The 72,089-nt window shown below is 41.6% G+C and overlaps 2 long non-coding RNA genes across 3 annotated transcripts; one reads left to right on the top strand and one right to left on the bottom strand.

Annotated features, from left to right (window-relative positions):
- Positions 1 to 24,282: 24,282 nt before the first annotated feature.
- Positions 24,283 to 62,828, top strand: LOC140133984 (uncharacterized). Of its 2 annotated transcripts, none has more exons than XR_011856005.1 (3): positions 24,283 to 24,356; positions 62,325 to 62,423; positions 62,545 to 62,828. It is a non-coding gene; the product is annotated as an uncharacterized lncRNA (long non-coding RNA). The 2 variants fall into 2 exon arrangements; XR_011856004.1 differs by lacking the exon at positions 24,283 to 24,356 and adding an exon at positions 55,370 to 55,636.
- LOC140133985 (uncharacterized) lies at positions 29,752 to 45,919 on the bottom strand. Its single transcript, XR_011856006.1, has 3 exons — positions 45,872 to 45,919; positions 36,030 to 36,153; positions 29,752 to 29,902 (listed from the first exon to the last, which is right to left on the bottom strand). It is a non-coding gene; the product is annotated as an uncharacterized lncRNA (long non-coding RNA).
- Positions 62,829 to 72,089: the final 9,261 nt, after the last annotated feature.

Raw genomic sequence — 72,089 nt, 5'->3', positions numbered from 1 at the left:
CCGCTCCCGTCCGGACTGGGTCTCGCGCGCGGCCCCGCTCCCTAGGGCGCGCGCGCGGCACTGCCTCAAGATTTAAAGGGCCAGCGCACAGGTGATTAGTATTGGTCATTTCCTGTTTTGTATATAACTCTTTGTTTCCCATCATTCCCTGCAGGATCTTTGTGCCTCTTAGCCTTAGAGAAAGCTTCCTAGTGAGTATTGCTGTGTTCCTGCGTTTTCCTGTATTCCTGCGTTCCAGTGTATTCCTGTGTGTTCCCGTTCCTGAGTCCTGTGTTGCCGTGTTACCTGTGTTCCTCCCTGTTGCTGTGTGCCTGTGTTCCCGTTCCCTCCTGCCTGGACCTCCTGTTGCTGACCCCGGACTTGAACCTGACGTTGCATCTCTGCCGCCTGCCCTGACCCTGTGCCTGGACCCGACTACGAGTTTGTCATCCGTTAAGGTACCTCGACCTCGGCTGCCACCGTGGGCTAGTCACACCTGGGAACGACCTAGTGGTATCCTGCCGCAGCAAGTCCAACCCGCTTTGCGGCGGGCTCCGGTGAAAACCTGGTGCCGCTAGGCTCCGGTTCTGGGTGTTGGCTAGTTACATCTCCCGCGGTGGTCCAGAGGATCCACTGATCCTAACAGCCTGAAAGCGACACATGCAAAATATCGGGAGCAAAATCTGCATTGTCATTGCACAATGCACTTTCGGGATCTCCTCCAGACGGGCAAGTAAATGTGCCCCAATAAGTCAGTAGTTTAAGGTAATACAATTAATTTAAAAAGTTAATAAACCTTAAAGGGATTGTCCCATCTAAGCAAGTTAGGGCCTATCCCCAGGATAGTGCTTAACTTGCTGGTCGGTGGGGAGCTCAGTGATAGGACCCCCACTGATCATGAGTATGGGCCACCCCGAGATGATCAGACCAGCTGATCGTGCATGCACAGCCTGCCCTGTTCATCTCAATTTAGCTAACATAGATTGTTGATAGGGCCAAACTTTATTTGATGGGACAAACCCTTTAAGTCATGTTAATCATTGTTATATAGGTATACACATGTAGCAAACTGTAGCAGAAAGCTTTCACTCACAGGATTTTACCAGGAATTCTATGTCCAGGTCCGGTTCCAGCATTACGGCAGTCCCCCATTTTGGCCATAAGTGTCAAGAGATCCACTTTGTCCATTAGTGGAAGCCATAGCATGGTATCTAGACCTTTTTGTTTCAATTATCGTGCCCCCAAACAAAGGGGGTTCCCCAAGATTCCTGAAAAAACCCAATGGTTTTCATTGACAAAGAGGGCTACATCTGTATGGCAAACAATACAGCCTTCAAATTCAACATGTCCATCATTACAACTCTTACATATATTGTTTAATCTCTAAATGTCATGGCAGGATTATGTCCCAAGGTTTGTTCTCAACATTATGCTTAGAGAAAGTCGAAGAATAACCACAGTTTACCTAGGAGCAGTTGTGGACAACTAAACCCTAAGCTTTTACTGTATCTACTATTAATGGATAGGCTACAATATAATAGTTAAAACTGCATGATTTTTTGATTGCAAGAAAATAATAGTAAACTCTAAGTACCGGTAAATCTGTGAGCTCCTGTGTGTGGGGATTTTTGAGAAAACTGTTGTGAATTTTTTTTTTTGTACAATAAGAGTATAGCCATGAGGTCGGAGGCACCCGCTCTTGCCACTCTTGAGTCTGCCTTTCTCCTTCTCTGTTTATGCAATCAATCTTATCCACTACCCTATGGTATTATATTGCATTGACTTTGTGGGATGGTGAGATAATATTATTAATATATATGTATTATTGTACATATATTATGTATATTTTGCTATTTGCACAATAGCTCTAGAGGAGCCGACAGTGACCCGGATGTAATTGAGGATGTGCAGGCACAGGATGATGAGCCGAAGATTGCAGCGGGGACGTGCACTTCAGCACAGAAGCCACAGGGAGTGTAAAGTAGCCTTCAGTCCAGGCTCTCAGCTAGGCTACTCCACAGCCCAGTAGCTTTTGAAGTTAATTTACATGAAAGAAAAATAACATTTTTATTCGGTAAGATAGGGCAAAAAGATTAGATAAAGAGTGCAGGGCTTAGAACAGAAAAAGGAACCTACCATCAGGAATATTTCAGTTAGTGTATTCCTGATGGTAGGTTTCCTTCGACAAGTTCCTTGGGTCCTCTTAACTGTGGTGGAACGACAGAGTTTCCTTTATATTGACCCAATGACTTCCCTAGGACAACTGGGCCAGAATGTCTAATTTGTCTTCAAAGAAGCAACGCCTTTAACAATGAGACAAAATAAACTCCATTGTATGAATGATATCATTTGAAAAAGCTTATAATAAGTCTATTTTACTGCCTTTAGAGATTTTGATATCTGAGCCCGTGTTATTTTCTATACAGAATAATTTATGCAAAGACTACATATGCTACAAATTTATTGCTTAGATGTGTCGTCTGTAATCCATTAAGGTAATGTATTTACTGCGAAGCAAGAATTAAATAATAAAGTAGCATGACTTAAGCAACAAGTTATCTACTCCGTGCTTACAAACACAAAGGCTTCTTGTCTGCCAAATACTAGGTAAAATGCACATTCACCTTTTATGAACTTTTGCTAATAAAGTAGAGAAATGCATAGATATCAGTTCTGTGTCAATATATTACCAAAAATATTGAGCGTTGTAGTAATGAAGCAAAAGATGGGGTGGAATGGTGGCTGAGTGGGTAGCACTTCTGCCTTGCAGCAGTTCTGCCTTCTGCCTTGCAGTTCTAGTCCCACCCAGGTCAACATCTGCAAAGAGTTTGTATGTTCTGTCCATGTTTGCGTGGGTTTCCTCTGGTTTCCTCCCACACTCCAAAACATACTGTTAGGTTGCTTAGATTGTGAGCCCCATGAACAATTTGTCATGCTTTGTGTAATCTGTGTGCGCTATATAAATAAAGAATTATTATTATTAAGACTATGTTCATGAGCGGCCAACATCTTTTGTGGATTATTTGCATCAGTAATCTGTGGATAAAACTATTTTTCTTAATGGTTGGTTTATCTGCACGAGGATTAGTTTAGTTTGAATTCTAGAATATTGCATTTGAGTTCTTTTTAGGGATTGTTGATTTACTGGTTACTTGTATTATTACTTATTTAGTGTATAATTTATATACTGTATTAAATAAATGAAATATATGCAATGTCATTGAGAATGTGTTATCTAAAGGGAGATCAAGACACTGTTCTTTTATAAGGATCAAAACGCACCTGTAACATCTGTGTCAGCATCATTGTGTGCAGCGGAGGAGGCGCTGGTTGCATCTTTGTGCCTTTCTAAACTACTGCAATGCGAACATGGGTTTAGCTGACTATGTTGTTTGGATCTCTGAGTTCTGGCCCATTCACTAATGAGGCATGGCTCTGAGATCACATCTTAGTCTTGTTTACCCTTCCTTCACTGCTGGTTACCAAAGTTTTCTTGTCAACCCCACACCCTTCTAGAAATTTGTATCTTTGGCTTGTTATTCTGACTACTCTCCTGTCGAGTTTGTATGCACTGCATTGCCATATTTGTTGTGACCCGGCCCTGTTGACTTCTATTTTCTGTTTGTATAGTTTTTTTTTTTTTTGGTTTTAAAATTTTTTATTGAACAATCAACAATACAAGTCATGCAAAAAATCAGGAAGTCGGGGCACGCAGGCACCGGTTCCGCTTATAATGTACATTATATGAAAAATAGAATATAGCGTGTTTGTATAGTTTTGACCTTGTGTCCATGTTTGGCACTTTGGCGCAGGATGTGAATGTCGACCAGTAGTCCTAGTAGAATCAGCTGGGAGTGGGTTTAGCATAAGGGACCACTGTCTGTGTCATCTGTCCTTTCTTAGAGTATAAGTTACAACACCATGCTTTGTAAGTGTGTACTAGCCCACATGGAAGCAGATGAACCCCTTTTTTGGTTTCTGCTCTAGTCTGTATTCCTCCCCTCAATCCCTGTAGCCTGGTGCAAAGAAAGACCATTCTGTGTCCGTCCACACTGTGATCTATCTTATTGTTGTAGCCTTCATTCCAGTTATCTTGTAGAATCTGATGTTGTGAGAAGATAGCCCTGGCTTACCTTTCTAACTGGATCCCAGGCATCAGACTACTGACAGGAGCTCCATAGTTTAGGAAAGGAAACTTTTTTGTTCAGGAATTTGCAAAATGGGATTCGATAATAGTTGAATGAAGCTATGTAGAGTGGCATATACTGCTGCCATCCATAGACACCCTTGCCTGGAAAACAAAATCATTCTTTGACCTTGTGTTGTGACCTTGTTTAGGGGGAAATTTGCACTGTTGACCTTTGTCAAGAAAAAGTTAGTAATTTGCCTGCCCCTAGTTAAATGGTTAACATTGGTGACAACCTCAACTGTATTTAACATGACCTGCCCTTTTTGACTGCCTGCCCTCTGGTCTAGACAGTGACAAATGCCTTGTTCAAAACTCACTTTCGAATCTCAAGATAACACAAAGAATATATTTATAAACATATGCAAATATTTGTGTTGTGAATGAATATTCAGTGAATAAGCAATCCTTACACAGAGATACAGGTCATGTGTTTTGGCTACTTGGTACCAAGTTGAGTGACACCAACAAGTCCAAGGCCTTCAGTTATTGGACACATTTGTCCGAGGCCTTCAGTTATTGGACATATGATATACACATTTGTCACTGCAAGTCTCTACTAATTCTTTGCAAATTGGCAAAACTTTCCGCGCAAATGATATGAAGCCCTGTAAGGGAAAGATAATTTATAGTTTGCTTTAATTTTATTCACCCAGCCACACATAAGTCTTCCCAATGCAGTGTCAATATTCCCCAACTTCAGTAACACTTGCCTCTGTTACCATCTGGACTTTATTAAGGAAATGTGTGAGATGCATATTTGCTTACACAATAAATATTGGGATGATGACAGCTTGTAGATATAAGATGATTGGATGAATCCTCGCAATTTTCCATTAAAATGATTCGTATTGTGAGGACCCGAGTCAAGACCTTTCCGCAAGGGCAACTGCGTATTGAATCAAAACTATTATTATGGATTGATCATTAAACTGGATAGCTTCCAGGAAAATTAACACACTGTTTATCCTGTTCCTCTCAGCGTAATTTACTCACTTGGTGTAACCTGATGAAATTGTGAGAAGCATATGGTGCATTATACATATGGGGAAAAGGAAAATTAAAGACTGTCAATATGACAACTAATGTTCACTACTAGAGATGAGCGAGCACTAAAATGCTCGGGTACTCGTTATTCGAGACGAACTTTTCCCGATGCTCGAGTGCTCGTTTCGAGTAACGAGCCCCATTGAAGTCAATGGGAGACTCGAGCATTTTTCAAGGGGACCAAGGCTCTGCACAGGGAAGCTTGGCCAAACACCTGGGAACCTCAGAAAAGGATGGAAACACCACGGAAATGGACAGGAAACAGTAGGGGCAGCATGCATGGATGCCTCTGAGGCTGCTTAAATGCACCATTATGCCAAAATTATGGGCAACAGCATGGCCATGACAGAGTGACAGAATGAAGCTAGATAGCATCTAAAACATCCAATAATTGACCCTGACACTATAGGGGACGGCATGCAGAGGCAGCGGCAGCAGCGGAAGGCTAGAGAGTGGCATGGCGACATACCCTAAATGGACTCAGGCTTCAAACCAATGGGTAGCAGAGAGGAACCAAAGAAGGTGAGCAAGAAGCGCTCAAATAATATCGGTACATGATAAAAGTTTGCCAGTATATTTTGTGGATTACACAGCAGGGTGGCGACAAAGTTAACATGGAAGCCATGAAAACAATCCAAAATTCTGCCTGACACAGCTCGTTTGATAAGGGGACGATGTATGGAGGCAGTGACTAGTAGTAGATTAAAGGTGCTGCAGTTAAAACTATGTTAGTTGTTTCTTGGCATGGAGCTGGCGCTCCGCTGCCAGGCGAGCTTTCGCCAATCCAAGCCCCTGTCTCTAGGCTACTCCCCAAACAGCACTTCTAAGAACCTTTCGGATAAGATCAAGTGTAGTAGCGTTCTTATAAGTTTGGGATATGGCGGGTGAGGGGAATGTAAACATCTGCGCAAGAAGCGCTGAAATAATATCCGTAAATGAAAAAAGTTTTCCAGTATATTTTGTGGCTTACACAGCAGGGTGGCGACAAAGTTAACAAGTTTGATGTGGAATGCCCTGCAATAGCTCTTGGGCGGTGTGCCTTTTATCACCTAGGCTCAGCAGTTTGAGCACCGCCTGCTGTCGCTTAGCGACGGCACTGCTGCTGTGCCTAGAGCTACCGACTGATGGCGCCATGCCCACGGATGGTAATTCGGAGGAGGAGGAGGTGAAGGAGGGGTGGGAGGATTTGGAGGTATAGTAGGCCTTTGAGACCTGGACCGAGGTAGGCCCCGCAATCCTCTGCGTCGGCAGTATATGACCAGCCCCAGGGTCAGACTCGGTCCCAGCCTGCACCAAGTTAAGTGTAGTAGCGTTCTTATAAGTTTGGGATATGGCGGGTGAGGGGGATGTAAACAGATGCGCAAGAAGCGCTGAAATAATATCCGTAAATGGTAAAAGTTTGCCAGTATATTTTGTGGATTACACAGCAGGGTGGCGACAAAGTTAACAAGTTTGTTGTGGAAGCCATGAAAACAACCCAAAATTCTGCCTGACACAGCACGTTTGATAAGGCGGGCATGTATGGAGGCAGTGAACTAGTAGTAGATTAAAGGTGCTGCAGTTAAAACTATGTTAGTTGGTTCTTGGCATGGAGCTGCCGCTCCGCTGCCAGGCGAGCTTTCGCCAATCCAAGCCCCTGTCTCTAGGCTACTCCCCAAACAGCACTTCTAAGAACCTTTTGTATAAGATCAAGTGTAGTAGCGTTCTTATAAGTTTAGGATATGGCGGGTGAGGGGAATGTAAACAGATGCGCAAGAAGCGCTGAAATAATATCCGTAAATGGTAAAAGTTTGCCAGTATATTTTGTGGATTACACAGCAGGGTGGCGACAAAGTTAACAAGTTTGTTGTGGAAGCCATGAAAACAACCCAAAATTCTGCCTGACACAGCACGTTTGATAAGGCGGGCATGTATGGAGGCAGTGAACTAGTAGTAGATTAAAGGTGCTGCAGTTAAAACTATGTTAGTTGGTTCTTGGCATGGAGCTGGCGCTCCGCTGCCAGGCGAGCTTTCGCCAATCCAAGCCCCTGTCTCTAGGATACTCCCCAAACAGCACTTCTAAGAACCTTTTGTATAAGATCAAGTGTAGTAGCGTTCTTATAAGTTTGGGATATGGCGGGTGAGGGGAATGTAAACAGATGCGCAAGAAGCGCTGAAATAATATCCGTAAATGGTAAAAGTTTGCCAGTGTATTTTGTGGATAACACAGCAGGGTGGCGACAAAGTTAACAACTTTGATGTGGAATCCATGAAAACAACCCAAATTTCGGCCTGACAAACCTCGTTTGATAAAGGGACGATGTATGGAGGCAGCTATATGGACGACTTTTGGAGGTAGCAATGGAGACAACGTGTGGAGGCTGCTATGGAGACAATTCAATTTGAATAGTGCCTGTATGTGGCAGTCCAAAAAATTTTTCAAACCAGAGGAGCAGGTAGGTGGCCCTCCAGAAAAATGGAATAGATTGAGTGCCTGTATGTGGCAGTCCAAAAACGTTTTTAAACCAGAGGAGCAGGTAGGTGGCCCTCCAGAAAAATTGAATAGATTGAGTGCCTGTATGTGGCAGTCCAAAAAAGTTTTCAAACCAGAGGAGCAGGTAGGTGGCCCTCCAGAAAAATGGAATAGATTGAGTGCCTGTATGTGGCAGTCCAAAAAATTTTTCAAACCAGAGGAGCAGGTAGGTGGAGCTCCAGAAAAATTGAATAGATTGAGTGCCTGTATGTGGCACTCCCAAAAATTGTTTAAAACAGAGGACCGGGTCGGTGGCCCTCCAGAAAAATTAAATGCATAAAGTACTATAGGTAGAGCCAGTGGGCCCTGTCAAAAAATAGCCAGTTTCCTCAGCTTTACTGTACAAAGAGCAGGAGAAGGAGGAAAATGAGGAGGAGGAGGAGGAGTGGATAAATTATTCAGGTTGAGCTTCCTTCACCTGCTGGAGATTGGAAATTAGGAGAAATCCATGCTTTATTCATCTTGATAAGCGTCAGCCTGTCAGCGCTGTCAGTCGACAGGCGTGTACGCTTATCGGTGATGATGCCACCAGCTGCACTGAAAACCCGCTCGGACAAGACGCTAGCGGCAGGGCAGGCAAGAACCTCCAAGGCGTACAGCGCCAGTTCGTGCCACATGTCCAGCTTTGAAACCCAGTAGTTGTAGGGAGCTGTGTGATCATTTAGGACGATGGTATGGTCAGCTACGTACTCCCTCACCATCTTTCTGTAAAGATCAGCCCTACTCTGCCGAGACTGGGGACAGGTGACAGTGTCTTGCTGGGGTGACATAAAGCTGGCAAAAGCCTTGTAAAGCGTACCCTTGCCAGTGCTGAACAAGCTGGCTGCCGAGTTGCAGAGCCGCCACCAGGTTACGGCCGTTGTCACACACAACCATGCCTGGCTTCAGGTTCAGCGGTGCCAGCCACAGATCAGTCTGCGCCGTGATGCCCTGTAATAGTTCTTGGGCGGTGTGCCTTTTATCGCCTAGGCTCAGCAGTTTGAGCACCGCCTGCTGTCGCTTAGCGACGGCACTGCTGCTGTGCCTAGAGCTACCGACTGATGGCGCCATGCCCACGGATGGTCGTTCGGAGGAGGAGGTGGAGGAGGGGTGGGAGGAGGAGGAGGCATAGTAGGCCTCAAACACCTGGACTGAGGTAGGCCCCGCAATCCTCGGCGTCGGCAGTATATGACCAGCCGCAGGGTCACACTCGGTCCCAGCCTCCACCAAGTTAACCCAATGTGCCGTCAGAGATATATAGTGGCCCTGCCCGGCAGCACTCGTCCACGTGTCCGTGGTCAGGTGGACCTTGTCAGAAACGGCGTTGGTCAGGGCACGGATTATGTTGTCTGACACGTGCTGGTGCAGGGCTGGGACGGCACATCGGGAAAAGTAGTGGCGGCTGGGGACCGAATACCGAGGGGCGGCCGCCGCCATGAGGCTGCGAAAGGCCTCGGTCTCTACTAGCCTATAGGGCAGCATCTCCAGGCTTAGCAATCTGGAGATGTGCACATTAAGGGCTTGGGCGTGCGGGTGGGTTGCACTATATTTGCGTTTCCGCTCCAGCGTCTGGGGTATGGAGAGCTGAACGCTGGTGGATGCTGTGGAGGATCGTGGAGGTGACGATGGGGTTTTTGTGGCAGGGTCCTGGGCAGGGGGCTGACTATCAGCTGACACAGGGGAAGGAGCAGTGGTGTGCACGGCCGGAGGTGAACGCGCTTGTTGCCACTGAGTGGGGTGTTTAGCATTCATATGCCTGTGCATACTGGTGGTAGTTAAGCTAGTAGTGGTGGAACCCCTGCTGATCCTGGTTTGGCAAATGTGGCACACCACAGTCCGTCGATCATCCGGTGTTTCCTTAAAGAACCTCCAGACTTCTGAAAATCTAGCCCTCGCCGCAGGAGCCCTTGCCACGGGAGCTTCACTAGTTGACACATTTGGCGCTGATGCACCAGCTCTGGCCCTGCCTCTCCGTCTGGCCCCACCACTGCCTCTTCCAACCTGTTCTGGTCGAGGACTCTCCTCCGTCTCAGAAGCACTGTGTTCACCCGGCCTCTCAACCCAGCTTGGGTCTGTCACCTCATCATCCTCCGATCCCTCAGTCTGCTCCCCCCTCGGACTTCCTGCCCTGACAACAACTTCCCCACTGTCTGACAACCGTGTCTCCTCATCGTCGGACACCTCTTTACACACTTCTTCCAGTACGTCAACAAGGTCATCATCACCCACAGACTGCGACTGGTGGAAAACCTGGGCATCGGAAAATTGCTCATCAGCAACCGGACAAGTGGTTTGTGACTGTGGGAATGGTCCAGAAAACAGTTCCTCAGAGTATGCCGGTTCAAATGGCAAATTTTGCTGGGAGGGGGCAGACTGGGGGGGAGGAGGCTGAGGTGCAGGAGCTGGAGGAGTGCCGATTTCGGTGACATGGGTGGACTGCGTGGAAGACTGACTGGTGGACAAATTGCTCGAAGCATTGTCGGCAATCCACGACATCACCTGTTCGCACTGTTCTGGCCTCAACAGTGCTCTACCACGATTCCCAGTAACTTCAGACATGAACCTAGGGAGTGTAGCTCTGCGGCGTTCCCCTGCTCCCTCATAAGCAGGTGGTGTCTCACCCCGCCCAGGACCACGGCCTCTGACCCCTGCAGTAGTTGGACGCCCACATCCCCGCCCTCGTCCTCTACCCCTAGCCCTCGGGTTAAACATTTTGAAAATGAGAGTTATAACTTGAATTTTTTTTTTAACTTTTTTTTTTTTTTTTGTTTTTTTTGTGTTTTTTAGTTTTTAAAACCAAACGATGCTATCCTATTGCTATGGCTATTTTATAGCCAAGTATGAAAGCACACTGCTATGCCAGATGAGATGACGCTGAGTTATGAAAAAAATAAACGTAAAATAAAAAAGGAAATGGCAGACTGTGCCTAATTGAAATACAACCCCGGGCCCTAATAAATTTTCCCACTTCGGTCTTTGCGATGGATATGTGCGTCACTAAGCGCAAAACACAGTGGTCGCAAGTCTGACTCCAAATTGCTCACAATTTGCTAGTAGATGCACTGCAACAACTACAGCCACCAGCAGATAAACCAGAAATCAAATATATATAACGCTACTGTAGGCGAAATTAAGCCGTTTGTATTCTCCTATGGCTATTTTCTAGCCAAGTATTACAGCACACTACTATGCCAGATGAGATGACGCTGAGTTATGAAAAAAATAAACGTAAAATAAAAAAGGAAATGGCAGACTGTGCCTAATTGAAATACAACCCCGGCCCCTAATAAATTTTCCCACTTCGGTCTTTGCGATGGATATGTGCGTCACTAAGCGCAAAACACAGTGGTCGCAAGTCTGACTCCAAATTGCTCACAATTTGCTAGTAGATGCACTGCAACAACTACAGCCACCAGCAGATCAACCAGAAATCAAATATATATAACGCTACTGTAGGCGTAATTAAGCCGTTTGTATTCTCCTATGGCTATTTTCTAGCCAAGTATTACAGCACACTACTATGCCAGATGAGATGACGCTGAGTTATGAAAAAAATAAACGTAAAATAAAAAAGGAAATGGCAGACTGTGCCTAATTGAAATACAACCCCGGGCCCTAATAAATTTTCCCACTTCGGTCTTTGCGATGGATATGTGCGTCACTCAAACACAGTGGTCGCAAGTCTGACTCCAAATTGCTCACAATTTACTAGTAGATGCACTGCAACAACTACAGCCACCAGCAGATCAACCAGAAATCAAATATATATAACGCTACTGTAGGCGTAATTAAGCCGTTTGTATTCTCCTATGGCTATTTTCTAGCCAAGTATTACAGCACACTACTATGCCAGATGAGATGACGCTGAGTTATGAAAAAAATAAACGTAAAATAAAAAAGGAAATGGCAGACTGTGCCTAATTGAAATACAACCCCGGGCCCTAATAAATTTTCCCACTTCGGTCTTTGCGATGGATATGTGCGTCACTAAAACACAGTGGTCGCAAGTCTGACTCCAAATTGCTCACAATTTACTAGTAGATGCACTGCAACAACTACAGCCACCAGCAGATCAACCAGAAAACAAATATATATAACGCTACTGTAGGCGTAATTAAGCCGTTTGTATTCTCCTATGGCTATTTTCTAGCCAAGTATTACAGCACACTACTATGCCAGATGAGATGACACTGAGTTATTAAAACAATAAACGTAAAATAAAAAGAAACTGGCAGACTGTGTCTAATTCTACTCAAACCCCTAATAAATTTTCCCACTTTGGTGTTTGAGGTGGATATGTGTGTCACTAAGAGCTAAACACAACGGTAGCAAGTCCCCCTGCTAATTCCTCACAATATGGTACTAGCTGCAAATAAAAAAAAAAAAAAATTATAACGTTATTGTAGCCCTAAGAAGGGCTGTTGGGTTCTTTTAGAATCACTCCTGCCTAACAGTAAGCTAATAGAACACCCTAACGCTTTCCCTGACCAGCAGCAGCTCTCTCCCTAGCGGCATCCAGACACAGAATGATCCGAGCAGCGCGGGCAGGGGCTAGTCTATCCCAGGGTCACCTGATCTGGCCAGCCAACCACTGCTATCTACGTGTAAGGGTACCACGTCATGCTGGGTGGAGTGCAGAGTCTCCTGGCTTGTGATTGGCTCTGTTTCTGGCCGCCAAAAAGCGAAACGGCGGGAGCTGTCATTTTCTCGAGCGGGCGAAATACTCGTCCGAGCAACGAGCAGTTACGAGTACACTAATGCTCGATCGAGCATCAAGCTCGGACGAGTATGTTCGCTCATCTCTATTCACTACCCTGCAAAAACCTACCTACACTACCTATGCAAAAACTTTACACAGCACAAAAACAGAGGCTGCAAAATGTGAAATGTAGAGACCTAACCCATGAATTTGTGATTAAGAATGAACATTTTATTAACATGTCTAGATTAATTGATTTATTGGTTGAGGTGGCCATATGCATTAGCTAAATAGTGAAATCACCTTCTTGTGTGTTTTATGGTGTAGATTCAATATCCCAATAGCAGATACCAGGATAAAGAAAGCTTTGGCATGTTAAAGTGAGTCTATCAAGTCCAAACTGGCTCCCTGACCAGTAATAGTGTCACATTGGGTTTTTGAAGAGCAAAAACATTCCTTTTTGGCCACAAACCGATACATAAACTGGCATATTAGTCTGCATGTGCCACAAGGGTGGGACAATTTATCTACACACTGGAATTTTTCTGAGTGCCCCCTAGAATCACTATCCAATGTTGCCCCTGTAGCTGTCTGTGGTTGACATTTTTAGCTTTGTCTGTGTCATGCAGGCAAATCTGCCAAATCACGTCTGCTCAATCTTCATATTGAAAAATAGATCATTATTTCAAAAATTCTTTGTGGATTTAAAGGTAGTTTTTATGTTGCACTAATATTGAGCTTAGTAGGCATTGTTCTTGTCACTTGTTGATTGATAGGTCACTGTCATAGGTGTTTGACATTGGGTAACTTCCCACTCACTATTGATAACACAGACTATACTTTGCAAGAGTCTAAAGGAATAGCCGAAGGCTAACTAAGTGTTTGGCCAACAGTTATCTTAAATATATATTCAGTTTTAGACTATAATTTTAAACAAATAGAAGTAACCTACTATACAAATCTATAAATGTTAATGGGAACCTGTCATCAGGATCACACATTTTCTCTTAAGGACAGGTTCTCATAGCCTTTTTAATACTATTTTGTATTCTGATTTTATAATTGACATTACAGGTTCCACTCACTTTTAAAAGTTGAGTCACTGAGGCGTTGGAGCCCTTGGTGTCATCATTATGCGTCTAGCTCTTCCTCCCTCACAAAAAATAAAGAGAAATACAGCTCATCAGTATACCACATGTAGGCGTGCAGATAACTTCACATGAAGTGAACCTCCACGTAAGAAGAAGAAGACAAAAAGAATGGTTTCTGCACCAAATGCAGGATTAAAGAAAAGTTTTTCCAGCTTTATTTGTCAATCTTCGTTAAAAGTACATACAGTACTTGCCAACCAAATACAGGTGAACAGAGTGGCCTCTGCGTTTCAAGTGTACTATACACCTATAATCCTGGCCCTAATTTTCCACCCCCCACCCCCCCCTTCATGCTGCAGACTTGAGTAGAGATTTTCTTTGAGCGTGGGCTGAACTAATCACTGCATGGGGGAGGTGGCAGAAAAGAGGGGCAAGAGCTAATAATGCTGATGATTGCAGCCTTGTAACAGACACCCCGTGACTCGATCCAGTTTGGAAAATCGGGTGGAAGCAGCCACATGAGCTATAGAAGCAGATTGGTAATTAGTATAAAAAATTCTTTGGGAAACTGTCAGTAAAAATAAAATGTGTTTTCCTGATGACAGGTTCCCTTCAAGTCGCTTTAAGATGCCAAATTACTTACAAAAGTCTGGTTTTCATTTCCCGACTAATATATAGCTAATATTTTCTATTTAAAGAAAAATAATATAAGATGACATAAATATTAAATAAAAAACATTAGTTGCGCTATCTTTTTAAATCCAATACAGATCAAAGCAGAATTTGTTATTTCACAACTTCTCTCAACTTCTCTCAATAAATATCAAATCAGAATTTTAAAGAGTTTGGCAAATATTTTGAAAAGTGTTATTCTTACACCAACATTGTACAATTATGACGTGTAGGATAAATAGCAGTTGGATATAGCAGAAGTTCTCCAAATTAGCACATCCGCATTGTGTGTTGAGGTTGCTGATGGAGAGGTCTGGTCACATGTCCCTTCAACAACTGCCATTTTATAGATGGGGAGCACTTTGTGATCTAAGAAGGCTTTGCTATCAAAGCGATGTGGCTTTATGTATAAAAATAACGGTACAGAATTTCTCTGGGCCCCTGTTTAAATTAAGCGCTATACACACAAGATAGGTTTTGTAGGTTTGTTCTTAAGTTGAATTTGTATGTAAGTCGGAACTGAATACTTTATAATTGTAACTCCAGCCAAAATTTTTTTAAGTCTCTGTGACAATTGGATTTTAGAAATGTTGGATTGTCATAAGAACCAGGATTAGTAATAAAGCTTCATTACAGACACCGGTGATAACTGTTATAGCTATTAATTGTAGCCTAAGCCTAAAGTACAGTAAATTACCAACATCCAGAGGTCCGTTTGTAACTAGGGGTCGTCTGTAACTCAGGTGTTCTTAAGTAGGGGACCGTCTGTATACAGTATTTATCCCTAATGATATTACTACTGCTACCTTTCACATAGGTCCAGGGTGAACACCCATGTTTTTTATACTATTCTATACTATCCTTTTTTTTATTGTGAAGCCAATGTTATCATCTGTGTCATCTGAGTAAGTTAATATAACATATATTGTTGTCCGGGTTAAGTAATGGCCCTCGACATCATAATATAACTGTAATCTAGACAGCATATGTGAGCCCTGCCACAAAAGTTGCTAGGATATGGTGTAATAGGGTCAAAACTGTCACAATCGACAAGTCAAATGCAGTAAATGTAGCAAGTCAATAGATATATAGTAAAGAGGTCATGGCTGATATACGTCTGGATAGTACAGTGGTTTTATCTGCTGAATGTTTGTAGGTGCCAAGTCGCAGCTGGCAGTGAATTATATTCCGTCTCTCTTTTCTAAATTAAAACAAGATGAGCTTGTGTTCTGAATGGGTAAGCATGCAATTTATAAGGTATCCTCGTTTTATTTAGAATGAGATATAATTAGCGCGCGGCTTGGAGAGATGTACACTTTAAAATGCTGTTTGTGCAGAAAGAAACAGGTTAGATGTAATTTCCCCTGCACATATTCTGCGATGTGTTGGCTTATTGAACAAGAAATGAATCATATCACACAATTCAGGCCTCAGAAGAAAAAATAGACAAATGTGACCTACAACCATTGTATTTCCACAGAAATAATAATAATTGACTATTTCCCTTGTGGATATAGGGTCAGGCTATTTTGTTACACAGCATGCATCTAGCTCTGGGGTGCCTATGTTAGTAAGGTATACTATATAACCTATTGAGAGCATTAATCCATGTAATTTTACTCAAAGTGTTTCTCGGGAATGCATGTGACTGTCAAGTCCTTGGCATGTGACTCTGACATCCTCTACCACACTAATAGGCTGGTACTGGTGCACAAGTTAATAAGTTAAGCACTGGTCGCCACTGGATGAATATTACTTGGCATTGTATATTCCTTGTTTCTCTGGTGAATGTTAGGTATTATAATAATAAAATAAAAATTATGTGAAGGACGACGATGGAAAAATAAAGTTTCAACTGAAAGAAGATGGCAGTGCAAGAGTCATCTTTTCTTTGTGTTTATTATATATCATTAGAAAAAACAAAAAAATATAAAAATTAAGTTTCATGAGTAAAGCAATTACTGAGAGTTAGCAGGTTTTGCCTTACCATCAATGCCAGCCGCAAAACCACTTCAGGATCACGTACAAGGTGCCCCTGTAAATCAGAAGTAACTGTGCCAACAATATGGTACATTCCACAACCTCCACGCAGCCATTTTAGGGAAATCACCACAGAGAGGTCTACTGCTCTAACAGATCTAGCTCTCGATTTATCTGACCCTCTTAGCAAATCTTCTGGTATCTGCTGTTTGGTACCTGACTATTAATTACACACTAATATGCCACACTCTAGTTCAGTGATGGCGAACCTTTTAGAGGCCGAGTGGCCAAACTACAACCAAGACCGACTTATTTATCGCAAAGTGCCAACACAGAAATGTAATCTGTGATTTATACTTCCTTCTCTGTCACAGTTTTCATTGATACCAGCACCTGAGGACACCAATACAGCAGAAAATAGAAGAAACTTGGATGGTCATTGTACCTTCCTTCCAGGGTCACATAAACAGGAAGAATTGTTAGAGCTGGAGCAAGAGCTACAATGATAATCCAGATCTGTCCACACCTTCCCACTCCTCCAGTAGTCCCAGATAGCCCTGTCACTGGGCTGTCTGGCACTGCAGGAAGATACCTGGAGTCCTCTCTAGTGATGTCCTGGGTGCCCACAGAAAGGGCTCTGAGTGCCACCTCTGGCACCAGTGCCATAGGTTCGCCACCACTGCTCTAGTTGGTTCTATAAAAAACAAGATTACTACTCTAGACACTCGATCTAATATTGTCCCAATCTGCAACCCAACTATTATTAGCAGTTTACTGCTAACTACTGAACCTGTACTAACCTTCAACCCTACCACCAGAAATTGTCCACCATTATGGTAAAAGACAGGGAAAAATAGTTCATTCAAATTCACCAAATTCTTTCCAGCAACAGAAATGCATGGAGAAGGTGTTAGTTGTACATCAACCTCCACAGCAATCAGATTAACAGCAATCATAGAGAACATGCAGTCTCCTAAAAATACATGAGGACCTGTTATTGACAGAACCTTTGCTGGCTCTTGAATCATCCATGAAGTCCAGCCTCAGAGGTTGCCTAAGACTCTACTCTGACCCCACTGGATTTAGATATTCCTACCTACCCAATTGACCTCTCTTTTGGCTGCTCTTTAAAAATTAGTTATCTGTAGAGTGATACTTACCTACAGAAAAAGGAAACATGTTCTTAATTAACTACAGGAAATGGCAAAATTTCAATTGAAAATAAGCCAGATGCCAGAATTATTTTTTGCCTTTTTTCTCCAGAAAGAGTTTATTACATTCAGCCAATAAGCTTTCGACATCCAAACGGACACCACCAAAAGTACCACTAAACTCACAAAAAAAGAAGCCTTCAATCATTGACCTAAATGGAAAAATAAAAAAGTTGGCCTTCAGCGTTCAACAGGTTAGAGGTCGGGAGGTATAGGTCCAACAGTGACATATCTGAAAAATTAAAAACGAATATGATGTAAGTATTGCATCCCCCTCTGTTTGGTCTTTGGATACACAAGAGATGTTAGATTTCCATGTCCACTACTCTAACAAGGATTGAAGAATATTAACGCCTGTAACTAGGCAATGAATTTCATTTAACAAATGCCGTACAGACATATCTCTTCGTGTTCTCTATACAACCATATCCAATGCATCACAGCAGAGTGAATGAGGAGGGTAGCTTATTTGTAATACTTTATTACAGCGGTCTACATCTAGTGTTATCAACTGATAAGTGTCGGAGAGATCTGCAATATTATGAGGCTGCTGATGTGGTTATTAGATGTATTTTATGTTGCGGTGTACCGGGGGTATGCGTCAGCTGCAATGACATGGATGCTCAGTTCAATTAAATACAGGGAGATAGAAGTAAAATTTTATCTGTTGCTTCAAGAACCATGACTCTTAAATCAGAGATTTTCTTATAAGCGGGAAAAGGGGTGGGTATAAAATAAAAAGAAGATCTGTATAGCTGTCCAGAACCTGCGGTGCTTTTGGATATGGCCATAAATATGAACAATTACAAGTTGTTTTTTTCAGATTTTTACTTGCATTTATTGGAGACTTATTTAAAATATTTTCAATGTGTAAAATAAATGTTAACAAATTGGCCTATTTAATACCTGATTGTGCACAACCATGTCACATGACCATAAAAGCTATATGAAGAGTGAAAGTGTTTGCTGCATAATATAGCAAACATCCACCGATAACACCCACCTTCGGTGCTAGTGCTTCAAATCCTGCCAAATGTGATTTAGACAGGATCTGTAACAGTCTGATGACAGCACAACAATACAGATCTATTGTTCTTTTACCATATACTGTGCAAAACCCAAGGGAAGACAGGAGTGTTGGCGCTCAGAAAATCCTCAAGGATCCAATAGATCCATTCGCTCCGATTGAACCAACTCTATTGGATCCTTGAGGATTTTCTGAGCGCCAACACTCCTGTCTTCCCTTGGCTTTTGCACATTGTTCTTCTTCAGCCTCGGAATCTGGTCCGGGTACTGTCGATTCACAGAAGACCACCGGCTGCTGGTATTGCATCTTACATGTGCTCTATGCATATGTGAATAGGTGAGTGACCAATCTACCTATTTCCTTCCACCCCTTGGCATTACTGTCTTCAGGTAGCGCTTTCTCTTCTCTTCTCTCCTACCACTACACATTGATTGGACACTCTCCGACAACATGTGTAAAACCTCTCCAGTCCCAAGCATTTACCATATACTGCAATACTGCTCTATTGCAGTATAGGTTATGAACAGTAAAAAAAAAGCTAAAAATCAACCATGTTTCCTAGATGAGAAAAAAAATCAAACAAAGAAAATCATAAATATGTTGGGTATCGCCACTTCCCACAAGTCCCAATCTATCATAGTATCATAGTAAATAAAGTTACATCAGTCAGTCAAATTCAACCAGTTTTTTTTTTTTTTTTTAATGATGCTGTGTTGATCCAGAGGAAGGCAAAAAAAACCCTGCAAGGCGATGCCAATTGACCCAAAGCAGGGTAAAAATCCTTCCCGAACCCTAATATGGCAGTTAGAATAACTCCCTGGATTCTGAGGGGCATCCAGGCCCTTCAGAATATAAAAACAATTATTTCCGATAGTGCCCAAAATAGTAGCAGTGAAAACTTGCCCTACAAAAAATGACACCTTACACAGGTCCATACAGCAAAGTATGAAAAAGGTATAAGTATCAGACATTTTTAAAATGAAAACATATTAATGCCTGGATAAATTCCCGTGATTGTACCGACCCAAAGAATAAAGTGCAGGTGTAGAATTAGAGCCCTCAGGAAAACAAAGCAATTACTTTTTGTGTCAATTTTGTCAAATTCGAATTTTTTAGCTTCCCAGTACATTGCGTGAAAAATTAAATAATGACAAAAAACAAGCTCTCATGCAGCTCTGTGTACAGAAAAAGAAACTAGTTTTGAAGGAACTAAGCAAAGAATGGAAATGTAAAATCAAAAAAGGCCTTTGGTAGAAAGGGGTTATGGGCCCACATTATAGTGGGATCCAAAAGACGCAATGCCAAATTCTACAAAACTATTGTTTTTAGTAGCTCAGGTTAAAAAAGACAGTAGACTCATCTGTCTCATCTTTTTTCATCCCCACCTCCTCTGGTCCCCATTACTAATGATGATTGACCGCTTAGGTATTAATTTTATACAGTACGTTAGAAACAGTTGACATAATCAGTGCTTGTCAGCCCCATGCTGACAATACTTCTGTTGCTTGTACTTAGGATCTGTAAATTAGCAATTAGTATATGGTCCTGAATGTTTTGGCATGTTATTATATTCTGATCAGAATTCATCTACTCTTTCAACACAGCTATATATGTCTCAAAAAAGAAAGATAATAATAATAATAATAATGGGTTAACATATTCTGCAATGTCTACTATTTCAGCCAGACCACTATAGCACTATTTGATACATTGTATATTGTAATTGTTGATTTTTTATTTTTTTACTGGGACTTTTAAACAGTATGAACCCAATATGGAACCATCAGGAATGCTATACGATGTGATTTGACATTGGGAATCAAATTGATCACTGCTTTCCCATGTTTATTCCTTGGGAAAATTGATTTGCCAGAAGCATTTAAAGAGTCAACAGCAGTGATTGCTACTTGGTGTAACTGGTAGGGGGGTGGGCCCAACCACCCCAACCAGAACACAAACTTCTGACTGAAGTCCAGTTTCAGCAGAGATATATATATATATATATATATATATATATGACATAAAGTGATTCCTTCTTCATTTACTTTGGCTCTTATCATGCTTACCTCCTCGATCCTTTTTAATCTGCTTTTCACTCTGCTTCACTCTCTTTGCAGAACAGTGGAATGTTATTTGCAATTTGGCTCTAGGTTTCAGTAAGCCCCTGGGTGACAGAGCCTCTTTTGGTCCCTTTGCAGTGAACTCAGTTGACAGCATTCACAATTCAGAAACTAAAACAGTCTCCTGTTCCCCAAAATATTCCCTAAATTATCACCCCCTCTCACACCCTGTGCATTCATTAGATCCAGCCCCTCTTGCTACCAGGCTTATATGGGCCCTCTCTGCAGCTATGGGCCCTGACACTTGCCCAGCTATGTCCAGTGCTGGCGCCGGCTCTGATCATATGAAAATGAAGACTGAAAGTCATATAATAATTAGAAACTATGTTATTCCTTGATGTAGACATGCAAACTTTGTTGATATGATAAGCAATATGCATATGAGATATGAAACTTTATCTATGGCATGTTGGCTGGACTTGGTAGATTCTGCTGCAATTTTTTCTTAAGTATTTTTGAATGCCTATTTGATCTGCCATATTACTGGTGGGGTAGGTTGGTGATTGACAGTCTGACTTTTTCTTGTGTCCAGTTTTATTTTGGACCAAATGGATCTCACAGAACAAGATAGTAAAGCTGCAGGTGCTTAACATTATTAGTTAGTACAAACAGGGGACAATGCATGACATCCCTAGCAATCTTTTATGCATACAAACAGGTCAATCTCCAGAGCTCCACTGTACTTTCGTCAAAAGAGCTATGAATAGAATGGGTGCACTACTTCAGAATTATGGTCCGATAGCTCCCGTTATGAATAGCAGCTGAAAAATATCCGAGGAAACAACAAATCACTCTCCAAACATGTATTAACAGACAACTTGGAAAATACTTCCCATATGCCCAGGAAACACTCATTCCTCAGAAAGTCCAGCTCCCAAGAAATAAATCAAGAAGAGGAGAAAGCCATTAATCTCTGCTATTTTGCGTTAACTGAGGTTACATATTAAATCAGCTACGAGATGTACCATGCAACATGATAATGAATGGTATTTGTTTCCAGAGAAATATTATAGAGGATTTCTGTCCATAATAAGCTTATGTACATAGGGTCACATTAAACTCTGTGATGAATGGGCTCAAGGAAACTTAAAGGATAGATACCGAGAAATCCCGGAATCTAAAAAGAATATCTTACAATGTAGCCTGATACTGCTATACAGGAGCGAAGTGATTCAATATGTGAATACGGCATTCTAGATTGTATTATTCGAAAACAATGTGTAGTTTGGTAGAACGTTTGGCAAATTTTGCATAAATATATACCTGAAAAAATTCTCAACATAAATATGTATTGATGAACTTTGGATGCATTTGCAGGCGTCGTTGACACTGTACTCTAGGAAGATACAGATGCAGTTATCACTGTCTGTCACAGTTGTTCAACTGCCCCGAAAAGGGCAATCATTTCAAATCACTAGTTGGGATGTACAAGGTTAGGGCCTCTGTTTTTGAGGTATTTACTGTATACCCTGCATAGCGTTCATATTCCTGCAGCACGGTATGCACGATTGGGAGGGAAATATGGGGAGACATGAGCGTGAGCAGAATATCATCCGCAAATAATGATATTTTAAATTCTTTGTCTCTCACCAGTACCCCTTTTATATCAGGGTGTAGCCTAATTTTAGCTGCTAAGGGGTCAAAGCACAAGACGAATATGAGAGTAGAGAGGGGACCATTTCAGATAGGGAGGGGGTCTGACATGGCATGGGGAAAACATACTATTGCTGTAGGATGGTTGTAAAGCCCTCATAAAGCTGTCAGGAACCCCCCCGTTATGCCGTATGTTTCCAAGGCTGCAAACATAAAGGACCAATCAAGTCTGTCAAAAGCCTTTTCGCATCTAGGCTAAGCAGCAGCGTCGACTTGGATTCTAGGTTGATTATATCTGTAAGATCAATTGCCAGTCTGGTACTGTCTGAGCCCTGTCGCCATGGGATAAAACCCACCTGATCCTAATTGATCAAGGAGGGGAATAGGTTACTAAGCCTATTAGCCAAGATGCGGGTAAAGATCTTTAGGTCCGAATTCAAAAGTGCAATAGGCCTGTAATTGGCGCAGTCTATCGTGTCTTTACCAGGTTTGGGTATAAGGGTAATAAAGGATGACAACATGTCCCGGTGAGGGCACGTCCCCTCCATAAAGGAATTAAACAGGGGAATCAAATGTGGAGCTAAGTCATATATGAAGACTTTATAGTAAAGGTAGGTAAACCCATCTGGGTCAGGGAATTTTCCTGAGGGTAGCGTTTTTACTACCTCATCGAATAGGGGCATTGAGGCTGGCCACTACGGATTTTGCTAGTTTTGATAATTGGCAGGAGGACAGGTAATCATGCAGCAGATGCTGTGTCACCCTGTCATCTTGGGGTAAACCACTCGGTAGTGAATATAATGCAGTGTAATATTTTTGGAATGAGCGGGCTATGTCCCTGGGATAGTATCTAATGTTCCCTCTCTTATCTCTGATCGCCTGTGGAGTGTCGTCGTTCTCTAAGTAATAGGGCTCACATTGTATGGGCCTTGTTACCCTTTTCATAATGCTTTGAGAGTGTGAGAAGCTTTTCTACCTTCTGATATGCGTGATCTTTCAGGCGTGCCCTTGCTGCTATCAGGGCTTGCAAGGTCGAAGTGCTAGGGTGGGATATCATTCTATCTTCTAATTCCTTAACTGTTGACAATATCTTCAAGTAATAAGTGGACGCAGTCTTCTAAAGCCTGGAGGACAAAGCCAAGCACTCACCTCTCACTACCCCTTTATGTGCCTCCCAGAGTGCCATCTTAGAGGAAAGTAGTAAGCTCTCCTTTGCGTAGAAAGTGTGTAATGCAGACCGCACCTGCTCACGGATTGCAGACTCCATCTGCATAGCTTTCTAGGTAAAACGGAGCAAGAGAGGGTAACTGTAACAGGTGCATTGTCCGACCACGAAATGGTGCGAATGTCCGCCGAGCCAAGAAGATGGTGCGGGAACAAGCTCACACGTCCTCTCTCATCGGCAAACAGGCCACGCCCCCTTAAATAAAGTATTTTTCACAAAAAGAAGACCATACAACAAAGGTGGGGATACGTCGTCTCCTTCAACATTGAAAAAAGAACATAATGGGGCACATTTACTTAGCCGTCCCATCGTGATCCCCGCTGTGCTTTGTCCGACAAGGATTCGGATCTTCCGGGATTCACATAGCTCGTGCGCCCAATTTCCTGCTTCTGTCACTTCCCCTGCTTAGGTCTGCCGGAGTTCACCTTCTTCTTGCCGGTGCATGTAAGTGCTGAACTTGTGACACAATTTTGTTTTTAAATTCCGTGGCTTGTCCGAATCAGTCGGGTTGTCTGATGTCCGCGCCCCCCGATTTGTGTCGCATGCAAGCCGGCGCCTATGCGGCACAATCCAATCGCGTGAGCCAAAAACCCGGGCCAATTCAGGGCAAAACGTTGGAAAACCTGGCGATGTGCCCCATTATAATGACAAAAATTTCAACATGGTGCTGATCCTTACATGCGGAGGCTACAGAAGGTTTATAGAGAGGGATACAAAGAGTCAGACGTGTTGCACACTCAAATGTCTTTCTGTCCCCCGCAGCCTTCTCTCTCTTCTCTCCCAATGTTACCACCTGCCCTAAACATTATTACTGCTTAACTCTGTCCCTCACTGCCCCTCCATCTCAAGCCTCCATCTCTCTGTCTCATATCTGTAATGTCACAAGGACATGTGATCTTGTCAGTTACACAGCACAGTCACATGACCTGGACAATTACAGTCACCCAACAGTGTCTATGTCTGTGGTTGTTAGGGGCTGAACAGTGGTTGATCGGCTGCTCAGACAATGCACTTTCTGTGAAATCCAGCGGACGGGTAAGTAAATGTGCCCCACAATGTTTGGCATCGACCCAAATAGAAGTGTTTGGGTTTTCTCATCACTAATAAGTTATTTTATCTAGCACATTTATTTGTTGGGGGGGCACTGTGTAATATTTTTTATACATTATGGTCTCTATACTTATACAGTTCATAAAGTATAGTTTTGAGGAATAATTGATAGCATTATCAAAATAAGGGAAATATTGGGCACAGTTTGTTTTTCATTTATAAAAAAATAAAATAAACGCTGATCATAATACCCACCTTTACACAACAAGCCAAAAAGTTTTGGAAGTATTTTATATATTTCAGTGAAGATATCCACCCACAGCAATTTTTAATCAAACAAAACTATATAAAAAGGGATGAAAAAAACTGAGCTTTTTCGTTAATATGTTGAGTGTGAAACCATTCTTAAAGAAGGTTATCCCGTTTGATATAAGCAGAACCTTTCTGCAGAGTAGAATTGTTCATTTTATCATTTCAAAAGTGCAAAATCGTGGAGATAAGTTGAGCATAAATGGAGAGTGGGGGTAAGGATGGCCATACACTTCATCAGCTACTGGACTATGTAGTGGTCACAGTGATTAATCTGCTGGGGTCTACAATCAGGGTCAGGTCACAGTCCAAATGTGTTTCCACCATCACTCATTTTCATGAACCTGTCTTATTTATTCTCATAAAGATAAGTAATGACAACTTTATAGCAGGCACCAGTTAAAATTGTGAAAAGTAAATAGACTATGTTAGCATGCAATCACTATGACTTTCCTATTTCTGCAATTAAACCCTAAATCCCTAAATCTGTACTTCATGCAATTTGTAGCAATTTTTATTTGCATTAGATAAAAATGTCACATATTTTGGAGTGTTCTTTGAATATTTCTGTCTTTGTAGCAGTTATAGTGTATTCATTTATCAAGGTTGGTGTTGGCAGCTGGTAATGGAAAGCCCCGTTCAACACTTTTAGGCTGATATGCTTTTACCTGTTTACTTTGTCTCCGCTATTTTACATTTTTGATACCCAAACAACAGTTTAACAGTTTTTACAATATAGGACAAGAACACTTGTCCTAATTAGCAGGTCATGGCTGCATTAGGGCGAGCATTTTCGTCCCGATGACCGGGCTCGCACTGTGACAGTGTGAGTTCATTATGCCATTGGAAAATACACCTTGTACTGCACAAAACAAGCCCTCATATCACTATGTTGGTTGGAAATCGAGCATGGAGAAGCACATAAAAGTCCTGTGCCCTGAGGACAATTTAAGGCTGTTTTCTTAAGCAGGTAAGGGTTTGTTCAGGTCTAAAAGTTTTGTAAATGTCCAGGGCTTTTGATTTTCATACTCCTATTTTTTAAGGCAGATCACCACTGGAGCCAATCGGTGACCTTTACAGTGACTTACGTTACCTATATTCCATATACTTAAAGATACTGTCACCCTAAAAACACTAAAAAATACTACCCCTCTATTAGTAGTGTTAAACTGCTAGCTTTATAATAATTATAATAATAATTCTTTATTTATATAGCGCTGTGGATTATGCAGTGCTGCACAGAGCTTGCCAAATGAGTCCCTGTCCCCAATGGGGGTCACAATCAACCTACCAGTATGTTTTGGAGGAAACCCACGCAAACACAGAGAAAACATACAAACTCTTTGCAGATGTTGACCTGGGTGGTACTTTAACCCAGGACCCCAGCGCTGCAAGGCTGTAGTGCTACCCACTCAGCAACCGAGCTGCCCACAGTAACCTTTCTATAAAGCGAGCGAACATTGCACTGCCATTACTCTCAGAGGGGTGGTACAATGAGGCGGTGACTGCCGCATGAAGCCTGGCAGTCACCTCCGGCGTATGGCGTGGGAGGCATGGGAAGCAGTGCCTCAGACAGCCCCCTCATAAATTTGGTGGTATGACAGCGCAGTTGCTAGCTTTATTGGAAGGTTTCGATAAAGCTAGCAGTTTAACACTGCCAAGAATGGGGTAGCACCAGGAGCTGCTTACGTTAGTATTTTTTGGGTCACAGGTCCTCTTTAAGGAGGTCAGTCAGTTAAGTTCCATTCATGTAGTGGTCACTATTGAGGTCATAGATTGGCTTCAGCAGTGACTTGGTCTAAATGGCACATTACAGCAAAAAAGTCACACAATAGCTGCACTACGCGACAATGGGCCACCGGTAGTGGGACAGAGGGAGCAGGTGAATTATTTTTTAGAACTTTTTTCATTGTAGCACCTTCAAAAAGACCTTGCAGTACCTTTTTAACACTGTCTTGAGGATCTAAAAATGATGACATTAAGTAGTGACCTGCTAAGACCCTACTCCTACTACTTTTAATAGTGTGACATTCTTCTTAGCAAAAAATCAACTGATGCTTTAGAAAGTGTTGAGATTTCCGGTTAACTCTCTTGTTATGAAATCTCATTGACACTGCTTCCAATAAATACCACACTACAGGCAAATATTTTCAGCGTTCTGGTATGCCAAGTATTCCTCTAGCTACCTATCTATGTTATCATTGCTCATGGGTTAGGTCAGGTAACTTTGATGTTTCTGCTCAATTTTATAAAGAAAGGATGACTGAACTTCCTATATAATGATGTGCTTAGCGGGCATCCCACTCATATTCATTGTGTGCAATCCGAGCTACACGCAGTATATTTACTAAGGACTCTTCATATCACATTCTGGGGAGACGCTTTATCGTACATAATGTATTTTTATAGAAAGAATTAGACCAATAGCACCAAGGAGAGAGGAAACATTCCCTTAGGAGGTATAAAGAACAGGTTCTCTCCTTTTTCACCATGATACAACATTATAAGATGTAGAGGCTCCTGAACTTGACACAGCAGGATTATCTGATCTGGTCCTTGGAAACTGGAGTACACGGCTCACATTAATTGTGTTTTGTTTATATACTGAAGTAAACTTCAGTCGAATGCGTTAATTTTTTTCCATTTGTCAAAAGTATTCAGAATTCAAAAGAATTCAGAGTTACCCCTGAGTTACCCCTGAACCACCCACCAGACGGCCAGCCATCCCCATATTAATACCCATGGGAGCAACCATGATGAACATCATGCTGGGGCTTTCAACAGATTATTATTGCACAAGAAGGGTCAAGATGGTTGTGCAGCTATTTAATCTTCTCAAAAACCTTTCTAGTTTCTATAGAAATGTCCTGTCAGAGAGCAATTAAAAGATTTTCACCAAATTCAATCCCTGAGTAAGTGAACTGACCTTCCATGAGATGGAGAGGAGGCACCAGGTATATAAAGTAAGGACTGACAGGGCAATACCCACCTATTACGTCTGAGACCAATAACAATGGACTTTTGATCTTCCATGTGAAAGATTTAAAAAAATAACAACCTGTATTGATCTGTTTGGCCACAAGGTACCATCTAAGGCTGGGTTCACGTCACATTTTTTGCACCCGCCTGACGGACAAATTTTTGAGTGATCTAAAATGTGTGCTACGGCCTATTCATTAATGTCTATGACATGACGGATGCCAGTGTATGTTTGTTGTCCTGTGCTTCTATAGCTTTTTTTTTTTTTGGTTGAGAAAAAAATGTGAGCTGCTGCGTTTTCCATGTTCTTTTTGAAAACTTATGAAAAACCTATACTTTTTTTTAACTTTGGTGTCTATGGATGACATATGCAGAATGTGTTCAAGCGTATGCATCCATCCGTCACATCCGTTTTCATGATCTTAAAATTCTCCATCTTGGTAAGGACACATGGGAACGGCTTCGGAAGGTGCAAGGAAGGGAACTTCATACACCACACAGAATAACACGGCACATCCTTGCAATGTGCATAATATTATAGCATGGAAATATCCATTGTATCTATAATACAGCATACAGAAAAGGATTGCCCTGACAAAAACATATGTATACTAAAATACACAATAGCTGGACATTTATCATTTAGATTGACCTCTGTAAGAGACTTACTAGTGGGCACTGTGATAGTGATCCTGAAACATATCTTAAACGGGTTGTCCCTTTAGGCTAGTGGGCACTGTGATAGTGATCCTGAAACATATCTTAAACGGGTTGTCCCTTTAGGCCCTAACTTGCTAATTGGTGGGGGTCTCAGCTTCATAGAGAAAAACAGGGCAGCCCTCTCATAAGCGATTGGCTGTTCTGGACATCTCAGGGTACGATGGCAGTACACCGGACCCCGCTCTTCTGATCCGTGGGGATCCCTACTGATTATCAATTTAGGCCCTATATTGTGGATAGGGCCAAACTTGCTTCATGGGAAAGCTCCTTTAACTAAGCACAAAACCCTTTACTTTCTACAAAAATTGACTTTATAACATATTATAATAAGGCTTTGGTGCTCTGGCGATGTCACAGATCCCCTTTGGTGCTATCCCAGCTTATAATTGCGCATGATTCCAGTTCAGTGCTTTCCCTCCCCCCTCCCTTTGCTTCTCCGCCTCTGAGAGGCAGTGACGTCACCCGGGTTTTGGCACTTGTACCTAGTCAAGATAAGTTCCAGCACATGCCAACCAGTTAATCCCTTTAGTTCATATACATTCTACTCTAGTGGTAGATTTCCTTTACGCAAAAAAACTACACAAATAACATTTTATTTGTGCTACCAAAAATAGTGTTATCAAGATCTTTGTTATAAAATATCCTCAATATACGTGTTCAACTGCTTCTTTCTCATCCCTTACATCATGGGCTAACTAAAGAACAAGCAAGATGCAGAGGAGACACTAGTGTGGACACTAATGATGGGATCATAGATTGTAGGCTCTGGTGAGCAGGTACCTCACACCAATTGTTTCATCTGGTTTCATGTTATTACTCTGTAATGTCCTGTTTTATTTGTATGTGTACCAGTAGTGGATTATAACAAAGATAGTTTGGGCGGTAGCCCGGGGCCCATGCCTTCTAGGGGGCCAATGGCCACCCAAACCACCCACCAAATATTGTACAGAGAAGGGCCTTTACCCATGAAATTCTCATACCTCTGTTCCTGCCCTCAATACTCATGTACACAAGAGCCATTTCAGGACCTTGTAGGGTCCTCAAACCGCAGATTGAAAGTAGACAGAAGAGACACATCCTCCATTCCCCCAGAAACTTGATTCAAAAGTAGGAAGTGAATTCCAGACTTGTAGGGGCTATAATATTCATACATCCCAGGGCCCATGGCAGTCTGAATCCGCCCCTGATGTGTACCCCATGATCTGCACAGCGCTGTAGAATATGATGGCACTATAGAAATAAAGATTTGTTATTATAAGAATGCAGGTGTAACTTGAAATATTCCTTCTTTCCGAGATCTCCAAAGACTCCGCAAGGAATGTCTCTATGGTGTTTACGGATAAACAATATATTATTTTTTATTCCTCATTTGTTTGTTTCTATTACAATTCTTCATCTCTTTGGTTCTTTTAATAAAAACATTGAATTGACAAATCCCTCTCACTCCATCCAGCATTTTCCATCTGCTTTGTCTGCTGTAGACATCTATCATTTTTGTTTATTATGACTGTTTAATACATCACCTAAAGGTATAAAAAAAAGGTCAAGTTAACAAACATTTCCACCGAGCAGAAAGACAGCAGTGCTTATCCTCCCCACACCTTGTGGCAATGAAGACACCTTAACTGATAATTAGAAAAGCTTAAGCAGAGATTAGTTTATATGTTGATAACTGGCAGCACCTGAGATAACATTCCATTTCATGATTAAATAGAACGGAGCGATTCTTCAAGCGTGAGCGAGAGCCACATGTCAGTCATTGGCGAGACACTGGTGAAACATTGTGATCAATGTTTATTACATATATAAATTCATGGAGGAAAAGAAAAGTTTACAATGTATAATTATGCTGTCTAGCATTTATTAGTATTAACACATAAGGCATCACTTTGCAGGTGTCTATGTAGAGTCAGCCATAAAGAAGGTCTTGTGTTTTAAGTTTGCAGGATCACATTCACGTCGGTGGAAGAGCAGAATTTGACACATTTTTTTTTGTATAGAGAAAAGCCATTGCTATGCACGTATGCATTCAGAAGATTTTACATGAATACTGCTTGACACATGTCATCGATGGCAGGAGTCAAAACACCAGCAGGTGTCAACATTGCTGTCAGCCAAGGAAACGGGAAATGTATGAAAAAACATATTAATGCTCTAACACCGCTATCTATATATATATTACTAACTTTTTGCTAAGCTTTACTGGGGAAGGTCATGGCTTCAGCCCCTTCCAATTGTCATCTCAGTGCCGGTGTCCCCATAATCCACAGCAACCAAGTACCGGGGTTGTTAGGTCACAAAATATCTGGATGTTCCCATGAGGGAACTAAGTCATGTGTGACCCGGCTAACAAGGCACAGTATACAGGACTGAGAAAGAAACTAAAATTTCCATGGAAATTTTGGATATTAGCTCTTATTTTCGATGAATACATTTTCTTTGGATTAAAAGGATAAATTGTTCGGGGGCATAAAAAGTTGGATATTTTATATATTAATCCAACTTACTAATTTATCTTAATTATGAACTAAGAACTGAAGACTAATGATGAGCAGATCTGAACTGTTTGGGTCAGTGACGAACACTGCAAGTTCGGGTCCGACAACTTTAGCAAGAAGTTTGGCGTTATGATCAGCTCCCCATCACTAACACCCAATCATGAGTGTTAAATCTATAAATGCTAAAAGCAAAGCCTTTTAAGTAGTTAAAGGGTAACACCAGCACTGATAGTGGGTGTTACCGATGTGGGTGAGCATTTGGATACACTCATCCTTACTAAAGACCTGATTTCTGGTACCTCTCTTGGTACCAGAAGCTCAACTTTACTCCTCCTTTGTGTGACCATGCTCTAAGGGGTTAGCTGTCCTAGTCAGTTCACTACCAAATCCAGCTCAATATATCTATAATAACATAAAAAAAAGTAAAAATATTCTAATAGTCTCCAATCCTAATATCTGAAAAACTGGAAATAAACGCATTTGTCAGGTATTAAATGAGGCCAAAGCTTGTGATAATTAACATACGGTGCTGCCCACATTAGTCATTTCTCCACATTTTTCTGCTCTGTTGGTTTTGGTGATGGATCCTGGTAAAACCCATATAGCTAGGAGCAAAATAAACATGGAAAATGTATGAATTCTGTCACATCATGTCACATCATACCACTAAATGAGATGGTCTTCAATCTCGAATGCCTTTCCAGTAGATGCTCCCTGTTAGCAGAATAAACCATGGCACTTAAAAGAAACTTGGTATTCAAGTGAATTTATTGATATAATTCTTGGCCCTTTCTGTTAGACTGTGATGCTCAACATTGAGCTTCTTGCAGGTCCTTGGTCATGGACTTCACAACTGAAAAGAAAGGTGCCTCACAGGAAGTTCTTGTGCCATTAAAATAATTGAACAGTATATTCCACCTAGAAAAAAGTCTATGTGGCACATTTATTATTTGCTGGCTCAAAGTGATGGCCCCCTGGATTCAACCTACTGTTAAACCTGGTAAACCTGACATGCCACGACTAGGGTGGACTCTTCCATGCCATGCAGTGCTCACCCCAATGAATTTTCCCGAGCAGTGCTTCCCCATTAATGAAATGCCCCCAGCATTGCCCCCCACTAATGAGATTCCCTGTGCAATGTTTCCCACATAAAATATCCCCAGCAGTGCTTCCCACCCCTAATAAAATTCCCCTAATAGTGATCCCCAATATAATGCCCCAGCAGTGTTCCCTCCAAAATAAATGACCCCAGCACTGCACCCCCAAATGAAATGCCCCCAGCAGTGCTCATCCCCATATAATGCCCACAGCAGAGCACCCCCCCCCCAATTAATGAAATGTCTACAGTAGTGGCCCCAAAAAAATAAAACAGACAACACTTACCTCTGGCGCTCCTCTTTACTCCATGGCTTCGACTTCACCTCCCCTTCCGTTTCTGGGCAGAGGTACGTCTCTGCCGTCTTCCGGCATGCACCCAGTATGATATAATCAGCTGGCGACATGATCATCATAGTTGGTGCGTGGCAGCAGATGGCAGAGAATTGACTCTGCCTGGAACTGTAGATGAGGTGAAGTCGGAGCCGTGGGGTGAAGAGGAGCGATGGAGGTATTTTTTTTTTTAAGTTGGAGTTAGAGCCTGCCAGTATAGAACGCGCTCTTTGCATTTTAGCCCTGTTCCGGCTATTAATTCCGGAAGGAATTGAGGCAGGTGCTGCCATGAAAGTTAAATGGAAGTAAAATTTTTAAAACATTTATCCTTATAATAATCTAGCTGATACATTTAGAAAAATGTATTTCTCAAAAAATTCTCTCGTTGGATAAAACTGTCAAAACTCTAAAGTTGAAAAATACTAACAATCGAGAATATTAGATGTGTCATTTTTGGTAAAGTGATAATTTTTTTGTTTTACATTATACCTGTTCATAGAGATTGTGAACATCCCTTATTATAATGTCTAAATAAGCAAAATAAAGCTGCCATCTGGCATAGTTCAAATAATGTTAACAAGGTGTAACCTTTGCTCCTCCAAATGTGTCTTGAGATCCTGTTTGAAGAGATTATATCCATTGGCAGCTGCTGCTGTTATGCATCATTATATGTATGGTGAAAGGTACAACACTTCCCCTAAAAAGTCTTCATGAATTAAAATAAAACATCTCTGAAGAAGGTGATTTATACTACAAAAGTGAAGGAACATGACATTCAAAAACTTTCATAGGACCACTATTTTACAATGTAAGGATTTATGATAAGGATATGTTGGTTTCCTGCCACTAAACTCTCCCATATACACTAGAGGAAAATCTTGTGATGCGGCAATTTTGATGGGTTCAGCAGGACATGTAATGTTTTACTCCCCAAAGGCACATGTTGGTAAAAAAAAGCATTGGGAAAGTTGGAAATCAACTGCCTAAGTCTTTTCTCTTAGGAGCTGATCGGAATCATTTGTCTATGAGAAAGTAAACAGTTAACGGCAGGTGTCTGCTGTATAATACAGGAGACACCTGCCATATATGGAGAAGGCTCAGTTTTTGAGCCTTCTCTGTACACCCCTTACCACATCACAATGTACATATACTATGCAATGTAGGACGGGGTTAACTAAATAAGTGAACGCACCTTATGTTATGTTAACCAGTACTACATCTGTATGGCTGCAATAAACCAAAGCTAAAAATGTCTGCCTGACTTTGAATGAAAAGAATGTGCAAACTGCAATCAAAGATTGAAAAAATGTGCACTTAAAGGGATTGTTATTGCTTAGGCAGAGTTTGTGCCACATTTATTACTGACGTGCGCCACAATTATGAACATGAACAAAGTGCAAAAAAATAAATGGTACCCACTTCCCAAGCAGTGCAGGGGGTGCCAGAGTAATGAAGACCGTGCGCCAGTTTTGATTGAAGTGCTTGTCCGATTGTTAATAGGATTCTGAAGTCGGTTCCCGCACTGCCGTCTCACCGCTCTGTGACCCTGTTGGATATGGGGACGGGTGGGTGTAGCCAGCTACCTTGGCCGTCCAGATGCCAAACTCAGCGCAGCTTCCATGCCACTGTAAACAAACAGGGGCACAGATTGGCAAGACTACAGCGTGGGACACTGGGAGTGACGGAGGTGCTGAGTACATGTTTGTTTGTTTTTAAATCCCTCCCCAGCCTAGCGCCTAAATTTTAAAAACAATCAGACAACCCCTTTAATCTGCCGAACTCTGACAGTCTGACATTATCTGCACAACCAAATCTCCATTAAAGGAGTTTTCCCACAAAACTAGGCCCTATCAACAGGATAGGGCCTAACTTGCTCATCAGTGGGGGTCTCAGTGATGAGACCCCCACAGATCACGAGAATGAAGGGTCTGATTGTCTTCCAAGCACCTTCGTTGGACTCCTTATCGCTTCCCGAGATTAATGAAGCAGACGGCCTCGCATGACCATTTTGCTCCATTCATCTCTATGGAGCTGACGGAGATTGCAGAGCCTGGCACATGGAGATCTCCATAGAGATGAATTGAGCAGAACAGTCATGCCCGGCCTTCTGCTCCATTAATCTCGGGGAGCAACGAGGGGTCTGACAGAGGTACCAGGGACCCCATCGGACCCCTTGTTCGCATGATCTGTGGCGGTCTCATCTCTGAGACCCCCAATAATCAGTTAGGCCCTTTCCTTTAAAGGGATACCCCTTCAATGTTATCTCATAGGAGAATGTCTTTAGGTGGAGTTCCAGTATACAGTACAAATGGTGCAAATGAAAATGTAATCCGGATAAGTGGGTCATCTTCACAAAGACGTTTCACTATTGTATATGAATATTCATAATTCATAATGATTTCTTGGATCTATGGAAATATTCCTGTAGTCTACGGATGAAATATTGAGGTTTTTCAGAGCTGATCACATTGCTGCTGGTTTCTTAATTACATTCTTTGTAGGTCTTTGTAGGTCAATGCTGTGTGGCAGAGGTCAGGCCAGTTGGGCAAATGCTGCAATGTCCATCTCCCGTTTCCACCACTTTCTACTTCCCTAGGTGTTAAGGAGCACAGTACCTAAAAGGATCTTAGAGGTCAGAGTCTCCATTTTCAGAGTTTTGACTGTTTCTTAATCAGATGCAGAGAAATTTATCATTACAATCCCCAAAAGTTACAGTCCTCATCAGGATATCACAAATGTAGCAAAAAGGACCTGATGGGAGGTGGTAGATGCTGCTAAAGAATGGAACCATTTTGCTACATACTTATACAATTGCAATCCAATTTCTTTATGTAGGTCGAATCAGTATGAACCTTGTTGGTTGTCCATCTAACAAGTAGACAATGATAGACATGATAGACAACTGGAACTCAGTGGTAGAAAATTATGTAAATCTGATGAGAATTTAGCCTTGGTGGCAAATTTGGACCACAGTGAAAGTGATAGTTGATGTCCCCAAACATTGCAATATTGTCAAAGGAATCCACTTTCAATGGTAAAGAGCTTCAGATTAACTCATTACAGAAACATTTCATTTGCAAAGGAAGTGGTAGAGTCAATTTTTTTTATTTATTTATATATTTGGGGAAGAAATTATCACCACATATTTATTATGGTTTCCTTAAAACCATTAAATACAGAATATCCCTTTAAATTAACTGGAGTAGGGTTTTTTTTTTCGAGACATAACATAGTTAATTGCCGGTACAAATAGGTTACCTGTACCCCTGCAGCTGACTCTGAGCTACATTTCCTAAATTATGAGATGACAGTCGACTTCTTTGAGGTTTGTAGTTCAGCAGGAACTTGCCTGAATCCTTTCAAACCATATCACCTTTAAGATTTGATTGTCCTTTTTGAAAGCGCAAGTTCTGCCAAACATTCCCCTAAAGTCCTATTTATTTTCTTCTAAATCCAATTTTATACCACACATTTTTCCAGCACGAGTGACTGATACTTTGTGCAGGAGATTTTCTTCCAATCTGTTTAATGTCGGAAGGGCAAGAAGAAAAAAAAAAATCTGGCCAAACTATTAATCCAACATTAGACTCACTTTCCTGTAACTGTACAGCTTTAAACCTTGTCCCGGTTCCACTGTCATATGAAATAGATCTTGAGAATTTCTAGCGAGTGGAATCTATAGGTGGCTCGGTGTGAATGAAATATAGGCAACGGTAATACTCACAAAACACGGCACTTCAAAGAATTATCCGCTAATGTTTAAAAATCTTCTGCTATATCCCTTTAGGCAGTTCAATCGATGCTATGGAGTCTTTTTTGCAGATTCCTTAGACACCCCTGGAGGTCACCTTTTCCACACAAAGGAAAAACAGGTGTTATGAATCAGAAAAACGTGCATTTCTAAGTAATCTCTACTATTGCATAAATGATGTGCAACTTGCTCAGAGAGATTAAGTTTAAGGACTGAAAAATAACATGCAGATCAAAAGGAATCCTCAGTCTCTAAGAGCATTTTTATGCCCCAAATAATTTAGATTAATTGTGGTTAGTAGCAATCCGTACAGAATCCAAGGGACTTTTATCTTAAAGAAAGCACAATTCACTCCTGATGTCATAATTAGATGAATGGGATTTTTTAGGATGTTAATGATGTAAAACACAAGGTATACATTTTTTTTTTCTCCATCAGCGTTTGCTTAGATTTCCTTCCAACTTCTATAGTAAAGGGAACAGTTTCTATAAATGGTTTAATAGTGTAAGATGGAGTGAACCTGTATAGAGGCATAATGGACACCCGATTGTGGGGTACAGGCAGGGTCAGCTACAGGTTTCAGTAGGCCCCTGGGCGATAGATCCACAGTGGGCCCCGTGAACTCACAAGGCAGCATAAAAAAATTTATAAACTATAATATTCCCTAGTTTATCATACCAAACATCCCCCTTATGGGTATTTTATGTAACCCCCCCCCCCCCCTTTGCAATAATTAGATACAGCCCTCCTCACCCCTATAGATTCCTTATGTCCAGCCTTATGTTGCCCCTCACAGCAGCTATGGGCCCTGGCACTTGCCCTGTTATGCCCAGTGTTGGGCAGGCCATGGGTACAGGGTCTTTGGGATTGAGGGATGCAGTGGGTCTTGTTGCACCTAGGCTCAGAAGCCTTAGGCCAGTTAGACACAGGCATGTTTGTTCCGACAGATTTACCACTCCAAACGTAGAGCTGCTGAATTGACATCCTGACTTCAGTCTGAATAAACCTTGCCATGGCCAACTGGCCCATTAACTGTTTGTTCCTCATGTGAAAAGACCAATACTATAAAATATAAATCATAGTTGAAAACCTGGTATATAATTTGCATTTGGCTCCAACAGTTTTTAGGGGACCAGTCGCAGTGATTTAGGACACTAATTCAGCCACAGATACTTTTGGCCCTGTGGTTTATTGTCCCAAATTGCCATATATAAAAAAACACCTTTCTACTTATCTAGAGATGGGTCTGATACTTGCACGTTTTTTTCAGTGCAAACGGCTTGTACATGATTTTTGTGACACAAAATTCTGCACTGAAAGGGTTGTTCTGGTGCTCAGTCGAACCGTGTGCCACATTTATCATGCAGTGTTCAACAGAAGTGTGTTGCAAGCCCCATGTTAAAGGTGCACCGAGAAAAAGTTGGTATACAGTGCAGGGAGCGCCAGATTCATGAATCTAGCGCACCCTGACAGAGCCAACCAGCACATAGTGCAGTTTTCTGTTTGCTATTAATGTGGGCCATTACGTGACTACACAGGCTCAGGGTGCACCAGACCCAGGTAAGTATATAAGTTTTTATGTTTTTAGGAGGCACCAATTGAAAAGTTAAAGTGCGATTTGGGACACAAACCATAAAAGTCCATTAGAGCCTGGGATGGTTTAGTGTTCAAAGTCACCTTGACAGGTCCTTTTAAAGTTACATTTACTGCTCAAAAAAACTTGAAAACACCACCTTGGCATGTTTTTGCTAAAGCCTTACAGAATGATTAATATAAAACTTTACACACATCAAAATAGCAGAAAAAATTGTCTGTATTGCATTTCATAACGCACTGCAGACCTTAGAATGGTTGTTTTCTTCCAAACAACAGTGCCGCACCTTTCGATAGTGAAGTTCAGCCCTTTCACTACAATGAAGCCAACACTCCTGGACAACTACTTTAAATTGATATTGGTCATGTGACAAAAATTCTGTGATCTCACAGTAGATTCTCCTTAGTGGGTTCCTTCTGTATTATCAATGTTTAAACTTCTGTGGTGTGCTCCAGGAATTAAGACTTTTTGATGATTTGTACATAAAAAAAGAGAAAAACACTAGGGCACATTTAGTAAGAACAGTGCAGTCTGTACTATGTGCAGTTTGCCTGTGTAATGTGCAGGAAGCGCCAGATTTGGGATTTCTGGCGCACGTTCTTCATTAATCTTGTGATCCCTACACTGCTCCCGACTTTTTTTGGTGCACCTTTCACATGGGGAATGCAACACACTTCTGTCAGACTTTGCAATGTTAAATCTGGCGCATGTTCCGCCTGAGGACCGGAACGCCCCCTTCAGTGCAGACATTTGTGGGGCATGAAGACTAGTGCAGCCACGACACAAACCGGTCGAATGTGACACAAATGTGGAGTTGACATTTCTTAAATACCTGTGCAGGCAATTTCCCCTAGAAAGAACATGCAAAGTCCGACAGAAAACTGGCGCACGGCCCTTAGTAAATGTGCCCAATGTATGATACAGCGGCAACTATGTATAAACCACACTGACACTTTACGTGTGGTTCTTCTAGTCCCATTGAGAGGTATTTGAAATTTCCTGAAAAAACCTAGAGTAAGTAAAAAATACAAGAAATTCTGTCTGGAATGCAAAACAGGTAGCTAAAAAGTGTCTTCTCTATTGCACTTAATAATGCATATTGCACTATAGGCAAAGTGATATCTGGCATCAAACTCCAAAAATCTATAAAATAGTAGTTAAAATCAGCCAAAATGCTAAAGAGATCTTCTATAGGACTATCCACAAACTTACTGTAACCTCTTCCATTGTATGGCAATAAGCATTTTATTTGTAAGAGCTTTTTATTGGCACTACAATAGAGCCCTTGGATCTACAATAGAGCCCCTTGCTGTACACAGGGGGTGTACGTCCTCTTGCCCCAAATGCATTTTGGATCAGAGCAGGCTATGTGAGTGGTGCAGAGCTATTATATAGCACCCATAGGAATCCACAAGATTTATTTTCTGTTGCATTTTCAACAAAAATAACATAAAAAATTGTGTAGTAATTCATAAGCATACTTATGTGGAAAGAATACCTCTAGAGGGAGAATAACAACATAATATTGTCCTGTAAGAGGCCTAATACAGCAGCTCGAAGGATCTACAGCGCCATAGTTCAGTATGCCACCATACATTCTCAGTGTGCATGAAGCCCTTCACACTGCTGGTTACAATACCTTGTATTTTTATCGCTGTGAAAATTTACCATTGTTCAAAGCCGCCGTAACGTATAATTTGTTTCCCGGTAGCAACAGGATTGAAGGAAGGACAGCTAAACTGATAATGGAATTTCTAAGCAATATATATATATATACACTCACCGGCCACTTTATTAGGTACACCATGCTAGTAACGGGTTGGACCCCCTTTTGCCTTCAGAACTGCCTCAATTCTTCGTGGCACAGATTCAACAAGGTGCTGGAAGCATTCCTCAGAGATTTTGGTCCATATTGACATGATGGTATCACACAGTTGCCGCAGATTTGTCGGCTGCACATCCATGATGCGAATCTCCCGTTCCACCACATCCCAAAGATGCTCTATTGGATTGAGATCTGGTGACTGTGGAGGCCATTTGAGTACAGTGAACTCATTGTCATGTTCAAGAAACCAGTCTGAGATGATTCCAGCTTTATGACATGGCGCATTATCCTGCTGAAAGTAGCCATCAGATGTTGGGTACATTGTGGTCATAAAGGGATGGACATGGTCAGCAACAATACTCAGGTAGGCTGTGGCGTTGCAACGATGCTCAATTGGTACCAAGGGGCCCAAAGAGTGCCAAGAAAATATTCCCCACACCATGACACCACCACCACCAGCCTGAACTGTTGATACAAGGCAGGATGGATCCATGCTTTCATGTTGTTGACGCCAAATTCTGACCCTACCATCCGAATGTTGCAGCAGAAATTGAGACTCATCAGACCAGGCAACGTTTTTCCAATCTTCTACTGTCCAATTTCGATGAGCTTGTGCAAATTGTAGCCTCAGTTTCCTGTTCTTAGCTGAAAGGAGTGGCACCCAGTGTGGTCTTCTGCTGCTGTAGCCCATCTGCCTCAAAGTTCGACATACTGTGCGTTCAGAGATGCTCTTCTGCCTACCTTGGTTGAACGGGTGGCGATTTGAGTCACTGTTGCCTTTCTATCAGCTCGAACCAGTCTGCCCATTCTCCTCTGACCTCTGGCATCAACAAGGCATTTCCACCCACAGAACTGCCGCTCACTGGATGTTTTTTCTTTTTCAGACCATTCTCTGTAAACCCTAGAGATGGTTGTGCGTGAAAATCCCAGTAGATCAGCAGTTTCTGAAATACTCAGACCAGCCCTTCTGGCACCAACAACCATGCCACATTCAAAGGCACTCAAATCACCTTTCTTCCCCATACTGATGCTCGGTTTGAACTGCAGGATATTGTCTTGACCATGTCTACATGCCTAAATGCACTGAGTTGCCGCCATGTAATTGGCTGATTAGAAATTAAGTGTTAACGAGCAGTTGGACAGGTGTACCTAATAAAGTGGCCGGTGAGTGTATATATATATATTTTCCCTTTAAATTAATTTGCTAACAATGTGTACAAATTTCTAGGAGGAAAATCTACCATAAAAATCCTCATGATAAACCAGGGACACGTACTCACAGACCATGTGACTGTGGTAATCTTCTTATATTTGTTATCTATGGCCTCCTTCCATCTAAAATCAACTTGTAAAATTATGCTAATAAACTTGAAGGGCTAAGGGGGTGTTACAGAACTTTCCCATGCTATGGCTTCACAGGCTGTTGTTACACTGCAGCAGAACATCTTAGTCTCACCCTCCCCCTAAAATTCTGCACTTCCTGTAATCTCAGCAACAGTGATAGGGGTAGTGCTCCTTCAAACTTTAACAGCTTGGTTCATCATGATGGATTTTGATGGTCGACTTTTTTAAAATCACAGGAAATTGGCATGACTAGAGATTTATGTGGATGTAGTGAGGGTGCATATGACTACTACACCATTCACCACTCCGTTGGATGCCAAAATTACCAAACTGGCATACCCATATAAGTGTACTGAGCCATCAACATGCAAGCACACCTCTGATCCATTCACAATGGAGGCTCAGGGACTTCAGCTTTTGTGATCCTTGTGGTTCTCTTTTTTCCCAAATCTTATCAAAAGCTGATAAATCTACTTTATGGAAAAGCCCATTTAAGCCCACTGACAAAAAGGGCGATTTTGCAGCAAGTTAGCCACAGTGGAAAAATCTGTGGTTAACCCTCAGTAATTCACATTAGCAGCATAGTGGATGGGAACTATACAAACCTCATCTACATGCTGCATGTTGATTATTCTCCAGCTTCAGGCGTTCTGCACAAAATGGTTTTTCCTATGGCCACAAAAAACGGCTCTATTGGCCACTTTTTAGGATCGTGTGTCAAAAGTAATTCTCCCGTGCCTCCAGCGTGTAGGCCCAGTGTCATCTGTTTTGCAAACCCAATCAAAAATCAGAATGTTTTTACCCTATGAAAATATGTCCGAGACATGGAAAACACACTTGGGGTTTATCTTAACCTTTTCTCATTTGTTCTCTTGCTTTAGGTGCATTTGCATATTTGCACCAAAATTTGTGACTTTTTCAATCGCCTGTCAAAATTAGCCACACAAAAATTTGTCAGTGTTGTGCCTGATATATCTTAAAAATCCAGATGCAGAGGTATAAAAAAGTCCCAATTTTGGTGCAAATTGTGGTCAAAAAGTCACAAATTAACTACAGTTCTGATCAGGACTCGGGAAAACTTTTGAATGGGTTGCAGAAGATTTTGCAACTTATGTGCCGCAATGACCTCACAGACACAGCTGACTGATATAAGTCTGCCATGTTTTTCACCGCCCCATAGACTTATTTGGGAGACTAGAGCCAGTAGAGTAGAGTATGGGTGCTCCGGCTCTGTCATTGGAGCCCATCAGAGTGCTTTGCCTTTTATGCACTCCTCCTGTTCCGATACAAGTGCCAGTACTATGCACTGTGTGGGGGGGAGGGTGCAACCTGGTGGGACTTGTATCAGAACAGAGGGAGTGAATAAAAGCCAAGGCACCCTGGGGTGCTCCAATGACAGAGCTGAAGCACCCCAGACTAATTATATTTTTTTATAACTCCACAATTGGATTTTTTATATTTCCACAATTGGATTATATTGAATTCCAATAAAAAAAGTCTTGAGGATCATCCTTCCTCAGGAACTTCTTATTAGGACATGTCTACCATTAGTAAAATTGATCATAGATGTCATTTTATCTTTAAGATAACAGTGATTCCCTCTTACCTATAGGACCCCTAGCTGTTGCATAGATTGCACCAATGTAATGTCTGTCTCTGATGGGTTTGACATCTGTAACTGCAGTCTGTGTTGCATTCAGGGGCGTTGCTAGGGTGGTAAAAGATCCGGGGCACGGGCCCCAATGCATGTGTATTGCACTTTCAGTAATGCCCCCTCCTGTACATAACCCCCTCACATGTGGTTGTGCCAATAACAAGGTTACTTCTGGTATATACAGCTACAGAGTAGACAGGAGAAATCCCCATCACCACATCTTATGTTCCTCATTGTCCCTACATCTTGGTTCCCTGGCAGTGTTATCCTGCTGCCGCCCCTAACAATCTCCCCAAATACTGAAAGGCTGCGCTCACACCTTTGTCTCGCATTTAAACAAAACCAGGTGCTTGTTACCCATCACGTGTATTACCGAAAAATATATGTGATCAAACCAAGGCCTGTTCTAGTGACATGTGTGAACACGCTCCAAGAAATGTCCCCCACAGCCCCCCAGTAAGTAATGTGCCTCACACAGTCCCCCAGTAAGTAATGTGCCTCACACAGCCCCCCAGTAAGTAATGTGCCTCACACAGCCCCCCAGTAAGTAATGTGCCTCACACAGCCCCCCCAGTAAGTAATGTGCCTCACACAGCCCCCCCATAAGTAATGTGCCTCACACAGCCCCCCAGTAAGTAAAATGCCTCACACACAGCCCCCCACTAAGTAATGTGCCTCACACAGTCCCCCCAGTAAGTAATGTGCCTCACACAGTCCCCCCAGTAAGTAATGTGCCTCACACCGACCCCCAGTAAGTAATGTGCCCACACAGCCCCCCCCAAAAGTAATGTCCTCACACAGCCCCCCCATAAGTAATGTCCTCACACAGCCCCCCCAGTAAGTAATGTGCCTCACACAGCCCTCCAGTAAGTAATGTGCCTCACACAGTCCCCCAGTAAGTAATGTCCTCACACAGTCCCCCAGTAAGTAATGTGCCTCACACAGTCCCCCAGTAAGTAATGTCCTCACACAGTCCCCCAGTAAGTAATGTGCCTCACACAGTCCCCCCAGTAAGTAATGTGCCTCACACAGTCCCCCCAGTAAGTAATGTGCCTCACACCGACCCCCAGTAAGTAATGTGCCCACACAGCCCCCCCCAAAAGTAATGTCCTCACACAGCCCCCCCATAAGTAATGTCCTCACACAGCCCCCCCAGTAAGTAATGTGCCTCACACAGCCCTCCAGTAAGTAATGTGCCTCACACAGTCCCCCAGTAAGTAATGTGCCTCACACAGTCCCCCAGTAAGTAATGTGCCTCACACAGTCCCCCAGTAAGTAATGTGCCTTACACAGTCCCCCAGTAAGTAATGTGCCCCACACACAGCCCCCCAGTAAGTAATGTGCCTCACACAGCCCCCCAGTAAGTAATGTGCCCACACAGCCCCCCCCAAAAGTAATGTCCTCACACAGCCCCCCCAGTAAGTAATGTGCCTCACACAGTCCCCCAGTAAGTAATGTGCCTCACACAGTCCCCCAGTAAGTAATGTGCCTCACACAGTCCCCCAGTAAGTAATGTGCCTCACACAGTCCCCCAGTAAGTAATGTGCCTTACACAGTCCCCCAGTAAGTAATGTGCCTCACACAGTCCCCCCCAGTAAGTAATGTGCCTCACACAGTCCCCCCCAGTAAGTAATGTGCCTCACACACAGCCCCCCAGTAGTGTGCCTCACACAGCCCCCCAGTAATGTGCCTCACACAGTCCCCCAGTAATGTGCCTCACACAGTCCCCCAGTAATGTGCCTCACACAGTCCCCCCAGTAAGTAATGTGCCTCACACAGCCCCCCAGTAAGTAATGTGCCTCACACAGCCCCCCAGTAAGTAATGCACCTCACACAGCCCCCCCATAAGTAATGTCCTCACACAGCTTCCCAGTAAGTAATGTGCCTCACACAGTCCCCCAGTAAGTAATGTGCCTCACACACAGCCCCCCAGTAAGTAATGTGCCTCACACAGCCCCCCCAGTAAGTAATGTGCCTCACACAGTCCCCCCAGTAAATAATGTGCCTCACACAGTCCCCCCCAGTAAATGTGCCTCACACAGTCCCCCCAGGAAATAATGTGCCTCACACAGCCCCCCAGGAAATAATGTGCCCCACACAGCCCCCCAGTAAGTAATGTGCCTCACACAGCCCCCCAGGAAATAATGTGCCTCACACAGCCCCCCAGGAAATAATGTGCCTCACACAGCTCCCCAGGAAATAATGTGCCTCACACAGCCCCCCAGTAAATAATGTGCCTCACACAGCCCCCCAGTAAATAATGTGCCTCACACAGCCCCCCCAGTAAATAATGTGCCTCACACAGCTCCCCAGGAAATAATGTGCCTCACACAGCCCCCCAGGAAATAATGTGCCTCACACAGTTCCCCAGGAAATAATGTGCCTCACACAGCCCCCCAGTAAATAATGTGCCTCACACAGCTCCCCAGGAAATAATGTGTCTCACACAGCCCCCCAGTAAATAATGTGCCTCACACACAGCCCCCCCAGTAAGTAATGTGCCTCACACAGCCCCCCAGTAAGTAATGTGCCTCACACAGCCCCCCATAAGTAATGTCCTCACACAGCTTCCCAGTAAGTAATGTGCCTCACACAGTCCCCCAGTAAGTAATGTGCCTCACACACAGCCCCCCAGTAAGTAATGTGCCTCACACACAGCCCCCCAGTAAGTAATGTGCCTCACACACAGCCCCCCCAGTAAGTAATGTGCCTCACACACAGCCCCCCAGTAAGTAATGTGCCTCACACAGCTTACCAGGAAATAATGTGCCTCACACAGCCCCCCAGTAAATAATGTGCCTCACACAGCCCCCCAGTAAGTAATGTGCCTCACACAGTTCCCCCAGGAAATAATGTGCCTCACACAGCCCCCCAGGAAATAATGTGCCTCACACAGTTCCCCCAGGAAATAATGTGCCTCACACAGCCCCCCAGTAAGTAATGTGCCTCACACAGCCCCCCAGGAAATGTGCCTCACACAGCCCCCAGGAAATAATGTGCCTCACACAGCTCCCCAGGAAATAATGTGCCTCACACAGCCCCCCAGTAAATAATGTGCCTCACACAGTCCCCCCAGGAAATAATGTGCCTCACACAGCCCCCCAGGAAATAATGTGCCTCACACAGCCCCCCAGGAAATAATGTGCCTCACACAGCCCCCCAGTAAGTAATGTGCCTCACACAGTCCCCCCAGGAAATAATGTGCCTCACACAGCCCCCCAGGAAATAATGTGCCTCACACAGCCCCCCAGTAAATAATGTGCCTCACACAGTCCCCCCAGGAAATAATGTGCCTCACACAGCCCCCCAGTAAATAATGTGCCTCACACACAGCCCCCCAGTAAATAATGTGCCCCACAATGTTCTCCCCCTTCCCTAGTCCCTATCATGTTTCTCACCTCACAGATGCAGCTCTCTCTCTCTCTCTCTCTGTGCGCTGCTTTCCCCTGCAGGTCATGTGATCATGACATCATCACAGGTCCTTGAGCCTCTGGAACTCCCGGAGGCTAGGTCCTTGCAGGGGAAAGCAGCGCCTGCACTCCTTCTCATCACGATCTGAGGACACAGATCGTGATGAGAACGAGAGGGAAGGAATCTCCCGGGCAGCGGTGGCAGATGATCTGCTGACCCGAGGAGATTCGGGGCACTGGCCAAAAGTGCCCCGGATCTTTTGACCTAGCGACGCCCCTGGTTGCATTCCTCTTATGTTTTCATTGACCCTAATACCTTTTGTGCATGCTGTAATGTTCTGAGACTTGGACCCTCTCCACTTGCTGAATAGCTATGGGCAATCACTGTTATATCTCTCTTGATTCAAAGCAACTCTGTGTCTTTCCTTCCACAGTTTTGCAGAACCTTGGCCCCTCCCACACAGTCAGTAGCTGTGTATTACAACCTCCCCTCCCCCATCTATGAGTTGTATATGCTGTAATTCAGGGGCTCCTGAAGGGAGACATTGCCTGAGCTGTGATGCATGATCCTCTGAAGACCTGCTGCAGCAGTCGTTGCTGTAGGCTATACATGCTACTATACATGATCATCAGAGGGATCTGCTGCAGGACTCATTGCCTGAGCTGTATATGCTATATCAGATAAAGCTGCTGGAGGAGTCTAATCCTGAGCTGTAGCTGCTGTGATACATGATCTCCAGGGGAAGCTGCTGGAGAAGACATTGGGGCACATGTTTCAAACTTTTGGCTTGCCTTTTTTTAAAAAAATGCATGTTCTCCAGGGGAAGCTGCTGGAGGAGACATTGCCTGAGCTTTATATGCTGCAAAATATGTTCCCCGATGGAAGCTGCTGGAGGAGACATTGCCTGAAATGTATATGCTGTGATGCATGATCTGTAGTGGAAGCTGCTGGAGGAGACATTGCCTGAAATGTATATGCTGTGATGCATGACCTCCAGGGGAGGCTATTAGAGGAGACATTGCCTGAGCTGTAAATGCTGCAACCCATGCTCTCCAGAAGAAGCTGCTGCAGGAGACAATTGGGCACATTTACTAACACTGATAGCGCTCTGCCTGTGTATAATGCTGGCTGCGACATATTCATTAAGAACCTGCGCCAGAAATCATGAATCTGGCGCTTCCCTGTAAGGCCTGACAGAGTTCACCAACTTTTTTGTGGTGCACCTTTAACATAGGGTGTGCGACAGACTTTGCATGTTAAATCCGGTGAACAGTCCGACTGTGCACCGGAATGTCCTCTAATTTGTGTCACATGGTGCCTAGTGCAGCTGCACCACAAAACGGTTGCGTGCGACACAATAGCGGTGCGGACACTTCTTAAATACCTGTGCAACGTGCAAAGTCTGTCAGAAAATAGGTGCAAAGCCCTTAGTAAATGTGCGCCATTGACTGAGCCTTATATGCTGCAATGCATGCTCTCCTGGAGGAGCTGCTGCAGGAGACATTGCCTTAGATGCATATACTGCAATACATGTGCAACACCCTTGCCAATGCATAAGCAGGCTGGTAGTTGCGAATATCGCCCTCTCCAGGTCAGGAGCTGTTAGGGGGCGTCATGAAGCCTCTAGGAAGGTTCTGGAACCTGGATATTGTGTAATTGCAGCTGTAGATACTGCCTGCAAAGGCAACAATTACCTGGTGTATGTACCGTAATTAGCCAATGACCTGCCTGTGATGTCAGCTAGAATGTGATTGGAGAGGCGCTACCACCTGACCAGGGGGAGTATAAAAACCCCTGCATTGTCACAGCTCCCTCTGAGTCTGTAAGGCAGCAGCAATACAACCTGCAGCAAACCTTCCTCTATAATCAGTCATCTGCTGCACACAAGAAGCAGTCCTATGTAACCAGCCGCTAAGATGTCTGATCACACATCTCTCCCTGCTGAAAGTAGCACAATTATGGACCCTTCACAGGCTGTTACACTGTCTGACATTTTCCCCTGCTCCCTCAGCATTTCCTCCCTGCCTCTGCATGATGTAATCTCACACAGTGGGAGGAGGAAAGTGCCCCTGCGCAGTCTATAAAGCTACAGCATGGAGGGGCTGTGGTTATGGCCATTCTGGCTCAATATATTTTTTTAAGTAAATTTTAGAAGGAAGGAGTTCAAGGATAACATATATAAGAAGATTCCCACAGTCGCTGTGCCTGGATCTATGAGTAAGCCCCCCTGCTTTATCATATTTGCTTTGATTTCCTATAATGACTGATTTGTAAAATGTTTCACCCATTTCAAATTAGTCAAGTTGTCTGACTCTTTTTAAATCAACCAATCAGCAGTCAGTGCTCAGAGAATAGAACCGGAAACGGACAACTCCATTCTCTGTATAGCGGCCAGTCCTGGTTACTGCATATCAATCCGTGAGATCAGAGGTAACTGTGATGCTGAAACGGGGGCCGAAATTAATTTTTTTTCTTGAATATTAAAGAAAAAAAATGATTAAAGTAAAAAAAAAATAAATATTAAAGTCTTATAGATAAATCAGTTACTGTACACAGTATTTACCATCATTTTCTGCCTCTTTTCTTTCTCCTGTTGGACATCTATATTTTTGTGTGTATAAGGTTGCAGATGCTATTTTTTGCAGCACTGTATATTGAAATAATAGTTACATAAAATTACACCACACTTGTAATAATAGTGACATTTTCAATAGCGCGCAGATTCATTGTTGACATGCTGTCCATTTGTTGTCGGCTGAAGAACATTTGATTCCGAGTGACCTATTCTATGATGAGCAGACATGGGCTTTTTTTTTTATATTTCTTGCAAGTGCTGTTTTATACGACGTATCTGTCCCCTTTCTAAAAGCTTTCCAGAATTAAATATTTTTCAGCCACAGTGATTTGTTTTCTATTGTTTTTACTCTGTATTTTCTCTCTGTGCAAATGTCTACCTTTACTGAAGAATATAAATTTCTCATGGCAGGAAGGGACAAATGCATTGTGACATTTTACCATCAAAATGACTTCGAAATTGGCCTTTCTTAGGAAAAAAAAAACTTACTATAAAATGGAGTCATTAGAATGTAGTTTTCTGCAAATTACTCTAAAAATGCACTTTGGACAGGTCTTTCTAGAATTTTAAGCTTATAGCAGATGAACAGCCATTTATCTGCATTTCAACTTTAACCATAGCTTATAAGTTCGGACATTGTAGCGATTTGAGGACATTGAGCGTAATGGTTGAACTATTTCGAAAAGTTACAGGAGTTTAGTTTTTTCATTTAATAATTTCTAATATGGCCACACTCTTAAGCCTGGACACAGATATTGGAGATTTTCATCAAAGGCATAGTCCACATATTCTCCTATCCACAGGAAAGGAGCTAGGTTGCTCATCATTGTGGTTCCCATTGTACCCCCAAATAAATAGCGCCGGTGGTTGCTCTTTCTCTGCTTTATCTTTTTGTCACTGACCAAGCTGAGCTACTTCCACCAGAGCCACACACAGTGAATGGACCCGTATGCTTGACCTGTTTCCCCATCAATTTGGGTTATAACTCTCTTAAAATTGGCACCATGAAACTATTTTTTGACATGGTTTCTAGTTTAGAAAATGCTTGACTTTCTTTTCATTTGAGATTATTGCATTTTAAAAATTTTACAACCAGTCACGAGAACAGGATTTAGAAAATTCAGATTGTGCTGTACATACTTTCCATTGACTAGACATTTGCTGTACAGCTTATGGGGGGCTTTAGCATGAGTGGGCACACAGTGGATCGGTGGTGATACTCCCCCCGTCGACGGACAATGTACTACAAGACTCCAATATACTAAGATTTACACCAGGTCTGGATATCCTCTCCATGCCCCCTACCTGTCCACTTTGCATATGGGTGGCGTACGGGGGTAAAAAGGCCTTGTGCCAGGAATTACAACTTTTCAGAAAAATGGTGTACAATTCATGACAAATTCCCCCAAAGGAGTCCCTTAAGAAGCTGTTAATTATTACTCTTAGGGGTGGGAGAAAAATATCTCCATATAACTACACTGGACTCATAAACTATGCATTGTTACAAAACTCCTAGTAGATAAATGGGACTATAGACCTGTAGCTGTTGAATTCTGTCTTCTCATATGGCGCACTATCAAATGGATTTGACGTCTAAGGCTATGGTCATGCATTTCACTTGCACTGCGTTTTGAAACACAATGCATCTGGAACGGGGGGGTCTTGTGCCAATCACATTTGCGTTTCCTCTGCAACGCAGGTGATCGGTAACAAGCACTGCATGCTTTGCATTGTTTACATCGGCAAATGTGATTGGAAGAAGCCCCTCCCCATTCCAGTTGCATTGAGTTTCAAAAGACATTGCACGCGAAACATGTGACCGAACCTTTTTGAAATTGATGACCGACCAGTACGATTGACCATCTTTATCAGAAAAGGGAAAGAGGAGCTCCGCTACAGCTGCTTTAGGCAGCATCTGGACACTAGAATATTAATTCATACATTCAGCTGCATTCTCTGTACATCCTTATAGAGTATATCAGTCTTGACAACTCTGACCAGTGAAGTGTTACCTTTTTTTCTTCTCGTTCATTTTTTTATCCAGTGACCAAATGAATTTTGCCTTTGGGGACATTCTGGTGAAAATGATAATTTCCAATTTAGTTTTTACTTCCAATATATGATTTGTTGTTTCTCTGTACTTCTTCATTAAGTTTCTAGAGCCGGTGACATACAAAGTTCAATACATGGACGTAAGTGATCGGTCCAGGAATGTTGACCTTTAAATGAAAAATGTACATGATTCTCCTGTTACTAGCTTTAAAGTGATGTTGACATGATTATTATACAGGAAGATATATGTGCCATGTAGTTGTGAACATGTACATACATGATTAGTGTTTAGCATACTACAACCACAAAGTTGCCGGTTCCGGTCTTGTTCAGTTTAAATTCCCACTCCGTTAATGGCAGCACCGATTGTGGTCATTAAATTTTTTAAATGCCACAGGAAAAGTCAGCAATGGCACTAGTGGTGTTTAAATTGTGGTGGCCCCCATTTTGGGGAGGACCGACGGCCCCCCAACTATATAACAGCCCACAGTGCCATTTAAAAGTTTTGTGGGTGTTAACTCTTTAAATGTCACTGGAAAAGACAGCAATGGTGCCAGCAGTGTTTAAATTGTGGTGGCCCCCATTTTGGGGGAGGATCGTTGCTCCACAATGATGTCATGGGGAGCGACAACCCCCCACTATATGACGCCGCACAGTGGCATTTGACTGCGACCAGTCCCAACACTAATTGTGGGTGTTACTAGTGGGGGTCTAGGTGCTGGACCCAAACAGATGTTTGAAATTTTACCAGGTTTTAGTGGGTCCGCTCATCACTGTACATGAAAATATGTATCTCACATCTCATATACTGATTATTCCAAATGTTAACTACATTATACATACAAAGCTCAGCAACAGAAAAGTGTAGCCATAAACTAAATAAATAAATTCACAATAATTAGAATTGTATAAGAGATATAGAAGAAAGCATGAAACAAACGAGTCTCAGCAGAAGCCATAAATATGCTGACCTTCAGGCGAAGGAGTCATTGATCATTGTTTCCATGTATGCTTTGCAGCAGTTGTGATTGCGCTGCTTACATTATGGCAATCACCATGGCTTTCATCATGTTCTTCTAGCTAATGTACAGAATAGATATAGAGAAGTATCTACCTAAATTACACAAAAGTATGAGGCCTCCTTATTGACAGATGAGTAGAAAGCGCGGTTCAATTGCCATGATACAATATGTTTTGTATATATTCGTGTTAAAGGACTATTTGAAAAAAATCTATCTATATATTTATGAGGAAAGGAAAGATCGTATAATATATTCCACAATAATTGTCAGGATATATCATTGACCTTGGATTAAACCTTTAAGAGAAGTCATTCCAATGGCAAAGCTATTTAAATAATTATACTTTGAAATATTTGGGGTCATTTATCCTAGACTTTTTTTTCTTGTATATGTGACTTTTTTGGCACATTTACGCTCAAATTTTGGACATTTCCACCTGCCTAGCAAAGCTAGCCGTGCAAGCATTTTATTAGTGTTACACCTGATAGACCATTCAAATCCAGAAGGAGACGTATATAAAAAAAACATGCTGAAATTTTGGTAGAGATTGAAGTAAAATCGTGCAAATTTGGTGCAAGTAAACTCCAGTCTTGAGCAGGCAAAAGTTTAGAAGGAGTTGCAGAAGAATTTGCCACATTTATGTGACTTTTAAAATGCCCCTATGTGGGATGTACCCAGGTTATACCTATACAGTAACTTTTCCAGATTCCCCACATAGAGCCTCTTACCAAGTTGTCCCTATACAGTGCTTTTCCCAAAAATACATTGCATTACCCATCTACATCCATATAATACCCTTCTCAGATGTACCCATACAATTCCTTTCCCAGATACAGGACCTACAGTCATGGTGGTCAATCCTGGCAATTGCAAGTCCTATCAGATGAGCTGCCATTCAAAGGGAAGGTCTTTGTTGCAACTAGTCACTAAATTGCCTAAATTGAAAAAAATTAAAGTGGCAAATCATTGCTCTTATTTAGCCAATAATAGCATACACTTGTTGTGTGAAATAACCAATAATCTTTTGCATATAAATCTGGAGTAATAATCCACTTTAAGGAAGTCTATTAGCCTGCTTGACTATACAAAGCTGTAGACAGTGTTAGGTATTGGCCCTGGAGATCAGTGTAATCTTTGTGTGTTGTTTGTTGCAGCAAGACTGTAAAAAAATACATTTATATTCCAGGATTATAGCTGGACTTGGAATGCTAGGTGTGTCTCCTCAAAATGTTGTGTTCTTAGTTCTCAACAATTAAACTGGTTCTATGTGAGATCTCATACAGGAGTGCACCATTGTGCACTAGTACAGCCATGCTTCTAATAGCAACTTAAAAAGGCCTTATACCAACAACCATTTTAGTTGTACATATGCTATTGTTTTTTTTCAATGGCTTACACATATCTCCAATACTTTTTATATGTTCACGCCCAATGCCGATGCTTGCACCACTGCCTGTGTAGAAAATTATAGGGCAGGACCTATTCTTGCCAGTTTCTGCAGCCTAGGGAGTCATTTTATCGGCACTGTGAGCAGCGTTCATCCGACGACAGATGAGCCACAAGGAAGGGATCACGCTCCCTCGTTCATGTGCATGAGGTCAAAGCTATGATTTACTTTCCAGGGCAGCTCCTCAAGGCTGCTACTTACTACTGTCTGCAGTTTTTTATGGTCTTTGAATTGGCTGATACACTCCCTTTAAATTATTGAAATTATTAGAGGAACATTCATTTTAGGACAGCACGGTGGCTTAGTGGTTAGCATTACAGCCTTGCAGCGCTGGGGTCCTGGGTTCAAGTCCCAGCTTCAACATCTGCAAAGAGTTTGTATGTTCTCTTTGTGTTTGCGTGGGTTTCCTACGAGTCCTCTGGTTTCCGCCCACACTCCAAAAACATACAGGTAGGTTGATTAGATTGTCAGCCCCATTGGGGACAGGGACTGATTTGGCAAACTCTATGCATCGCTGCGTCTTATGGGGATGGATATTTTAAAGCTTCCCACATGGTTATTCACACATTGAGAAAACTTTACAGAGTGACACAACACTATATTACTAGGGTGATCAGATATGGTTTTGCATTTCATTCAATGTAATGTGTCCCATATATAATGTATACTTTTATCCGCTATTCCATCCCTATCAAACCCCTGAATGCTTCACCACTTTAAGCCACTCATCATTAATTTATCAGGAAGGTATAAAACATTTTGCGACAGATTTTAATTTTCTCATATAGACTAGATAGAAATGATTCCTCCTGAAGTGCATGGCTACACACTTTTACAGGATATCGCAATATATATTATAATATGTGAAAATAGGCTCCCAAGGTGATCTGTGCACCAGTCCAAACTATTCATCCTTATACGATGAGAACCGGTAAGGTGTTTTCTGTTCACGGATCCACTAGGTAGAGAGTCACTTTAATCTTTCTACTTATGAAAAATGCATACACTTGGTATGTGCTCATTCATATAGTGCATGAATTTTTCATGTATATCCTCTACGATGGGGATGGTCCGAGCCCCCTGCAGCTGAGTGTCCATCACCAGACCATGTTAAGGGTCTGTACATCTGTGTATCAAACCCCTCGTTCCAACATTTACCGTGATTTATTTAGCAAGCCGGTTCTACGGGGTGCTCCATGGCTTCGTTTTCCATGGCTAATGTTACACTTTGCCTTTTTTTTTTGAGCTTTAAAGCGTGATAAACATCTTCGCGAGAGCCGTGTATTGTACCACAGGGATAAAGCAATATATTTTTACAAGAACGAGCAATGAATCCACTCATTTCAATCGGAAATGTTTTCCGAGCATTTCTTTATAAGGAATGGTGATATTTGCCAAGACAAATCTTTCCTGGAGAACGGCTTGGATTTTTAATGATGCCGTGCTAAAGATATCCACATTTACATTTTTATCTAGCACCTCTCTCGCTGTCACTCTAAAAGCTGAGCAAAATGTGCATTTTGAATGACAAAATCAGATGCTAAAATGTAAGCAAATCAAATAAATGTGAAGATCATATTTGTAAATTCAACATCAGTATTCCTCATCTGTTGGAATAGATATGTACATTTCTATACCCATCAAACACTTAATAAAGGATGGCTCCTCTAGGCAATTTGCAAAGTATATTTTCATCTAGATCTATGTCACTGTAAATCAGGGATTTTTCGACACACAGTTCTTCTAAACAAATCTAGTAAATCTGAGCCGGCTCGCTTTACCTCAAAACTTCATAAATCGAACTCATGACTTTTTTTTGTCGGGTAAGCCTAAATTATCCGGAGTATATAACTTCTGTATATTTCTCAATTAGGTTTCTTTAGGCATATTCTAGTTTGTAGCTCAATGTTTTGGACATTTACTTAAAAATAATAGTGAATTACAGGCAGTGTATTGGGTACTTAATCTATGAGAACCTCTAAAGCTTGGGTGTACAACCCGCAGACCTCCAGACGCATTCGGCCTGCAAAGCCTCAGGTTGTAACCCCCACCCTGCCGCCTGCAGCCCCCAGTGGAGCAGCAGGGCCGCAATTTTATTGCGTTTTTGGCCTGATTCACTGTTAAAATAAAATAAAACATTGTTTGTACTTCAGGACCTTGGATGACATCATTCAAGGTCCAGTTGCTCCAGTTGCTAGAAGCTATACAACCAGCCAGCTGAAAGACCTGTTATGATGTAATCATCACATGACCCTGAGGCTTCTCATCTATACAGCAGCCAGGGGAGCAGGGGGAAACTAGACTTGGGGGCACAGGGAGGAATAACAACATTCACAGTCCAGCCAGGTTCCACAACAACAATAAATTTTTATTCAGGTTACATCATAACTACTCCATGAAACTGTACATAAATGAGTCATGAGTAAGGGCGGTTCTCCGCTTGAAACGCGTTGACGTTTATGTACAGTTTTATGATGTAACCTGAATACAAATGTATTGTTGTCGTGGAACCTGGCTGGACCGTGAATATTGTTCTGGATTTCCATATGCCTTGGCAGTAAGGTGGCCCGTGCCGGATCCGACACAACAGGCAAGTTACGGGGTGATGAGCTGGAATCCACAATTTTCTACTTCTTCAGAGGGAGGAATAAACCTGGTGAGTGCTTGCTTTGTGATACATGGGGGGTTGCTGTGTGAGAATGGAGGGGGCTAAACCTGTGGGCAGGGGCACTAGACCTGTGGGCAGGGGGTCGGAACTTGGAGGGGGGGGACAAAACCTGGGGGCAGTGAGGAACTAGGCCTAGGGCAGGGGGGACTAGACCTGGGTTCAGGGGGCTAGACCTGGAGGGAGAGAGGGACTAAACCGGTGGGTGCTTTTTTTGTGAGACCTGGGGAGGTTGCTGTGTGAGAATATGATAGTAGAAATGAAGGGGGATACCTTAGTGAGGAGGGAGACAAGACCAGGGGAGGCTAGCTGAAGCTCAAGATGCTAGAAGCTGTACAGCCAGCTGCAGGACCTGTTATGATGTAATCATCACATGACCCTCAGGGTTCTCCTCATTACGGCTTTGTGATACCTGGGGGGGGGGGTTGAGGTGTGAGAATGGGGTAGCAGAAATAGAGGGGGCTAAACCTGTGGGCAGGGGGGTCTAAACCTGGAGCGGGGAACTAAACCCGGGGGCAGGGGAGAACTAGGCCTAGCGGCAGGGAGGAGTAGACCTGGGTTCAGGGAGCTAGACCTGGAGGGAGGGAGGGACTAAACATGGTGAGTGCTTTTTTTGTAAGACCTGGGGGGTTTCCTATGTGAGAATGGGATAGTAGACATGGAGGGGGCTACCTTAGTGAAAAGGGAGACAAGACCTGGGGGAGGGGGGGAGAAATTTTATAGTAGTTATATTATTGTACATAGGGAGCGGTATTATAGTAGTTATATTCTTGTACATAGGAGGCAGTATTATAGTAGTTATATTCTTGTACATAGGAGGCAGTATTATAGTAATTATATTCTTGTAAATATGGAGCGGTATTATAGTAGTTATATTCTTGTACATAGGAGGCAGTATTATAGTAGTTATATTCTTGTACATAGGGGGCAGTATTATAGTAGTTATATTCTTGTAAATATGGAGCGGTATTGTAGCAGTTATATTCTTGTACATAGGGGGCAGTATTATAGTAGTTATATTCTTGTACATAGGGGGAAGTATTATAGTAGTTATATTCTTGTACATAGGGGCAGTATTATAGTAGTTATATTCTTGTACATAAGGGGCAGTATTATAGTAGTTATTCTTGTACACAGGAGGCAGTATTATAGTAGTTATATTCTTGTACATATGGAGCAGTATTATAGTAGTTATATTCTTGTACATAGGGGGCAGTATTATAGTAGTTATATTCTTGTACATAGGGGGCAGTATTATAGTAGTTATTCTTGTACATATGGAGCAGTATTATCGTAGTTATATTCTTGTACATAGGAGGCAGTATTATAGTAGTTATTTTCTTGTACATAGGGGGCGGTATTATAGTAGTTATATTCTTGTACATAGGGGGCAGTATTATAGTAGTTATTCTTGTACATATGGAGCAGTATTATCGTAGTTATATTCTTGTACATAGGAGGCAGTATTATAGTAGTTATTTTCTTGTACATAGGGGCAGTATTATAGTATTTATGTTCTTGTACATAGGAGGCAGTATTATAGTAGTTATATTCTTGTACATAGGGAGCAGTATTATAGTAGTTATATTCTTGTAAATAGGGGACAGTATTATAGTAATTAGATTCTTGTACATAGGGAGCAGTATTATAGAAGTTATATTCTTGTACATGGGGGGCAGTTTTATAGTATTAATATTCTTCTACATAGGGGGTATTATTATAGTAGTAATATTCTTCTACATAGGGAGCGGTATGTTTTTTATGCGGTATGTATTGTATCAGCAAAATTTATTGAATTTCATCATGACTAGTGGGAGTTTTTAAAGAAAACCTGTCACTTTGATTTTGTTACATACCTGTCACTATAAAAACAACATTATACTTAACTTGAAAAGAGTTAAGAAGCATCAGACTCATCTCTGGTGCTCCTGGTATTTGTGCAGTCATTCGCTAAAGCCAACATAGTACACCTCGGCTTCACTGTACTTTGTACTACATTGGCTTCAATACAGCCAATGCAGCAAGAGCTCTGGAGAGAGAAATTTAGTTTTGTTGTTGGGGGCATGAAGGGAAGAATGCAGGGATAGCTGAGATACTAAACCACCAGTCCATAAGGACATATGTGTTTTAAATCACCTTGATAGTTTCCCCTTAACTTTCATCCCTGCTCCCTCTCCTACCTGCATATTCCACCGGAAGCTTGCAGTGGTCCAGCGTATTCATATGGAGGCGGTCCGAGGATTCTGTGACTGTTTCATGAAGCCTGGCAGTCACCGCCGGCCTATGGATATGGGAGGGGCGGTCTGCGGGAGAAGCTTAGGAGAGGGGAGTGCCTTGGACAACCCCTTCATGAATATGCCGGACCACTGTAAGCTTGGTCCAGCATTCTGAGGGCTATGTAGTGCAGTGTTTGCTGGCTTTATCGGTATGTTTCGATAAAGCTGCAGATTTTGCTATCATTGCTATTACAGCAGTAGTTCTAGGGAACTGTTTACTTCAGTAAGCAGCTCCTAGAGACATTTGGGCACATTTACTTACCCGGCCGCTTGAGTTCACCAGGTCCAGAGTGTTCGACGATTAGGCAGTCTGGCGCGATTCAATAAGATTGTGCGTCCGATATCCTGTATGTGTCGCTCCCCCGCTCAGGTCCGCCGGAGTTCACCATCTTCCTCCCGGTGCATGTAAGTACTTGGCTTGCAACACAATTTTGAAGTTAAATCCTTTCCTTTTTGTCTGAATCGTCCAACTCCCTGATTTGTGTGGCATGAAAGCGGGCGAGATTGCGACACAATCAGATCGCGTGTGACACAATCACCTTCTAAATACCTGTCCCAGCGGCATGATCCCCGAAAACATCGGAAAACTCGACGGCAATGAGGCTGCAGGACCCTTAGTAAATAAGCCACAATAATTAGGTGACAGGTCCTCTTTAAGTATACAATAAGTAAAGCTGATCTTTGGGTCTCTATATATCATTGAAAACTTTATTAAAAGATGTAATATAGTAGTATAGACAAGAAAACTGTTTGAATGATTGTGAAGAAAATGGTTAGTAACATGGCAGCCCAATCGATCATGCGAGCGAGGAGAGACCCGAGGTGGGGGTTTTTTTTAGCACTTTTTTGTGCTGGAAAACTCAGCTTCTACACAAGCATATACATTATGTTGCCAATTGCTGCCCACTGCAGTAATAATAGCTCTAAAGATATGCCATCGCAGCAGCATACATGAGAATTTATGTTAATTGCTGGAAAATCTCTTTTATTCTTATCTATCATTGATTATTAGTCATTATTAAGCCTTTCGAGGACAGTGCAGTTTGACTTCATTTATAGATGTACAGCTATACAAAAAATGATACTGTGTTCAATCTAAAATCAAGGCTTCCTTTTAAATAATTCATAATAATTCCTTTTTTAAAGAGTTCGGAGCAGTAGACCATTGTATTATTTTAAAATATATTTTATTTTTCATTTTAAACAAAGAACATTGAGAATAAAACAGCACAGACAACATAACACACGTCGTAAGCGAGTCATCGTAGATAATAAAGCAAGAGAAAAGTAAAGACAATGTGGGGATGAAAAATACAAAAGACCCATAATAATAGCACCCAGAGAATTTACTGGAAGAGCAAAGGACCCACCGACAAACGACCACAAAACAAACATAACTTCTCTTGCACTCCGGACCTCAAATGGCTCCTAAACAGCTCTTCCACCTTGTCCATATCTTATCAAACTTATGTAATGGCTAGAAGAACCTAATCGTTTAAGGTGGGCCTGTCTTGGTTCTCTGGTAATAATAATTACCTTGCAAGCACGCTACTACATAATTCATTAATTATACTCAAAAAGCAGACCTGGGGAGAATTTTTGAAATGTGTACATTAAAGAACCGCAGACCAACACCCTAGGGTAGTAGTGGTAGACCTATGGCACAATTACAGTGGCACTCTAAACCATCTCTGTGGGCACCCAGGCCATCACATATCCTAAGAGCTCCTGCTTGGGGCCATAGAGGTATAGTATTTTTTATGTAAGGATTTGTATGGATCAGAAAGTCCCTAGCTCTCACTATGGAATAAAAGAAAGATAGATCCATCTCTATCTACTCCTCATCAGAAAGTTCAGGAATATCTGCCATCCTTTTCCTAATTGATACAAGGAAGTCAGGATTTTTTTTTTTTTGTACCCAGTTCCTCTAAATCTGTAAAAACAATGGAGCAGTAAGTTGAAGGAAAAAAAGTTTTAGTCATGTTCTAAGATAACAACCATTAAGGACAACTGATTAGTGATGTTATAGGGGACTAGTGATGTTATAGGGGACAAATTGAGACACGCATGCGGCACAGCTGGTAAGGGCCAACGCACTCAGCCCCCATTAATTTAAATGCCAATGGCACCAAGGATTGGTGCTATTTGCAGTGATGTTGAGCAGGACGCAGGCACGAACTGAGTTTGTTCCCTTAACTTTGGGACCTTAACTTCGGACCCCCTTAACACTGATGCTGTCCTTTATGTTCTATGACCAACTCCAATATGTCGAAAAAGCAGGTACCTGAATCAATCCGGGTGCCAAGGGTAATTCTGTGCAGTACAATATTAATTAAAGTATAACAAGTGTTTCCTTCCTTATCTTCCATCTTCCCTCGACATATCCTGAGATAAGCAGCAAAGGACTTCCCCATAATCTTAGGAATTGATATTGCTTTATGCCTCTACCCCGTGGTTGCTATGTGAGTTGCAGCCTATCAATCGCTGTTAGTATGCTGCAACAATATATCAGAGAAAACAGAATCCTTAATTCATTTTGCACAAATGCAAAGGTAGATCTACCAATGGTAAATGATAGCTCTCAACTGGTGTTAGATGAGAATGTAAATCCCATTGGACACATTTGCATAGTGATTCAACGGAAGCTAGTATTATGTGTCCAAGGCTTAGGCTGTCTTCCCATCTCATTCTCCTTCTGTTAAAGATATATCTTCAATGAAAATACAATACTTTCAATGGATAGTTCTCACATATGCCACTGGGTAGGCAAACATTGGCAGATGTCACCCATTGGGGTCGATCTGTCATGAAATTGCATTAAGTCACAATTTTTTGGATTTCAATTCTGTATTAATAAGAAACCTTTCATTATTTCCGGCATGTTGACTAGTTGTACTACATTGGCCCCCCAAAAAAATTTAAACCATGCTGATAATAGAAGGATCATATTTGAATGTATTAAAAAAGACGAATCACTTGAAATCTAGTGGCATATGTCATGTCTAAAGGGAACCTGTCATCAGTCCTTTTTCCGGCTCCACCATGTCCCCATAGAGAATACTGTACACATTGCCAAAGTGTTTTTATAGTAAAACTGTCTTTTTCCAAAAAAAAATATAAGTTAGTTGAAAGTTTATCTTTCTGTATGCAGAGCTGTGTCCATAGTCCCATGGGAGTGGCCAGTGAGGAATGGTTTCCCTCCCACGTTCGGGAAACTGCCCCGTCATGCATCTATTCAAAAAAAAAAACTTCCATGTCGCCCATATCTCCTCCCCCTATTGCATCCCTCCTCAGGACATAATGCATGTCTGTCCCCCTCCTCACTGGCCACTCCCATGGGACGCCAAAAGGTAACTTTCATCTAACATATCTTTTTATCGTAAAAAGATGGTTTTCCTATAAAAACTCTTTGGCAATATGTACACACTATTCTCTATATGGACACAAGGGAGCCCGAAAAAGGGCTCCTGATGACAGGTTCCCTTAATAGAAATGTTTAGAGTATCCACTTGGAGCTTTTACTTGAATATTTGCCAAATATAGTGATAAAAAATAAAGGGAAGACAGTTATACAATTTCGTATCCATTGCTATTGTCTAATACTATAATAGTTATGATTTCATTTGTTGTTTTTGTCTTTTAATATTGATTTTTCTATATCTTGGCTTCCGTTTTCCTTGCACAAAAATTGTTAATCCAGTTAACTCTTCACCTGAAGTAAATGGGAACTATTGTGCCACTTGATTTTTTTTTTTTTTCATCAGGAACTGTAGTTTATAGTTTTCTGTTTATTGAATGCATTTGCAGGTTCCCGCAGGATGTGAAATGTATGGAAATGTATGTGCATTACTAAAGAAAGAAGTAAATTTATTCTTTCCCAACACCATGCACTTCTTTGCAGCAGAGGTTTTTAATTCAACACAGAGCTGGAATGAGATGGAGGCAATTTCTTGGTCTATATGTGTGACAAATGCTGAAAGTGGCTCAAGATTAGGAAATTATTTGAAGTATCTTTCAATTTTTTTTTATTCTATCCCTAAACCAAAAATGCTCATTTTATTTAAGAAGGAAAAAAAAAGATGTATTTTATCATACTGGGTAAAAAAGGAAGGAATATTCTATCATCTTATCCACATAAAGGGGTTGCTACGAAATGTTGCAGTTCAGAAATTGAAATATTTGTCAGGACGCGCCTTTACGTAAAACGGCGTCTTGGCACTTTTTTTTAAGGCCATAAAGCTGTTTAATTTTCTAGAACAGCATGAGCATAGATTGCAGAAAGAACACAATCAAATATGGGAATAGAACATATATGTCTTCATATCCAAGAATTACATAGATTGAGAACGATGGTTTCTGACCTCTCCAGCTATCATTATAATCTCATTTTATCCATAACACAGCTGCCAAGCAGAAACAATAATAAAAATATCAGTAAGGAAAATGGAAGAGCTGGCTTTAAACAAAAGAAAGAAAAAAAAAACGGGCCTCGAAAGAGCAAGGTCAGTAGTTGAGCAAGTCTCATTTGTGTGTATAATTCCAGAATGTAAATCTTATAAAAATATATACAGATATATAAAGATAATTGCATTAATCTGACATGTGTGTAGAAATGCCTTCCAGAGCTGGCTTGACAACCTTGAGAGTTTGCACCTGTTTTTCTTAAGACGAAATGAGAATCATCATAATAATAACAAAAAAAAAAAAAAAGAAGAGCCTCGGTAAATATGTACATACTTGCTTCCTTACATAGGCGCATGCTTCGAATTCAAGATGAGGCCTATTCGGGTTGCGCGTCTCAGTCACCTTTTCACATATCTGTTCATGTTGACAGACTATGTCATAATACATCAAGTGAAAGACCAGCACTGAAGAACAAAACTGCATTGTCTGACAGCAAAAGAGAAACCGGTTGCTGTATTAAATTACCAAAAAAAAGAGACTCGAAATTTTATTTTATTATTTTTTTTTTCCTACCCAGCTAGAAATGAGATTATGAGAGTAAAACGCGTCGTGTCGGTGTAAAATTAACATTGTCGCAGATTTACAAAGCAGATTGTAAACCGGCACCGGCGTCTTATTGCCCTTTGTATGTGTTGCTTATTAATGTTTTAAGAGCTAATCTTATGGAAGATACATTGTGCTGTTACAGCCTTATTTGTCTCCTAATATGAGACCTTGTTACACTAACCTGAATTTAGGCTGTAGATGAATGTACAAGATTGAATTATTTGTGTTTCTACAGGATTATGCATATAATTTGACAAATGCTCTGTCTCCTAATCCCTCTACCCCCTCTCCACCCCGCCTGCTCAAAATGCAATATAAACTATGATTTTTTCCTATAGGCAAGCAATGGGAAAATGTCCTAGCACCTTTAGAATTGCATTTTAAAGAACAGCAGCCTATGCAGATATGATTCATTTGGAACATAACAATACCTGGAATATATAATGTCTTTTGCAGCCCGGGGCAACATCTGCCACTTACGCATTAATTCGGTCCCTGTTTGAACACTTTCGAACATATGCACTTTCCTTTTGTCTATTATCCCGGTGCTGTGTTATTCCCAAATATTGACATCATTACTTGTATCAGCACTAACTGCTCTGCAGTTACCAAGCCTCCTGTTCATCTCTATTTCTCTCTATTGATTGTCCTCCTTACTCCAGCAGGTAGCTGTCCTGAGGAATAGCTTCCAATGACTTTCTACGCACAATTTCCACGGAATTGTTTAAAGAAGATATTAGCTTCAATAGAAATCAGTGAACCTCATTTTAGTCAATACGCCACAATTCAGCTGTTGGCACCCTGTCACATGTTAGTATTTAAAGTCAAGTACCGTACCCAATCTGCACATTAGTCCTCGTATTTAGTTTCATATTAAAATGAGACTAGACTTTCACTTTTCGTTTTTTATTTTTGACGTCTCTCCAATACTCTTTTTACAGCACCTCAATGGACCATATGATAGTAATATTGGTTTAAGTATAAAAAAAAAAACGGGAGAGATTAAATGCACGGTTTTGACAGTGTCCTTATATATAATAAATTCAAAGGGAAATACTGTTAAGTCAAAATGGAGTGTTTTTCATTAAGTCCAATCAAATGGTAGACAACAAAGGATCTTTTATTTGGGAATATGAAGTGAAAATGAAAACCAGAAAACCTTTTTTCTTAGAAAAGTTTGAGCTAAATTATGTTGAATGGAGGTCTACAGATTGAACTTGGGTGTTTCTCTTGCCAGAGCGAATTAAAGTAAGATATGGTTTAAACAGGGCTTTTTACAAAAAAAATAGGGAGGGAGGGGGGGGGTTCTGTGTACTTGCTACAGATGAAAATGCATGCAAGGAACACTTTACTAGGATTTTCGTTCCCCTTCCCCAATAAAGGTCACATATAAACAAATGATAAAACCTCAGATCTGCTTTCCTAACCAGAAAGAGATGGAGAATGAACAAAAGCATTTTTATGACTTATATTCTGTAAATTATTAGAAAATCTCATGAAAAAAAAAAATTCCCACGAGGACTGTTTACCGAGCATTTGTAGTCCACGGTATTTCCAAAAAAAAAAAAATCATGAATTTGGAATAAAATGACTTCTGGCCGTAGAGCTGGAGACAAGTGGTTTTTATTTGGTCGGCATGAAAAAAAAAATGTAGGTTTAAGTTTGTAAAATTAACCCAAATCACAGAAGCCGTTGCGGTAGTATGATAAAACTGTGCGAGGAAAGATAGCCAAGAACGTGATGCATGACTATGGGCTGTAAAGCGGAAAAGGAGAAGGGAAGGGAAAAAATCCACCACCTATAACCTGGTGATTTAGTCCGAAAACTAATGCATATAGAACAAATGCCAATAGCAATTAGACGTTATATGCGTTTTATAAGGGATTCTGCAGATAGCAACACATGAAGAACAATACTGGAGAGAGACTCAACCAGCAAAAGGGCTGAGCATTCATGAAACATCAGGCTCTCCGCACCCTAGAGATACATATTAGCTTTTCTGGTGGCGGTGGCAGGTTGGGCGAAGCTGTATTAGACATTATACCACTAGTAAAATTGATGGAGAAAACAAATTCATGAAAAACGTTCCCTATTTTTTTTTTTCATTTTGTCTATTAACATAAATGGATTTTTATAGCATTTGTGTAATTTTTGATATGTTTAGATGATGTGGACAGATTCAGCCTTCAGATTCAGGCAGGCACAATTTACATAGAATACATGTACAATGATTATAGAATATCATATAGTGACAGTTGTATACCCAGTGGCTATAAAAGAACGAGGGGTAGTCCGGGGTTTTAAAAAAATTGGAGGAGGGGAAAGAAATAAAATGAAATAAATAAAAGGAAAGAAAATGATAGAGAATCATACATTCCCTGCACTTTGCTGTTCTCTGCCGATTGACATATGTTATGCAGGTGGTCATGAGCTCTACAAGGCCAGTGATTGGTTGCAGTGGTCATATGAATGAAGTATGTCATAACTGCTGGACCTTTGGAGCAGGGGATAAAACAAGTGGGTATAGGGTATGTCTTTATTTTATGACCTTTTATACTCATAGAGTAAAAAACTAAGAAAAACCCTAATGACCTCTTTCAAAATGACCCTTAACACTTTGTCACCTCTACTTCAAAATGACATTAATGAACTTTACTGTAGTTAATATTTATAATTAGGGCAGAAAAAAGGCTAATGCAAAACAAGCTAAAACTTCACAAAATATTCTTTAAGATTCAAATGTATTTGTCCAAACTGGTGTTGCTTTTATTGTCCTGGAAATTTGTACAACACATTTGTTTATATAAAAAAAAATTATCTCCTTTTTTTATAATTTTTTTCAGTTTTTATTAACTCCTACAGCCCGTTTTCGTTTTTGTGTTTTTGTTTCTTGCTACCCCCATTGGTGTACTGTACTGTGAAATGTGTCATTTTTTTTACGGTACATGGGGGCATTTTAACCTGTTCCGGACCGCCCGCTGACGTCTAAAGGTCTGGAGTCTGCAGCGACCTCTTAGGACAGTCTTTCTACTACTCCCACTAATCATGGGAGCAGGGTCGGTTTATTACCGCTTCTCCACTCCTCACTGCATTGAGCTAATTTAGCACAATGTGGAAAGGAGCAGAGCCGGCGCTGCCGCTGACTCTATGGACTCATGGTCACTTGCGTCTAAAGGGCTTAATCAGAGCTTCTGGGTCTAATTAGACAAGGTACAGCTCTGACCAACATCAGCAGTCACAGGAGGGTGTTTCCCCCTGTCACTGAGGCTCTTATAGATGCCCCAGTTACAGGGGAAAACATGTAAAATAAAAAAAAATAATTAAAAATGTAAAAAAAAACTGAAAATGTCCTCCAGGAGTCTTTTATGACCTCATAAAGGACATATAAAGTAAACACACACACAAAGAAAAATACATAAATATTCATAAAAAGGTTTACCAATATAATTTTAAAAAATCCCCCGGTAAACTACAAAAAATCATCACCATGGTCACCTCTTTTGCCATACATATTATATAACGACCGAAATAAAATAAGGAATTCAGTAATAATGTTAATTTTGAGTTCATTTGAAAATTAAAAAAAAATCTATACTATAAATTTAGTCTTTTTTCATTTAGGGGTTAAACCCCTTTTGAGGCCACGGCATTAAGTGGTTAATTAATATCAATTTGACACTTATATGACTGTTTGATAATTTTTATTCAAATATTTATGGATGGAAAATGGCAAAATAGTGGCGATTCGGATGTTTGGGTTCTGTTTTCCATTAAAATGTTCACCGCAGGGTAATAATCTTTTGTATATTTTGATAGAACAAGCATTTTGGGATGTTGAGACACCTAACATATTTATGATTTTTACTGTCTATTTTTATATGTCCTCTAGGGAAATTTTTACTTTTTAATTTTTAAAATTATTGGTATTATTTTTTTGACTATCATTTTAGACCCACTAGGGAACTTTAACCCTGGAGGGTCTGATTTCTCATACTATATGCCGCAATACTTCTGCATAATAGCAGCCATCGGCAGATGATTAGAGTTCAGTAACCATGACAGGGTTAAAAGTCTCTATGAGATTGGCCATCAAAGATGGCAGCGGACACCTGCATTGCTGTTAGGTGCCACATTCGGGTTCGACCTCGGTACTTAACAGGTTAACTTATGCAATCTGTGCCAGCACCTACTGCATCGGTTAAAGGGGGATGCCGTTGTGTATGGAGAGGGCTCAGCCTGTGAGCTTTCACCCTACACCCCCCACTGCACCGCAACGTTATGGTATGAAGTGGAGCGTGAATGGATTAAAACAATAATGATAGAAGCCATCAAAAGTTCATTGAAATCAAAGGAAATTTTAACTGATCAGTTAGACATCTGTTACTATCATATGTACAAGATTTGTACAAGATTTGAGGGTTGGTGGTGCTGTGTTCTGCAGAGCTCTATATTCTACTATATTATGACCCAATATTACATAAGACAATAGCCTAGACTTCTTCAGGACTATTAATTAGATGCTATATTACAAACAATCCTGAACAACATTTCCAAAATACAATTTTTTTACAATGACCCTGCAGTTACATAGGATATACCATATTCTTACAACAGTTTATGTAGTACTACTTATCAACAGGCTTGAATTTGGCCCAAATGTTTGTTAACAGTAGACAGATTGGGAATATTAGAAGGAGGGTGAAAGATGATCCAACTGATCTCAAACGGTGATTCCATTCTGGTTTGATTAAAAACTATGGTGGGACTACCAACAAAATGAAGTATGGTAAACCTGCGGCAGTTGCTCAGAGAGTCAGGTACCATGATTGTGGTAATCACCTTATATTTGTTACCCATGGCCTCCTTCCTTCTAAAATCAACTTTGAAATTATGCTAATGAGCTAGAAGTGCTCTGGGGGCATTGCCAGAAGCCCTCCATGCTCTGACTTAGACTGAAACACTGTGCAGGAGAATGTTTCACACTCCCCCCTGCTCCCTCTGCACTTCTGCCCACCCCTTGCCTGCATGGAGTTTTAGCACACAGTGGGAAGGGGGAAGTGCTTCTGCACAATGTAACAGCACGGATGGGCTCTGGTAACACATTGGTATAATTTAAAAAGTTGTTTTTAGAAGGAAGGAGGCCAGGGGTGACAAATTATGGTTGGATCTATGAGTGAGTCTTGCTGGTTTATCATGATGGATTCTGACGGTCTCTTCTTTTGAGACTGGATTTATTGTAAGCATGGTATTATTTTTATTGTAATGCAAGTATGAATGCCTACACATGCATTCTCATTTTATTTATTTATTTGGTTCTTTGTCTTATTTTATGGAATGTGTGAGATAATATTGCCCCACATAACTAAATACCATTGCATAACAACATTTCAGTGGCACATTACTTTCCCTCTTCTAATCACTGCAATGTGTGGGAAATCCATGACATCAGTACAACCACAACTTAACTCCTTGTACCAACATGTGGTTTTGCCACAATTGTTGTAGCATCTTATGTTCTGTGGTTGTGGTAGCATCAAGTAAACTTTAAACCAAGTGGTACATTACAAAGAAACCGAAGAAAAGATCCCCAGTACTGCCTAAAAATGGAAAAATGTGAAAACCGGACATGTTTCCTTGGAAACTATAGGGATAAAATTTTCACAAAAACACTGGGAGTGGCAGCTTTTATTGAAAAATAGGCACTGAAGAAATAGGAATGCAATATTATTATTATCTACTGTATGTTGCATAACATCTTCATTTCGGCTGTTATGATTTTATAAACATGGTGTTATCAATGTTAAGAATATAGAGGAACGTTGTATAAATTGGCCAGATTATGGATGAGACTACTAATTGACCTTGATCGACCTATTTTTCTCTTTATTTCTTTTTTTTTTCTTCCATTCTTTCCGTACTTCTCTTATCCTTCTGGACAAAAAAGGTAGAACATAACTATAACTTATCAAACTGAATTGAAAGATATTTATAGCTTTTTATCTTTTCTTGTATTGAAAAAAAAAAACAAAAAAAAAACAAAGAAATACTAGGCCAGGTAATTGCGGGTCGGAATAACTGGAATGTCCATGATTTTCCGGTGGAAACATAGCAAAGTTTCAATTCTGCACCAAGATTCTTAGTATTGCTGCAAATCACAAACCAGCAGTGGAAATTTTTTACTGCTGCAAATGGATAGTATTTGTATAGCCACAAGTGATTCTGTTGAGGTGAACCCTCAGTGAAAGCACCTTCCATATGTGTTTTTACCCTAAAGTACCAAAAAAGCCTAATGCTTTTAATTTAAGGCCCCACACACACTATCGCTTAAGGACCAGCGATACGGCACACGCCACGGCCCCCATATAGGTCTGTAGCACTCAGGTTATGGTATGGTGAGCACGCTGGGGCAGATTTACTAAGGGCTTTTCACCAGTGTTCTGTCGGACTTTGCACATTTTTTTAGGTGCAAACTGCTTGCACAGGTATTTAAGAAGTGTCTGCGCCACATATGTGTTGCACACGACCCTTTTGTGGCACAGCTGTCCTAGCCACAATGCGACACATATTAGGGGTTCTTTCCGGCGCTCAGTCGGACCGTGCACCTGATTTATTATGCAAAGTCCAACAGAATTGTGTCACATGTCCCATGTTACTATACACAGGCAAACTGCATTTAGTGTAGTTTGCCCTGTTCTTAGTAAATGTGTCCTACTGTGCCTGGTGGCCACAGAGATTTGAGAGGTATTCTCGCCTGCACCTGGCCAAGTAGTCTGGGTGAGCAAGGGGCCTAATTGCTACGTTGCCCTTTGCATAGATGTGTCTGCAGTGGTTTGACATCTATTCTAGGTGGGTCATATTTTGGTGGGGGGGGGGCACAGGCAGAAATAAGTGTTCTAATGAAGAAATAAAGTGTGTTAGTGCAGCTATGTGCCTAAAACTGGTCAGTGTTGTGCTGCAAATTTTGTTTGGCTCTTAGGAGGGTCCAAATACAAAATAATATGTCATGAATCATTCTAAAAAGATATGAAAGGCGTTGTTCAAATAAACAACATTGAATGTTTAGTTGTTCTCTGCGATGAAGCCTCTGTAAGGGTAGATAAAAAGCCTGCAACAACATATATAGGATGAGAAACTCCATGAAGGAAACACAGCCCCCCCCAAATTGATGGGGTACCTTAGTAGGCATTGGTGTCTGTGTGATGTCTCTTTCTTCATCAATGGCAAGAAGAAAACTGAGCAAACAAACAAAAATGTGAGCCGAGCCTTATGTAGTAATATCATATGATGAGCAATAGGCTCATCATGTGATGATTACTTACGTCAAAGTGGAACCTAGTACAACTAGAGGATATGATTGACCCCTGTCTACAGGTATACAAGAAATAAAACAAAAAAACCATTTGCTTAAAGGCACATGAAGTAGATCTGTTTGTTGACCTCACCAATCCCATCAATGGGGTTACTTTAGAAGTAAAATTGGTTAATATTAAAGTTTGTGGGTAGTAAGGTACTAAAACCATTGTGGATGACGTGTGACTTTAATACAGAGCAACCATACATGGCTGATTCTTTGCCAAAATAGCTCTTTATTCTTTGTTTCCCATCTGCAAAATGGTGCTGAAATGAATGGGCAGTACTGAAAAAGCCAAATGACCTGACCTGTTAGAATTGCAAGAGGGGGGTGGATTTAAATATGTTCAAAAACAGGCATTTTGGGCAACACAAAATTTGTACTGATCTCTAATGGAACCATTTTTGGGGTGGAAATAGGGTGGAGATTCTGTAGACTTTCTATGCAGGTTTGCACACAAAAACATTACAGTGGATTACAATACCAGCTACAGATTATTTTTGATCCTCTTGGAAACACTAGGGAACCTTTTTTTCTATAGTTGTTCATGGGGTAAAGTTAGCCAGCACACCCACTAGTTCCTAACTCCTAACCTGCTGCTGATGTCTTATGTGGACACACGACCACTGCAGCCGTCAAATATATGGACACATCATTGGTGGAGGCCAAGTAAACAGCCAGGTGTTACCATATTAATGGCAGATGGTTGGTGAAAATGCTTTTTACTTTCCAAAAATATATGCACATGTTAATTTTTGAAAAATTCTCTGCAACAAATGTAAGGTGTTGAGGTACACTTATATCAATATGTATTTGTGTGTCAAAACTAAACACAAGATAAAAACATTGATTTTTATTTTCATCTGATCATGGCTTAAAGAAAATCAAACATGATAAACTATGGACACTTACACATAGATCCAGGCACCGTGACTGTGGTAATCTCCTTATATCTGTTATCTATGGCCTCTTCCTTCTAGAATCAACTTCTAGAATCAAAATGATGCTAAAGAGGCATAAGGGCTCTACTAGAGCCCCTCTGTCTTGCAGCTTCAACACAGCTGTGTAACAAGATGTTACAATGTAAAGAGCTCTTCCCCCTCCCACTGTGTTTTGAAACTTCCTCTGCTGCAGTGAGATTAGTTCGAGCAGAGGGAGAGGGATTGCTGAGAAATAAGGAAGTAAGGCAAGACAGTGTTACAGCCGGTAAAGCTACAGTGTGGAAGGGCTCTAGTTTCACTCCTTTTGGTTTATTAGCACAATTATAAAAGTTGATTTTAGAAGAAAAGAGGTCATGGATAACAAAGATTACCACAGTCATGGTGCCTGGATCTATGAGTAAGTGCCCCTGGTTTATCATGATGCATTTTGATGGTAGATTTCTTTTAAAATTTATTCAATTTTTTTCTCTAAATATAACCTATAGGACAGGATAAGACAGAACCCCAGTGGTCAGCTGCCAAAACTTCTATATCTCAGGTCAGTGACATAACATTTAACTGCCATGTGGCCTTGGGTCAACTTACTCCCAATTGAATCAATGGACCGAGCTGCGATGCGGAGCACAGTGACTTCACATGTACGATGTTGTGTTTGGTAGAAAGCAAGGAGACTGCACATGTTGCCTGTTCACAGCACATCTTTTCTCCGGCAAGATCTCGGACAACCCTTTTAACACTACTTTGCGCAGGCCAAACCTTATTAGATGTAAGTAGTGGCAAGTTTATCTGGGTTACGTAAGGGTATCTCCAAATGGAGACACATTAGACGGAGTATTCCACATGTCAGAGCATCTGTGTACAGCGCT

This window comes from Engystomops pustulosus, chromosome 5 (genome assembly GCF_040894005.1).
Source record: "Engystomops pustulosus chromosome 5, aEngPut4.maternal, whole genome shotgun sequence".
NCBI classification, from domain to species: Eukaryota; Metazoa; Chordata; class Amphibia; order Anura; family Leptodactylidae; genus Engystomops; species Engystomops pustulosus.
Note: the sequence above shows the minus strand (reverse complement) of the source record. Positions and strands in the feature narration are given on the sequence as shown.